General features: G+C 43.4%; 2 protein-coding genes across 2 annotated transcripts in view; one reads left to right on the top strand and one right to left on the bottom strand.

Moving 5' to 3' along the window:
- Positions 1-12,105, top strand: part of col9a2 (procollagen, type IX, alpha 2) — a 12,968-nt gene extending 863 nt beyond the window's left edge. Inside the window, exons 2-32 of the mRNA XM_068747453.1 lie at positions 37-111; positions 794-829; positions 933-995; positions 2,433-2,486; positions 2,717-2,752; positions 3,579-3,602; positions 3,710-3,763; positions 3,885-3,938; positions 5,045-5,095; positions 5,176-5,232; positions 5,320-5,373; positions 7,178-7,231; positions 7,392-7,445; positions 7,896-7,949; positions 8,040-8,093; positions 8,251-8,304; positions 8,400-8,453; positions 8,530-8,583; positions 9,236-9,280; positions 9,375-9,428; positions 9,514-9,567; positions 9,667-9,720; positions 9,800-9,871; positions 10,210-10,245; positions 10,342-10,386; positions 10,793-10,825; positions 10,943-11,089; positions 11,201-11,255; positions 11,390-11,578; positions 11,691-11,768; positions 11,900-12,105. Coding sequence (XP_068603554.1) covers positions 37-111; positions 794-829; positions 933-995; positions 2,433-2,486; positions 2,717-2,752; positions 3,579-3,602; positions 3,710-3,763; positions 3,885-3,938; positions 5,045-5,095; positions 5,176-5,232; positions 5,320-5,373; positions 7,178-7,231; positions 7,392-7,445; positions 7,896-7,949; positions 8,040-8,093; positions 8,251-8,304; positions 8,400-8,453; positions 8,530-8,583; positions 9,236-9,280; positions 9,375-9,428; positions 9,514-9,567; positions 9,667-9,720; positions 9,800-9,871; positions 10,210-10,245; positions 10,342-10,386; positions 10,793-10,825; positions 10,943-11,089; positions 11,201-11,255; positions 11,390-11,578; positions 11,691-11,768; positions 11,900-12,105 — 2,004 coding nt within the window. The remainder of the gene's footprint in view (positions 1-36; positions 112-793; positions 830-932; positions 996-2,432; positions 2,487-2,716; positions 2,753-3,578; positions 3,603-3,709; positions 3,764-3,884; positions 3,939-5,044; positions 5,096-5,175; positions 5,233-5,319; positions 5,374-7,177; positions 7,232-7,391; positions 7,446-7,895; positions 7,950-8,039; positions 8,094-8,250; positions 8,305-8,399; positions 8,454-8,529; positions 8,584-9,235; positions 9,281-9,374; positions 9,429-9,513; positions 9,568-9,666; positions 9,721-9,799; positions 9,872-10,209; positions 10,246-10,341; positions 10,387-10,792; positions 10,826-10,942; positions 11,090-11,200; positions 11,256-11,389; positions 11,579-11,690; positions 11,769-11,899) is intronic.
- A 1,160-nt stretch (positions 12,106-13,265) lies between these two features.
- col16a1 (collagen, type XVI, alpha 1) lies at positions 13,266-59,725 on the bottom strand. The gene is made up of 70 exons (XM_068747158.1): positions 59,650-59,725; positions 48,003-48,071; positions 47,795-47,912; positions 43,122-43,245; positions 42,186-42,467; positions 41,859-41,939; positions 40,963-41,028; positions 38,408-38,440; positions 35,785-35,820; positions 35,630-35,671; positions 35,372-35,404; positions 35,190-35,234; positions 34,766-34,804; positions 34,530-34,592; positions 33,682-33,726; positions 33,501-33,596; positions 33,270-33,308; positions 32,674-32,718; positions 32,535-32,570; positions 32,326-32,448; positions 31,653-31,688; positions 31,436-31,471; positions 31,111-31,239; positions 30,880-30,924; positions 30,515-30,550; positions 30,376-30,429; positions 30,201-30,251; positions 29,978-30,121; positions 29,184-29,219; positions 28,379-28,486; positions 28,104-28,226; positions 27,947-28,000; positions 27,787-27,828; positions 27,327-27,362; positions 27,194-27,247; positions 27,032-27,100; positions 26,906-26,950; positions 26,506-26,532; positions 25,605-25,661; positions 25,380-25,424; positions 25,206-25,277; positions 24,444-24,488; positions 22,071-22,124; positions 21,848-21,967; positions 21,584-21,625; positions 21,423-21,494; positions 21,296-21,340; positions 21,059-21,103; positions 20,274-20,327; positions 20,128-20,181; positions 19,960-20,013; positions 19,831-19,875; positions 19,694-19,747; positions 19,582-19,617; positions 19,442-19,504; positions 19,289-19,360; positions 19,140-19,193; positions 18,991-19,035; positions 18,380-18,424; positions 18,152-18,205; positions 17,867-17,920; positions 17,720-17,770; positions 17,555-17,644; positions 17,438-17,473; positions 17,293-17,337; positions 16,104-16,298; positions 15,822-15,885; positions 15,534-15,710; positions 15,341-15,418; positions 13,266-15,052 (listed from the first exon to the last, which is right to left on the bottom strand). The coding sequence occupies exons 1-70, from the start codon at positions 59,723-59,725 to the stop codon at positions 14,859-14,861; spliced, it is 4,827 nt and encodes a 1,608-aa protein (XP_068603259.1). The 3' UTR covers positions 13,266-14,858.
- Positions 59,726-71,230: the final 11,505 nt, after the last annotated feature.

Below are 71,230 nucleotides of genomic sequence, written 5' to 3'. Positions count from 1 at the left end.
TTTTTCATTATCCTCCCATTTCTTTCTATGTTTCAGAGGGGTCCCCCTGGACCTCAGGGCCAGCCTGGCCCACCAGGCCCCTCTGGCATTCCTGGGTCTGACGGCATTGATGTGAGTATCCACACAGGTCTGAGCAGATTTGTCACAAAGAGCATCTTTGTGCTGGAGAAACACCGACTCTGTTCTGCTCTGTAGTACCGCAGTCTTACCAATAGAGGGAACTGTGAAGGAAAACGCACTTGCACAAAAGAGCTCTGTTTCCAGCAGAGAGAGGGGTCTTTGAAAATGTACCCTTGCTCCTCAGACCTAGGGTAATGTGATACATTTAAGATGCTAACGAAATACACGTTCTATAAATACTATATCGGCAAAGGCTGCTCGGAGAGTGAAGCAGGAAACGCATACGTGTGCGCACACACACACACACACACACGTATTTGGATCTCAGGTGACAAAGAAGTTTTAATTTCTATTTCACCTTCCAAAGCCAGATTTGATTAAATATTTGATTTGCTTCGATCAGCTAACTATAATGTACTAGTTGACATCTCTAAACCAGGTAAGCTTTTTGTGCATTTAGGCTGTCATAAGAATCTCATTTTAGGCAACATTACATTACAAATCCAAGCAGAACAATAATGTCACTTATTTTGGGGGCATCTGAAAAGAAAACATGAATGAGGTTTATGGATGAATAAAGCATTTTGCGTTAATCATCATGTAATTTTCTTTTTTTCCCCGAAGCACATTGTCTGATAAACTAACAAAGCTTAAATATAATTTCTCTTTCCAGGGAGAAAAAGGACCTCCAGGTTCCCCTGGTCCACCAGTAAGTTTGAGCTGTATAGATATTTCTTTCTTCAGAATTTACACAGAAACATTTAGTCTATTAGAGATTTGCTTTAGTCCCTAACGGCGTCATTTTATCGTAGGGACAAAAGGGAGAGCCAGGAGAAGCAGGCCCTGATGGGGCAGCAGGAGAGAATGGTATTGATGTAAGTAAACTGGCTGGTATTTGTTGTGTGTTTGAGATAAAAAAGAATGAGACAACTTGCACAAAGACCACAGCGCTTTGAAAATGCTAATGAATTGAATACAAAACCTACTTCCCAACAGCAAAGGCTTCTGGGAGGCTTAATGTGGAAACAGCTTAATGAGGAAAGAAAAAAACAGAACTGCTAAGACAACAAATAAAACAATAAATCCCACATGGATAACCACATGGGATCTGACAATAATAAAGATGAATGAAAAAGAATGTTACTGTAATTTATTTTGAATGAAAAGAAATTACATAACATTCAAATGAATGCTGTAGAGACCTCTAATTTGTCCTAAAGCCAACATATAATAATATACTAATGTCATAATTTTAAGCCCTGTGTATTTCAGAACCTAAAGCATGCAAGCATATTAGAAAGGGCTTCCATAATAATTCATTCGACAGATGCAGTGGTTTTATTTGGTTTCTTGATGTATTTTTCTTTTTCAGTAATTTTTATTAGTGGACTGCTACAGGGGTTTTTACACACATATGCCCAGAGTAATGGTCAAAAATAATAATAAAAACACGTATAAGGGGAATGCAGCATATTTTTCCGGAATGGTGTAAGAACAAATGTTTTTATTTGAATGATTATATCCTAGACAGTATCTTGCTTTACTAATATTTTGTGATCCTGTTTTTTAAGTTTTACTCTAATAATTTCAACTGCAGGGGGTTGATGGTGAATAATATTTTTTCCCTTCTCACAGGCTTTCTCTAGTTCATGTTTTAAAATGAGCGTGAAATCATTAAGTTACCTTACCTGTACTATTTTTTACTGCACTGGTATGAATATTGTAATTAATCACCAGGGCTGACCCCTGAACTCCCAACTATTGGTTTACCATCAACACAGCAATTGCATTAATTCACTGCAAAGTAATAGAAGCGAGGTTAATGTCAAACCCATTATCTTTTGCTGATTACATTAATTACATTACAGGAAATGGAGTTTGAAAGATAATTTAATACAATGTAATAGAATAGAATCTTAGACTGTTCAGGCAATAGTTTTCCTTACGTTGTCATGCAGCTTTTCTGTTTAGATTTATTGGAGTGGAATTGAGTCTCAATGTCTCTTGATCACATGCTAACAGAAGCTCACTCACATAAACACACACTCACTTGCATTCCTCAGAGGTTTAGTCAGTAATCCGCTTTGGAATCTCCATCTGAGACGTGTATCCTAAGTACTTACAAGGCCAATCGACTTTGATAAAATGTCTAATTAGACCTGTTGTCTTTCCTTTTATGTTTTGTAGAAGTCAGGGCAGGAGTAGCCTTTAGCACGCAGTTTTGGTCATCAATGCCCTTTCATAAAATAAATAAATAAAAGTAGAAAAAGAAAGTGTTTTGCTTGCCAACTTCTGATTCTGTCTGTCTCTAGGGTTTAATTGGAGCCAAGGGTGATCGAGGTCCTATTGGAAGTCCCGGCCCGAAGGCGAGTGTCCAAACCTCCACCTGAAAAGTTCAGCTGAGCAGACTTTATATTCCAGAAGGCTTTGTCTGACACAGCAATTCCTGGGGCCGTGTTCCCGTTATCTTTTAATTATGATGTGCACAACACAGAAACGCTGCTTATAGATGAATAAAATGTTATTGTAATTTCCTTCCCTGAAGATATTGTCCTCATTGATTTGAGTAAGCTGCTATTGTCTGCCATCTCTATAGGGTCAACATGGACCGAGTGGCGAACCTGGACTTGCTGTAAGTAAACAAATCTATGTTTAGCACTGTAAAGTACATGAAATTAATGTTTAATTAGAACTATATATATTTAAATATTATACTATATAAGGCCCAAATAATTATTTTGATTTTTTTTCTTTACTTTTGTGTTGAAGTGACTTCAATTAAGAATTGTTTGTAAAACATTTAATGGATTAAATATATATCATGTTATTAAATACTTACAGACTCAGGATTTCCATTTGCATTTGCAACATCATCACTAAACGTGTTTATACAGAACAGTGAAATCCAAGATCCAGCTTCAATGTGCATGTTGTCATGTTGTCATTAAATGCAGTTTAATCATCATGTAAGTAAACCTCCACAACATCTTCAGTTCCGCCTGTCAACACTAGGTGGTACTCTGCACCCACGTATCAGACATAATCCAGTTCATTATATGTAAACAAGTTTAGAACCAATGTCATGCCTGATCACGATTAGTTAAATCCTGTGTTTAGCGGTAGCATGCGTCCTGTGTGAGGCTGTGTTATACACCCAGCTGCCTCGCACTGCAGAGACAAAAGATGCTGCCCTGTAGGCTGTTTGTCCTCCAGCAGGGCTTACTTACTCAATTACTCTGTTTATAATTAATTCTGAGCAAAAGGCAAAGCAAACATGAACTGATTGCATTCTGCGTCTTTGTTTCTCTTGAGCTCTGTTTGCACTGTGCTCTGACACTGCACACTCATATTGCCGCATTAATTCTGCCATTATTAATTGGCTTTTGCATTGATACTTTGATGGATCGGTTCCACTTGTTATACAGTAATTTAACCTCTGGGCCTTTCTGTCAACACAGGGACTGGGCTTTCCAGGATTGGCTGTGAGTAGCTTGAATGGATTTGCTTTGAGGTGTGATGAACCATTTTGTTGTTGGTGAATTGTGTATACGTTTGTCTCTCTCTTCTTTTTTTTTTTTTTTTTGTCTAGGGCGCTCCAGGGCCAATAGGTCTTCCAGGTGAAATCGGACCAACTGGACCAGAGGCAGGCCACTATAACCGCTATTTCTGTCTTCATGACTTACAAATGTATAAACATATTATAATATACAATGATATTTCCAGCTTCTTATTCACAGCTACTGTCCTTCCTCGGCTTCATTTAGGGTCTTTTGGGACCACCTGGGCCTCCAGGATTACCTGGACCCCCTGGGAAGCCAGTAAGTCACCGTTGGACCTGTTGTCCTTGAAATGTCTGCCTTTCATCTTTATCTCTGATTTCTGAAATACCCTGAAAAAAATATGGTTGTTGCATTTAATCACATGGACACTCTCCACATGCAGTACAGCAATAGCAACACAATGGACAAACCATTACATTGATATCCCGGTTATTACACCCACCATCTGTGTTATACTGCAAATGGCTCCATCTGATACTATAATGGCATTTGTGCTGGGTTCATTCTCCAAGCAGTGCCCTTGACTTTGATGTTGGTTTCAAAATGTTCTCTGAAGATAATGCAGGGTGAAAGTTTCTCAATGATATATTACGTGTGGAAAAATAAAGCATTGTTATCAGGACTTCCCTTCAAGCATCCTGTCAGTATTTTTCCTTGTTAGTTTTGTCATCTTCATGGAACTTGGTGGGAGGGTTGGTGGAAACGATTTACTTTGTGATTTGTATGCTGAGTGCAGAACATTTGTAACTCTGCTATCATGGATCAAGTGTACAACACATCTCCACTGTAATTTCTCTTGTATTAGTCCATATGTACTCTGATAATGATAATAATGTATCGGTAATAGGCTAATATTGACTAATACGCTGCACTGAAATCGTCCTGTAACGGTAATTGTCAGGAGTCTAAATCATTTCATACCTGAAAACAGCCATTTCAGTGAGATTGATGAGCACAGCTGTGAACAGAGAGGAATAAATGAGCAACGAGAAGCTCATTGGGCTTAATCAAGCATGTAGTTACATCAATCTAATTGCACCAAACACGCATGGTATTGATGCAAATCGCTGTGCAAAAGTAGAGCAAAGACAAACGCAATATAACATCTGCTCATGCAGTATTGAAGTGGAATCCGTTCTTCAAAACTGCAGTAATTAATGCGTTTTGAAATATAATGTAACGATAACGTTTGACTACTCCAGGAATAGATCATCCCCTGTAGAAATACTTTACATTCTAATTCCATCTCTATACAGGGCGAACATGGATTGATAGAGATAGTGTTGGCTCAGCTCATAGGAATGGACTCAACTGTGAAAAGGCACCTTCATCTGTCTGTCTTTGTATCTGTTTTTTCTATCTAGGGTTCCCCGGGGAAGTTTATTGGTGGAGAGGAAGGTAGTGCAGAGTTCCAGGTAAATTCATACACCATTTCTTGCTAATCCGGTTTGACTTCACTTTTCATAATCCATACATTTCCTTCTCTCGACAACAGTGTCCTCTTAACTGTCCAGCAGGACCGAAAGGCCCTCTGGGACTGCAAGGAGTCAAGGTGAGGATTTTGTCTGCTTGTTTCCAGTTGGCCCTGAAATGAATATGCTGTTGGACAAATCCCCAATGACATCTTGTTGCCCTTTAGGGTCACAAAGGACGTGCTGGTGTACTCGGAGACGCTGGTATCATTGGGAAACTGGTAAGTTGCACAAGTTCTCCTGAAACAGACCAACATATGCGCTGAAATACCCACCCATACGTGTTGTAAAGTCTCACACCGACCATTCAGGACCAGCAGAGCCAAGGATTAGCTCTAATGAAGCCCCCTGAGACGCATGACTGGCACTAATCTGGCTGTGATTAGTCCAGCCTGGCCCTGACCCTGCAGGCAGCGTGCGTCAAGTCAGATGAAAGAAATGGTACACGAAGGGGGGGTGAAAGAGGCAGGGTCCGCACAGTCGTCTCACCTCAATGTATTAACCATTGCCAATGAGCACATAGTTGGCTCCAGCGAGCCAGGGCCGAGGAATTAGCCTCTGAATTAGCCACACAAGAGGTCGTAGTTGCTCAAAACACTCGCTGGTCCTCATTGTTACCTATTCTCCCAGGCAGACTAGTAGATTTGACCTGATTTGACACAACATTGCTCTCGGGTGCTACCAGATCACAACTGAGACAGTTGGCTCAAGTGGTTTACATCCTGACTAGCTGCTCAAGCTAAAACACAGATACCATGCCCAAAGAATATTTGCCTTTCTTTTTAGGTGTTATTGGGTTCTATGTGAAGCCAATGAGAAGCAAAGAATAATTAGATCAGAAAAAATATTTTCTTTCTTATTATTTATGTTCTTCACATAAGTAAGGAAAGGGACACCACATTCTTGTCTATTTGTAATGTATGTTGCGACTCACCAGCATTGTGATAAAGAAGGAGGAAACAAAAGGTAAAGCCCTTGATTTACCTGTCGATCAACATTCCAACTGTCGCCTATGGTCATGAACTCAAAAAATACGATTGTGGGTAAAAGCTTCTGAAATTATCCTTCCCCATCACTGGGCTTAGCCTCAGATACATTTTAAGGAGCTACGGAGGGAGCTTGGTGTAGAGCTGCTGCTTCTTAACTTAAATAGGAGCGACTCCAGATTTTCTGGGCACATTGACTAGATGGGGATCTTAGAGTAGACCCAGAACTCTCTGGAGGAATTTCTTATCTCATTTGGCCACAGGAGTCCCTCTAAAAGACACGAGAAATGTTGCTGGGGAGGGGATCTGTGGAATGCTTTGCTTCGCCTGCTGCCACCGCGATCGAGACCACAAATAAGGAAAAGAAATGTGGAAAAACAAAAATTCTGTTTTACAGGGAGGTAGTGCAGATGGCAAGCAACAAATGGATGCACAGAGGAATACCCATATTGATACACCTGGAAGTCACTGGCTTGGCTAAGGAATACTTACAACACACACAGAAATAAAAAAAGATTAGAGCGGCTGCATGTCTAAGCAAGCTGGAGTTTTTTTTGGCCACTAACAGTTGGCCAATCAACACCGTCTCGAGCTCCTTACTAACCAAACAGACTTGCATTCTGTTGATCGTTTCATGTAACGAATAAAAACTGGTTTGAATTCATCATATAATGGTATTTATTTGATTAGATGATTGTAGGTTTGTCTTCAGGGTCTGACTAACTAGCTTTAGTTAGTTAGCTTTCTGGAGATGCATCTTTCATGTCTGAGCAACCACAGCAGCACCCATAAACCAAGGTATATGATGAGTCAAGACTAATTCAGATATAATAATAATAATAAAAAAGGCGTAATAGTCATATACTAAATATAATAAACGTAATAGTCATATAGTGGATTCAAATGGATTTTCAGTCCCGGTCAGAGTTTCTTGAATATGTCACTCTTCCGGCGTTTACCAAAATGAAGATGACCTGGAGTTTTGTACAAAAAAACCGCCATAGCTGATCAGTCTTTTCTCTTTTCTTTCCTCCATCAGGGTCCCAAGGGGGAAGTGGGCATCTCTGGGGAGCAGGGTATTCCAGGACCTGTGGTACGCTGGGAATTTCACTCATTTTTATTTGATATCTAAAGCTATTTTATGTTTTCCGTTTGTATTGTGTTGATTTAACTGGAGATAGTGTTGAAGAATGAGCTGTAATGTCTAGTCATGGGGTCATAATTTGCCTTATTTTAATTTCTTTCCTGTTAAGGGTCCAATAGGTCTGAGGGGTTATCCAGGAATGATGGGTCCGAAAGGAGAAGCAGTGAGTGCTGGCCCTCACCTCCTTTTGTCACAATTACCTTTTTGTCCTCTTTCTCTTTGAGTACGAGGCTGTTCTCATTCTTAGATGAGCAGCAAGGCAGCGTAGAAAGACCTGCCCCCACTATACAAACGCCATCCATTATCAGCAATGGGGACATATGGAAATGATGCTAACACAAATCTCTCCCCTCCTCTAATGAGTTAGGCTTGTCTGGGTCCATGGTGCCACCGTCTGTAGTTAATGATCCTTCGTATAGCTATCCGTCTTACTGCTAACATTAGCCGCGCTAGCCAAGTCAGCGGCCCCGGCTTGGTGCCAAAGTAAGAGTAGCTTGCTTTAGTGAAGTGAGTTAAGCACTAATTACCCTTTTATCACAATGAATAGACCATCGTGACTTGGCTTCCTCCCTGATTTCAGTTGACTTATTGGACTTTTTTCCTTTTCCCACAGGGCCCTCGTGGTTACAATGGAATCTACGGACCTGTAGGAATTCCTGGGCCTCCTGTGAGTATACACTAAAACAAACTAAGAGACTTGATTACACACATAAATAAAAACAATCCAGCACTTTGAGTCTCTGTCTGTCATTTTCAGGGGGAGGAAGGGCCTCAAGGACCACCTGGAGAGGCAGGAGACAGGGGGGACAAAGTGGGTGACTCTTTTGGTGTTGTTCCCTTGAAGTTTATTGCCAAAGCATTGACAGAGGATGAGCAAAAAAGCTGAAATATTTCTCAGAACTTTAGTCGAACAGTGATTCTGATGTGCATTACAAACGCACTGATGACGGCGTGGTTATCTTGCGCAGGGCAGCCGAGGTATCAAGGGCCCACAGGGTGTTGTTGGCAAAAAAGGAGGGAATGTGAGTTAACACAGTTTTGTTTGTACACTACACACACATTTGGCACAGAGTGCATGCCAAAATCAGTTCACTGATTCATTTGTCTGTTTTCCCAGGGTCTGCCGGGTATTGATGGGAAAGATGGCACACCTGGTATTCCCGGAATAAAGGTATTGCCAGATAATAAGAAATACCAATCTCTGTAAAAGATGGGCCTTTATTGTCCTTATGTTCTCCTTCCTGCAGGGGGGCCCTGGCCAGGCCGGAATGCATGGTCCTCCTGGTCCTCAGGGAGCAGCGGTGAGTGGCCCACCAGTAGGGGGTGGGGTGGGGGGTGGCTTTGAGGTTTACTTGCCTGTAAACACTAATTGCCAACCAGATCACGTAGGGGGTCATTTTGAACTCCTTATTTCAACAAAGCAGATGAAGCCAGTTTGAAGCCGGATGTTAATCTTCGAGGGTTTTGTTTTCTGGGCACTTTTCCAGGTTACTACTGACCCTATGGTTCATGCTGTTTTAGAATTTATACCACCTTGAAATAGCATTCTCCCTACCACCGCCAGTGATTTATCACAATCAGACCGGTGCGTAAACTGCTGTGTGTGTTTGTGTGCGCATCAGTTTGACTAAGGGCTAGTGGAGCATGAGATTCACACTTTGCTCTGTGGTCATTGTGGTGACACCAACACTGCTGCGAACTCACACACAATAAGAAACCCTGCTTTGTGTGCTGCTGTGAAACCACTACAAGGAAGCCTGCTGATAGCTGGCACTGCACTATGACCCTTCACTACAATCATATGTGATATCCACGCGTATCACCGCTTACATTTTCATGTTCACTCTGCATTTCAAAACATAAAATATAAAATGCACTGCGAGTCAAGTATACCAGATTGTTCTTTGATTTCTTATATTTGCAATCATTTCATCCATTTTCATTTTTCTTCAGGGATTACCTGGCAGTCCTGGGACAAAGGGAGGACCCGGAGAAAATGTAAGAAATATAGAAATCTTCTTCATATAGAGAATGTGCACTTTTAAAGTGTTCTTAAAAAAAAAAAGAAATCTCATCTCTCTTCCCTGATTAGGGCGAGCCTGGACCTCGGGGTCATGTTGGTTTTGCTGGTGACCCTGGACCTTTGGTATAAAACAGATACAAACTAAATAATTTTCTTCTAATACTCTGGGAGTCGAGTGAATAATGATGCTTTAAATGCAATCTGCTAGGGTGAACCTGGTCTCCCAGGGGAGGCTGGTATGGAAGGAGTTCCTGGACCCAAGGTGACACTATAGTATTGCTGGTTAAATGTAAAGCAAAAAACAACAACAAACAACAACAACTGTGAACCAAACATGTTCGCATTGGCTTGACTCCTACAGGGTGACAGAGGCCAGCGTGGAGAAGCTGGACCACAAGGAGTCGTCGGCAAACCTGTGCGTTGCTTTTTTTGCATTCTAATCATCTAAAAATTCAGCAGCAACACCTTTAAATATAATCTCTGTCTATTTACAGGGAAACAAAGGAGAGAGGGGACCAATTGGTGTTCCAGGTGCTCAGGGTCTTAGTGGAACCAAGGGAGACAAGGTCTGTACGCGCGCATGCATGTGCATGAATTATTATCTTGCCTTGATAAAAACAGGTTGTTCATTGCCGACATTCAAACACACTTCAAAAAATAATTTCGTTTCCAAGACATGCCCGTTGGGGGCAGTGTTTACCCACGAGCAAACGGTATGAACACCCCCAGTAAATCACTTCTGAATGAGGCCAGCAACACAAATAAGCAATATAAATGATAATCTAAACATTCCCATCTTCCATGTTTCAGATATGACATATTTCCTATTTTGTGATCTGTATATTTGTATATATATATAATAAATTTGATCACATTTACATGCACTTACATCTGATTTCTCCAGGGCTTCCAAGGAAAAGTTGGTTCAAAAGGAGACATTGTGAGTAGCATTTTCTTTTAATGGCACCGTCTGCTGTATGTCGGCTTCACGGGGTTCTCACCCCTTTGTTCATCTTCTCTGCTCTGTTGGATTTAGGGTGACCCTGGTGTTGAGGGACTGGCTGGTGAGAAAGGTGAAAAGGTAAAGTTAATTCCTACTCAATCTGAAGCCGTTTTAGAAAAAACAAAACTTTTTTAGTTCTAAAGAAATGCCAAGTCTCTTAATCTACTAAATAAACGTTCAGGTTTCAGACAAGGTTGAAACATTTTGTTCGAAAGGAATCAAAGAAAAGTGATATATCGCAGAACGCATCACGACGGAAGTCTGTCGGAATGTGCATATAAATCCTTGGAATGATCCAGATGGCAAATGAGCTCCTTACATGACGGTGAAGCAATGATGCACGCTGCCATCTTGAAGCAGAACTTTCAGACATTTATAAGATTCCTTCTTGAATTATAGCTCAATCAGTGTCTCTGAAGCAGAAATGATAGATGGAAGTGATGACCGTGACAATGACAAAGTCTTTGTGTGTTTGCATTGGCAGGGTACGTCTGGTGAACCGGGGCCCAAAGGACAGGTGACATTTAGCATCAACATACTCTCTTCCTTTCTTTCTTGACAAATTCCCCCTCCCCCCCATCATCAATTTTTATTGGCCTCTTTCCTTACTCTCCATTAATTCCTCCCCTCATAGCAAGGAATTTTGGGTGACCAAGGATACAATGGACCCACCGGAGATCATGGTAAACCTGGAGATCTTGGACCACCAGGACTGTCTGGTCCAAGGGGACTCAATGGGGAGCGTGGAGTTCCCGGAATGCCCGGCATCCAGGGACCAGGAGTGAGTCCAGTTCACTCTCGATGACAGTTGTGATGAATAAAACATGTTGATTCATGTGCATGGTTGGTTGCTGTCTCCAAGTGGTACTCAGTTTTCTACTCTTGCCTCCAGGGGCGTGACGCATCTGACCAGCATATTATTGAAGTGGTATTGAAGATGTTGCAGGGTGAGCATCTTTACCTGCATGCCTTTGATGTCTACAGTGGAGATTAGATCGACACATCTCCCACTTTCATCTCCTGAGCAATGAGCTGTACGTAATCAAGGGTAACTCCATCCAGGATATCACATCTGTTGCAGAGAGGCTAGCAGCAGTGGCGGTGAGTGCAAAGAGGGCTGTGCTTGGTGGGGCAGGTGTAATGGGGCCTCCTGGGCCTCCGGGACCTCCGGGGTCACTGGGTCCTCAGGGGCCACATGGCTTGCCCGGTGCCCGTGGCATTCCTGGAATGATTGGAGGACAAGGACAGATTGGAAACACAGGACTTAAAGGTAGAAAAATCCTATAGAGTATGCATACGTGTACATTTAATGACTACATGAATGAAAGAATAGATTAGATTTTTAGAGCGTAGCGAGGCTCATCTTCCTTTCTCTTCACTAGGAAAGAGAGGCCCTAAGGGAGAAAGAGGAAATGCTGGTAAACCCCATCCAGGACTACCAGGCCCACCAGGAATACAAGGTAAGAGTTGACACCTGTCAAGTGCATGTAGTCGTCACTAAGCATTAAAATGATTAAGGGTACAGGAATTACCTTGACCTCCAGCCCTTAGCAAAAATCCGCACTTCATGTTGAAACTTCCCCTCTCACAGGTCCTCCTGGCGTCGATGGTGTGGCAAGAGATGGCAGGCATGGCGAGAGAGGACCGCAGGGGTCAGCCGGAGAGGCCGGTTACCCCGGTAAGGCGGGTCCCACAGGTCTACCGGGCTTCTGTGAGGCAGCGATGTGTCTGGCTGCATCAGCATACACCTCACCAAGACTACAGGAGGCGGGAACAATCAAAGGACCCGGTGTGTAGAGACCTGTTTCACCATCAGCAACTCACCGCACAAAAAAGAGAGATCAAAAGGAAGAGAGAGAGCGAGAGAGAGAGCGAGACCACTTTTCTCAGTAGGACACCATCAGGAATGAGGAGTGGGGGGGGACAATAATATTGACTTGATGTGTAGAGCCCCCTCCTGAAACTGACAACCTGAAGTTTTGAAGATCGCTGACATTTTCTTGATCTTCATCCCACGACATCACCACGACAGCAGAAGCTCACAGCCCCCCCCCCCCCCCCACAGGATTCTCTAGTGTTTGGATGATGTCAATGTCAGTTCTCATCCAAAATATTCTGTTCAAGACACGTTTTAAAGTGTTAATCACCCCGCCTCTCGAGACCTCACACCTTTAAAGTGTACCAAAAGGACCAATAAATGATTGAAGCCTAATTTCTACTCAGTACTGTACTATAAAATTGTTTTTTTTTGTGAGCATGAGTGAGATGCCTGATTTACCTCGTTTGTATATTGCCCCCACTTTGTACCCAAGTCTCATTTTAGACACCAACAACTAGCTTTATCTCTTCTTCTTGTTGCCTGGCAACACCATATCCCGATGGGCACTCCCATCTCCCACAATGCAGTGCTGTAAATCTTTGTAAATGTGTGTTGATTATGTAGAGAGAGAGAAAAAAAAGGGTTACAATATGCGTCAACAAAAAAGCATGTGTTAATGAATTCAGTGAGTAATAAGAAGTTCCTACAGATAAAATGACTTTTTCTCCAAACCAATCAGTCTAAATGTGCTTCCTATGCCACTGCTGACTTCTCACAGAATGCCAGCAACTAAGCAACTGCCAGTAACCAATTGATTTTTAGCAACACAAGTTATTTATTTATACATATATATATAAAATCTGTAAATGTTTCTGTTTTTTCCCCCTTGGCTGTTCAGGTCAACCCAATCCAATAAAGGAAACCTTTTATAAAACGGAATGCTCTTCTGTATAATGTGGGCGAATGAAAATGAACCTCTTTAAGTTGGTGCCCTTCGTTCAGCTCCTATTCCTTTCACTTTGTCCTCACACGCAGAAATGTCCCATCATAATACAATACTGTACCTGGATTATACAATATTACCCACATGCATGCATGTATGTCTGAATTACAAACGACCACACATACAGTTCTGCTTCCAACATATAATAGTTTCATAATAAAACAGCTGAGACACGTGGTGGGTTTGGCACCAACAGAAACTTACATGAACACATTGATAGCCAACAGTCCGGCCAGGCCACGGCTCAAACAGCCCGAGAGATGAGAGTTTGGGTGGAGGTCTGGCCGGAGACAACACCGGATATTTCTTGTTGGAAAGTCAATCAAACTAGACCCACAACAACCAAAGAATAATACAAAATACGCACAGATCGACTTACAAAGATATATAATACAACTGCCATTTTTTTTTAGAATCCGTCCCCGGTTGAGAATTTGAATGTTTCGGATACAACACAATATGACAACTACAATATCCGACTTCTTTGAAAAGCCATTTAATTCAATTTTAATGTTCCCATGGGTTAGTTTGTGAGGAAGAAAAGCTGAACCAGGTTCATAGTTGAAGCTATACAGAGATGCTAAATGAAACTCCAGACCTACAGAGTAGTAACATATTAAAGCCCCCAAATACAGTAACACGTCAGATTAAACACGCCATTGTCACAATATTTTCTTTATCTTTATATGACAGTGAGGACTTGGTGGTCATGCTCAGTGTGATCCATTTCAGTACCCGTACAGGTGAATGGCTGAATTTCTGCTCATAATTTTTTTTATTCCTGGTAAATGCAAAAATATTTATGAAAATTACTTTGGGATAAAAAAGAAAATAGATAAAATGCTTTAAAGTGATTTGTCGTTAAACGATAGAAAAGGTTCTTTAGTGACATCATTCCAAGAGCCAATATCTTTTCTGTAAACAAATTTCTAGTTAACACATTCAATTCGTAAGACACCTTAGAAAAACATCCCTTTGGCACATTTTGCTTCTTGGAATCCACTGACAGTGAAAGATTAGTGGCTAGTCATGCATTTGCCTTTTATAAAACATTTTATTTTAAAAAATCTAAAAAGCCACTATATATATATAAATATAAATATATACAAAACAGTCATTCCGTCAAAGAGGGTATGATGGCAATTTTTTCTACATCGGTTCCTACAGAACTGAAACATCTCTCTGGATATTCTTTTCCAAGTTGAAATGTAATTATCAAACACACCATAGAGACAGAATGTTAGAAAGGCGTAGGATCCACTCTGAATGCGACTCCGAGTGAAAGGGGAAAAGTTATGACAGGTAAAATCAACGTGCTACAATAATAATAGTGTTTTCTCTGCTGACAGACTTAAAAAAGGAAGAAAATAACGGACAAGTAATCAGGGTGAACAAAATACAGGTTTATGATTCTTGTCGCCTTCCCTGGGTTGTTTGAAATGTAGGTGTGAAACAGAAAAAAGCGACAAAGTAAGAGACGGTCATAAAGTGGTAAATCGCCATCTGAGGCAGAAAAAAGAATGATGCAATAAAAAAAAAAAGAGCTGGGGGCAGAATTCTTTGCAGGCCTCATTCCAGTGGGGCTCATAGAAAGAAATGGAGGATTTTTATTCAAACATCCAGCAGGAAACGATAGATTTGTGGTCAGATTCAATAATGTTAAGTCACAATCTTTGGCTTCATATCGTCTCCTTGTTTCTATCCCCTGTGCCTCTCTCCTTGATGCCTCTACCAGGGGCCCTTAACAGATGGACCCTTGGGGCTGTATTCTACTTGATGGCTCATACAGTCTCCAGGATTACAGCGCCCATCCCGTCCCTTTGTACCAGCTTGCCCAGAGGGCCCAGGGATCCCAGGAACACCCTGTTGGCCAACTGGACCTGGAGGCCCCATCTTACCATAGCCTGGAGGCCCTGGAACTCCTAAAAGAATAAAGGAAATAGAAGGAGTTGTGGCACTATCCCTTCATGGAATAAAAAACTAACCCAATAATCCAATAGATGCATTAACATTGTCAAGTCAGAATAATCTGGAAAATTATAATGTGTGAATCTCTCATCTTAAAAATATATTGCCCAATCAAAATCATGAGATGAAATGAGCAAAAATATTGTTCACTATGTGTCCTCTTCTGTATTGCTGTTCATTAGCCAATCACAATAGCTCCCATTGCACTACTGCCCAATCAACGGAATAGTTTGGTACATCACCTGGTGCTCCTGGTGGTCCTATGTCTCCCATTTCTCCAATGCCCTTGTCTCCTTTCTCTCCCTGTGGCCCTCGTGGTCCTAGAGACAGAGAGCCGCATGTTGTCGTAACGTCACAGATAAACAAGGATGCAGTGAGACAGAGGGTGAGTTTGTCAAAGTCGTTTAATGACACGGTATATTTCACAAGCCTCACCTGGGAGTCCTTGGCCTCCTGGCCGGCCTTGTCTGCCAATTTGTCCGGGCATTCCGGGTGCACCTGGATTCCCAGGTGTTCCGGGCAATCCGTCCTTCCCTGGGGTCCCGGGGCGACCCGGCGATGCCACCATCTCTACTGGCATTTGTATGCGAGACATGTAGTAGGTCATTCTCTCTGGGGTGGGGGGGAGGCATGCAATAACAACATATTGTTCTGGATTAGAAGGGCCGCATCGTCTAAGATGAACCATCACGCAGCCATCCGGGGTTCAGCACAAGCCCTCACCATCAAAAACCTTGATGACCTGCTGGCGAATGAAACTCTTGATTTCATCGTAATTGACGACAGCCTGTTTAACAAGGACGAGAAGAGGTGAAGGAAAAGGGCAAATAATTAATCAAAGTGGATAATTACAAATTTCATTATTCAGAGGAACAGATGGAGGCAGTGCTACGGTTTTGCCGCTGCGCTTTGTGTCATCAGGACTTCTCAAAATCCATATTGCATGGTCTGGAGACGATGAAATATTAAAGCTACAGCTAACGGCGTCACGACGCTGGAGCTCACATCATTTCCCGGTGACCCGGGAGTTCCAGGGAGACCTTGGGAGCCTTCTAGACCTGGACTTCCCCTCTCTCCTCTTGGTCCGACCGGTCCGATCATTGGCTGCGCATCCTTGGAGTGATAGCCTCCACCACCAGGGGGCCCTGGCCTACCTCTCTCCCCTGGTGGACCCCTCTGGCCTGCAGCACCTGGTTCACCCTGAGAAACAGGTACAGACACACGCGATGATAGTCATAAATATAATACACATTCATCACTAATGCTCGATCTCCAGAGGTAATATTACAAGACAGAGCCCTCTCACACTTTTAGATGCATCGTAATCAGAGAACTATGAGTAATTTAACTCTTTCCATCTCACGCTACAAAGACAGCAATAAAGTAGAACGTTCGTCCCATTTGCTTTTTTATCTGTTGCTAATTTTCAGAGCCATAATAACATTATTACTATCCCCATTTCAGAGAAGAAGAAGCAGCCGAAAGGACAGCTGTGACTATATCTCTTTTCACCATTTGGGTTGTTAAAATAAGCTTTAAAAAAAAAAAAACAGCCCCGCTGCATTAGGGACGGTGATTTATTGAGGACAAAGCAGTCCATAATGGACGTCTAATGTTTACACATCACTGACAGACAAGCGGCTCTTGAAATAGAGAGGAGGGTGAAGAATGGAGAAGTCCTTTCTTGTCTTTCCCCTCTGTTCTTCTCCTCTACGTAGCGAAAACCCTGACAATGCCGTCCTGTCAGCGTGACAAATAGCCTCATCGAGCATCTCCCCTCATGCTTAATAGCATTATCCCAGAGGCTTAGAATAACTTCATCATTGTGTCCACCTACAGCACCGTAAGCTTGCATCCGAGCGGAGCGCCAACAGGCTCTACGGCGACGGCGGGCTCGCAGACAGCCGGCTGGAAAACGGGAGAAGGTGAGGAGGAGCGAGTGGGTCCGTGGGAGGGTCCGAGAGTTACTGAACTGATGACTGCGTTGAGCGCAGCTGCTGAGCAGGCAAAAAGGAAACGCCAAGCTTGTTCAGCACCGAAGTGGCCCGGGCCTAAATCTCCCCGAGCTAATCGGAGCAGAGAAAGGTGCATCTCACTGAACTCTGATGGTCCGCTGAGGAAATGATTGATGTTCTGCTTGACAGCATTATGCTCCTATAATATACAGCCCCCCCCCCCCCCCCAGACAACTTACCTTTTGACCTTGCGTACCGCTGTCCCCTGGGAGGCCTGTCACTCCCTGTTAATGGAAAGAAGCACATATTCACCAATAGAATAAAATGCAATGCAGGACATCACCCATCTCTCTCGATCATACTTCACACCCAGACGTTACTCACATCGTTACCAGCGGGGCCATCGCTGCCTGGCTCCCCCTGCAAGACAAAGCAGAGCAGAAGAAGTTAAGTGCTACGTATTGGCATGGTGATCCGGAAGTAGACATAGCTGAACCGAACCATGGGGCCGGGGTGCCCAGGGGGTCCTGGAGCTCCTCCCATTCCTGGAGCTCCTCTGTCCCCAGCTTGGCCTTTATCTCCTGCTATGCCCTGCAGAGGAAAGACGAATTCATTCATACGATTCATTGTATGGTGGTCACATGTTTGCGTGTGTTTTTGTCTCACCACCCCTGCTGGACCAGCAGGTCCTGGTGGTCCAGCTGTCCCTGTGGAACCCTAAGGGGGGGGGAGAACAAACACACTCGTGATTCACAACACCCTGTAAAATCACGAAGGTTATACATGCATGAGATTAGAGTGCAGTGAACTTACAATGTGGCCAGGGGGTCCGGGTCTTCCAAGACCTCCTGGGGTGCCAGGATCACCCTGGAAACGTCACAAGCCATCCTTTACATTGACCTTCTACTTTGTTAGATTTGGGTGTTTTTAGACGGCCGGAGCGGATTAAATTGATTACAGTTGTTTTACATGGCAAACATTGATTTGACATACTTGTGATTTGAGTTACGAGCTCGGTCCAGGAACGGATTATACTCGCATGTCAAGGTATTACTGTGTATTACACATTCACTGTTGCTATTCATTCATTATACTCACATCATGTCCTGGTCTGCCTGATGCTCCAGGTGGACCCGAGGGTCCAGCTTCACCCTAAACGAGTGAGAGAAGTGGAATGACTTCTACAAGCGAAGCTGAAACTCGGACTTGTGTTTTGACATCAATTTAAAATGAAAACCACTTTGGCTAGTGACAGTGCTCTTTCTGCAACGTGCTCACAAACTGACACCGCTATTGTGACGGTAAGGCAATGAGCTGTTGGCTAACCTTCTGTCCAGGGAAGCCGACATGGCCAGTTTTCCCTTTAAATCCCTGGGGAGTGACATCAAACAGAATGAGATTGGTACGGTGTCAAAGTTCACAAAGCCGAGGCTGCCAACACGTGAAATCCAGAGTACCTGCTCTTGGGTAGAACACAAACTGTGACACAGCGAATGAATGAGAAAGATAAGAGTAGAGGCAGCGGCTCGTTTCATCCCCAGTGATGATGGGACAGACTGGAAACTACAACAGGAAGTGTGCGCAAACATGTAGCTCATTATATGTCAATAATCAAAGCGTATTCACCGCGAAAAAAACAAATCCTTACAAAACCACACTTCATATGAGAAATAATGAGATGTGTGCATGAATACAAACATCTCGTCAAAGGACTGTTTGTGTACGTACGCACACACACTATGATGAAAGGGGAGACACTTTGTCGCTCCTCTCTAAATATCAAATATCTACTTTTTTATTTTATATATTTTGCACATCATATTCCATCAATAAGATCTGATTTAGATAACATGCACTGCTTCTGATGAATCTTCTCATGTCTAATTCATGCTGGTTTCTGCCCTCTCGGTCCTGTGGAGGTGAGAGGCGATACTCACTGGAATCCCTCGTGGCCCCATCGGACCTGGAGGACCCGTGTCTCCCTGATAATGAAAAAACGGGCAGAGACGAAGGTTAAATTACAACGACGACAGCATCACTTCAAAGTGTGGCCATGCTGACAATGAGATGGATGTGCAAAACTCACCCTCAGCCCTGGCTTGCCATCTTTTCCATCCAATCCCATAATACCCGGGGGGCCCTTTTCCCCCAAAAAATAAAGATAAAGCCAGCAGTTCAAAGATATGTTAGAATGGTTCAGCACAGATTATAGGCAAAGATATGACATGGCTATACCATTAGGCCCGGGGAGCCTGATGAGCCTCGGGGTCCGGTCGGTCCCTGAGAGCCTTGAGCACCATCATTGCCCTTTGGAAGGCAAATATTTCAGTGCAAATGATCATTTTTGAACGGAAATGAGAAATGGATGAATGCGAGCTTCATACATACTTTCTCGCCTTTGAGCCCTGCGAGCCCATCCCTACCAGTTTTGCCAGAAAGACCTGGTTGACCCTAAAAAGGAGTAATGTGTAAAGTCAGCTATTCTACAGACGAGACATGATCACAGACGAGGTGAAGTATTTACATACTGGTGGTCCTGGGAAACCCGGTGGTCCTGGGAAACCCTTGGAAAATACCAGAAAAACATACATGCATGAAGTTCATCCTCCCCCACATCTTCCCATCATGTGTTACACATACCTGATCTCCTTTGGCGCCAACGGGCCCTGCTGGTCCTGTGTCTCCTTTGATGCCCTGCAGGTACATGGATAGCTCACATTATTCCTTGTTATAATATATGTGTAATGATATGCATTCATCTATGATGGAACACTGACCGGTGTGCCAGCCTGTCCTTGGTATCCAGGGTTACCAGGGGGACCCTGAAAAGTGGCATGAAATGTTAGCCAGCGGTTGGAACCCTTCCCTGATGCCCTGTGTGTAACAGCGATGGTGGGAAGACTTACCGATTCTCCTTTCTGGCCATTGCTTCCTGGGCTCCCGCGATCAGCCTTGAGTCCCTGACAAAAACATGAATGATTGTAAGTTCACCGATCATGGTAACCGCCCATCCATCCATTAAAGCTGTCCAATTGTCTCTCTCCTTTTGCAATGAGGCAGTGGGACTAACTCACGGGCAGTCCAGGAGGCCCCATGGTTCCTGGATATCCGCTTGTGCCTGGAAGGCCCTGAGGTAAAGGTCATGCAATCAATCCAACAGGAAAAGCGGGTATTTTCATGCATGGTGTCATTCTGGGAATGTGATGGGGCACACGCTTACCTGCTCACCCTTCATGCCTTGGAGGCCAGGTGTCCCTCGCTCCCCCTGCACACCCTGAGAATGTTTGGAGTAAGGATTAGAAAGGAATAGAGAGGATGTGATGTGTGTGTCAGGGGGAACGGTTCCCAAGGACGAGGGCAGGCCAATATCAAATAGGGGAACCAGCTAACTGGCTTGTACTGCCTGCCTGCCTGCCTGCAGTCTGTGATGTTGATATCCAGGGGGGGGATTGCCTGCATAGCCCAACAGGGTGTTTTTCTTTTCATATCTGTCACCTAAAATGATATAGCTTCCTTTATCTTTCCCCCTGTTATGTCCTCTTCGGGACTCTAAGAGTATTCCTGTAAAGAGCCCAGAACTAAGGGAGCGCTCAAGTTTTATCTAACTTGCTCTCACCCGGGGGGGGGGGGGGGGGGGCTCCTATCTTAGACCAGTGTCCATGTGTGTGGCTTTATATGGTAATAGCAGTTATGGGATATGGTGTGTTTTCTTCTTTGCACTGAAGATAAGTCACCTCCTGACCCTCACATGCTTTTTCCTCGCTGCGCCTTTGGGATGTTGGGCCTGACATCTAGACTTCAAATCACTAATTCAAGCTGTGTGTGAATTAAATGAAGCTATCTCTGTCTCAGCCCACATTAAAATGCTGCCTGCGGATGGATGCATCATATAAAAGGGTGTATTAGTGACAGAGCTTTTTCAGCATCACGAAACAATTTGAACACTACTTCCATCTCTTTATAAGAGAGTAAGAGAGGGGAAAAGTACAGAAGAAATAGACTCACAGGTGAACCAGGAGGGCCATCATTTCCTGGGAACCCAGGAGGTCCCTGTGGACAGAAGTCAGGGAAAGCAACACTTTAAAACTTTTTAAATTGTAATTCTATAAAGATGGGCGTCATTAATCCTTTAGGCTATATTCGTCTGCACATTTCTAGAAAGTATTTTACCTAGATCCATGGCACAACGCTTCAACAAGAGACAGCTGTGCTCCCAAATCCTGAAATTTGTCAATTCCTCACCATGATTCCCGAGTTTCCTGCACTGCCTCTCTCGCCTGGTATGCCCTGTGGAAAAGGAAAAGAAAGGAAGTCCCACACTCAAAGGAAAGGAATTTGGATTTGCATGCAAAACGATCCACAGACTCACCGGCTCTCCCCTTTCTCCAGATGGTCCAGGCATTCCTGGCACTCCTGGTGTTCCTGAGTGGTATGGTCCATTCTGTGTGGCAAATATATAAAATACAAGGAAATGTGCAGACATGCGCCTGTAAATTGCATGTGTTTCCTGGGAATATGATTTCAACTGACCCCTGGCTGCGTTGCCTGCTCTCTCTGGAGCCGCTCCAAGCACTGAAAGCAGACAACAGAAGGAAGGTCTTCCTGATTGCAGCATCATATCAAACAGACATCTTCGCTTGTCGTGCCACGCAGAACCAAGCCCATTACAAGAGAGGCGTTTCTATTTTACATCCATCAAAAAACAACAATCGCAGAAGTGAAACGAGGTTTCAAGGACCATCGAGAATGGAAACCGAAAATGTGTCAACAATAAACTCCCATTCCGAGTCTCACCTTATCACAGCTGTCCAAAGCGATGACACCGGGTTTGCCCGTGTCTCCTTTTTCTCCCTTGGCACCAACCATGCCCGGCACCCCAGGCAACCCTTGGGAACATCCCTCACCACAACCCGCCTGAAGAAACACGCACGCGACACGTTTTATGTCAAAAGCATGAAGTAAAGGAAGGTGACAGCGTATGGAAAGAAGCCAGTCCCTGAATCACAGACGAACTTACATCAGCGTCTCCTCCAGCAGCATCCTGTGGCAGCCGATACGGTCCAGTGGGGTTCTACACAAGAGGCAGGCAGATGGAAATAAAATGAATATTAATTCAAGATCTTTACAGCATCAGAGAAAATAATTCACAAAAGCTTTATTTGTTCTAATTGGACATTTTCTCCCACGTTTGAAAAACCAAAACAAAGCATCTGACAGTTGCTCCAAAAAACAGCTGAAGATCTCTTTTGCAATGGGCCATGATTTCTTTAACACAATTACAAATTCAAAACATCACACTCCAATGATGATGATGATGAAGACCTAAGATCAAATATAAAATTAGGCTTAATTAAGGGCTTTAATCCCATTTTGTAATGTAGCCTAACTCCAAGAGTGAGTTACCGGTACTAAATACTGAGGACTGGTCCTGAATATCTCAGGAAATGCTGCTAGTTATCACACAAAAACACACATATAATATATGTATATCAAGCAGAGCAGTGGAAGATACACACTCGCTGGCATCAGCAGCTGTAAACAAGGTACAGACTATCAATGACTAGCCGTGAACCATGTCATCCCGTTTCTCTGAGACAAACCTTTCATCTGGTAATATACTATATGATGCCATATTCTACCAATGCAAAACATTTTCACTGCATTACTCAACTCTGACCTCCATTCTGCATGTTATTCACCAGAAATTGAATTTAAGCGTGTTCTGCGTAAGAAAAAAACAAAAAACAAAATAAAGATAATCCAATTTAATAGGGACAAAATTACAACCTCACTTCAACATGTGAACCAATAATAATAATAATAACAATAATAAACTTAGCTTCAATTTCACTTAATGGCCAAGAAACTACAAGTTTACAAGCTGCACCATAGAAACTTACAATTTAAAGAGCAGATCAGAAACACAAGTTACTCCGCCCACACATCCTGTACATACATATACTTACACACATACTGGGTATGTACAAGTACCAGTACCCATATGGGAAGAAAAAAAGGCCGGATTCAAATTCCAAAACGGAGTCACTCTGTCTATTTATTACAAGCTCTGAAATCAAGCTGCTCAATCCCATTTACGGTGAAAGGCAGCAAGGCAGTGTGGGAGCCGTTCCACTGGGAGAGCCTGTCAATAGCACCTGGCCCGGTTTCAAAGTCATTACAACCCTATTTGACATTGTTCAAACGGGAGCCGTTAGCTATAAAGGCTTTTTCACGCCCGAGGCGATGGGATGTAATTGGCCTGGCTGGTTCTCTAACATTATGTTAGTGTGCAACGGCCACTTGTGCTCCACCCCGAAGGGATCTGCAAACGGCGAGCTTTCAAAGACAAAGTCCTGATGGCCCCGAGGGCTCGGCTGCCATGTTGGAGTGACACAACAATAATTTAAGAACTGTGACAGAAAAAGAGAAAAGGGATGAATGTTTCCACCTCAAGTCAAATCTTTGAGCAGGAAACAGGATGTACAACTTGGTTATGTATCCTTTCTTTTCAAACATGATCCACAGGTGTATTAAACTACACAGATTGGGCTTTTTGCATGTATAATACCCCGTAATGTTTTTTTTTTTTTAAATGGAGATGTTTAATATGTGATTAATCAAAACCTTTCTTCTCAAAGGACTTGCAACATTTTTAGAAGGTTCTACTCCCTTCTCTTCCTTTTATTCCAATGTTTAAGTGTCGCTTCCCTTGAGCGCAGACTGGAGGTCAGCATGCATGCGTCCCGATGGACGATGGGCTTCAGTACACTGCAGTTCATGTCTCTAGTTTGCTGTTGTTGTACTTGTACTTGCTTTAAGTACAGCAGCTGAGTTTCAAACACAGCTGAGGCTCAAAGCACAGCGGGCTGACTGAATATGCACATGTAGCGCTTCTGCAAGATTCTGGGTGGAATATTTAATTAAGTAATATATCACAGTTACTGCAAAACATGCAGACATATGATGATGATGATGATGGTCATTCCCAAAGTGTTCCATATATAGATGTTTACTTTTAAATATTGTGTCATAAATCACAGTTGTTCTGCCCTTGGTCTGGCATCAGCAGCATCCGACAACAGTCGACCAACAGCATTGTGCTTAATACCATTGCAAACATAATCATGATAAATAAAAAAAAAAAAAAGATATTCATAAATAAGGTGTTAAAACATGACAGTTCTGTTACTGGTATAATTAAATTGACTCGTGTCGAGATGAATAGAGTCAGATTTATGAGAAAAGAAAATAGGATTATTCCGAATGAACATTTTGATGAAGAGCAGTTCCAGAGAAAACCATTTTATTTGGATTGGATTTTCCCATCAATACTCCGAGAAAAATAGAGACACAAGCTGCCTCTCCTCCTTTTCTCTCTAATTTTACTTACGATATATGCAGGCAAACCCGGGTTCCCGTCGTTTCCAGGGATACCCTGTAAGAAGGAACTGAGGTTGAACTGCTTTGTTGCCAATCAAAGGCCGCCACTCCCCCAGAGTCAAAGGGCCAGGCTCAAAAACAAATAATGATCAGAACCATTCCTTCTTCTACCATGTCTCAAATATCTCAAAAGCTAATCGAATCTAGGCATCTGAAGAAGACAAATACAGGATGAAGTTATTTTAGGTCTCATTTTCCATTCAGCGATTCAGCAAAGACATGACTGCCTTCATCCAGACACCATCACCACTGCCATCCTTCCTGCACCTTTGACTCTTGCAACACAAAGAAACACTTTATTTGAAGGTCTGCTCAAAGCACAAATTTCAATCTTTTAATTTTAAATAGGCTTTGCAATACATAAATATCTATTTTTAATTCATATTTTAAACAGGGCCTTCAAATAACAGTTCATGTCTTGACAGAAAATCCCAAAGCTTGCTCCATTGCCTCCCACGCGGGTTAAAGCTTGAAGCACTGGGTTGGTTAGTGCATCACAAAACCACAGGATACACAATCAATATGTAAGAGCGCTCAATTTACAACATGCAAATTTGGTTACCCATAACAATGAAAAGCATGTAAATGCAGATCCTTTCAGAACAACCCAACCCCCCCCACCCCCCAGTCTGAAAGCCTGCATCAGAAGCAGTTTATAGATCAAGCCTGGGTTGAGTGCGCAGACCATAACCAACCACCCCCTCTCTATTACCTGTGGCCCAGGGTTTCCAGTAACACCATCAGGCCCAGGAGGGCCAGGGGGGCCAGGGGGCCCTGGTGGGCCCTGAAATGCACAAAGACATGTATTTAGACATCACTAAATAATTGTGTGAAACTTTGCGGTAACAGAAAGTTATCAGCCAGACTGCTGGCTGGCAGCTCCGACCTCAGGCCCAGCCTGCCATGTGTTAGCTGCGGTTCCTGGAGCTCCCTGCGAGGCACAAAGTAGTCAAAATCACAAAGTGAATATGCAAACGTAAGAATAACAACAACAATGTGGAAATTAACTCCCACACATCCTAACGTCCCCGACATTGACTCAAACTGATGCATACAGGAATGAGTCTAAAAAGTGTTTGTTGTTGTTGTGTGTGTGTGTTTTTGTACTCACAGGTCCACCTATGCCTGTATGCACTGAAGCTATGCAGTTGCAGTCTCCGGGTGCACCCTAAAATATAGATTAAAAAAATGCCAATTAAAATCCGAAAGTTGAAATATGTACACAATTTCAGGAAGAGACCGATAAACCAAATCATTCGACACTAAAACTACTCAAATAACTCAAAGTCAGGACTCGGCATCACTTCTGGAACTCCTGCTTGCTGACATTTTTTAATCGCAAAGACACAACAGGAGATGAAATATTATGAATTACAAAAAAGCAACATGCATCCATTTGTCCCTGAAACCTTAACGCAGTGCATGAAGACGATGGCCATGGATGTAAAGAAGCACAGATGTTCTAGCATCAGTATAATAGGAAGATCCTACTCCCACCTACTCCCACTACTCGAACCAGCAAGTGGGATTTTTACACTAGAAATGAAGTCTGCAGCATATCGCCAGTCTCTGTGTGTAACGATTCTGAATTCTCAGCTAAATGCTACCGACTGGCTCATTTCTTTCTTCTTTCTTGTGAAGTTTTTCCTTGATAACTGTGGGCTCCCACATTCCACACCCCTCCCAACCCAGAGGTGCTGCCTCCACAGCTTCTTTATCTCTGCTACCCTCTCAGTGGCAGTCTGGACCGGTGGCTCTGATGAAGGCAGTAATTAATAGCCTCACACACTCGCTCTCTTAAGGCCCCCTGAAACCCCGTTCGTCTGGCAGCAACACAACACTCGTCGCCTCCGCTGCTGTGCGGCTTGAGGCAGGTGTGTGCGTGGCGCGTTTTTGTTTGTGTGCCGATGTGGGAGGGGGGATTCAACCATCTTTTGCAATTACCATCTGTGTCACCCTCTTATTTTCAGACCCCTTCAGGTCCCTTCATCCAAACAAAACGGTAGACTTACCTTGTCCCCCTTAGCGCCACCCGCTCCCTGCATGTGACAGAGACGGAACAAATACACACACACACACACAAACACTTAGTTACTCTTGCTTTGTTCTTCCAGGGAGGAAGCTCGTGGGGCAGTGAGCAGTGTAGATCAAGGAAGGATGGGATGGGAGCAGACATGGCCTCCGTTATGGATCGAGGCAGACATCCTTGGTTACAAATGATGCCCAAATCAAGGACAAATCCCAAAAGAAGCTCGAAGAAAATGAAACCGACGTTTAACACAACAACTCAAGTTTGGAACTGACATTTCTTTAACATTTCTCCAAACTGTTGATGCAAACGAACAGTTAAATGCAAAACAGCATGCAAATGCAACACAAGACTCAAAACAATTAAGGAAGAAGGAAACTCACGGGTTTGCCGTCGGCTCCTGGTAACCCTTGGAAACCGTCTCTGCCCTGTGCATGAAGAGCAAATAGAAAATAGTGTTTGACAATATACTTGCATGATACGCATGGATATGTAATAAGTCAATGTACCGGGGGCCCTGTGACTCCAGTACCCATTGGCCCCTGTGGCCCCATGGGCCCTGCCTGTCCATTGGAGCCCTGTGTACAGGAATCATTTGTTTTCATTGTGGTAAGCAAAAAGCAGTACAAGGGATTGCAATGATGAACTTCCACCTGTTAACAGTATGCTACCTTTTCTCCTTCAGGGCCAACAGGTCCAGGTGGTCCTCTCGCTCCGGAAGACCCCTGCATAAAACATTAACATTGCATTATGTCTCTGATTTGCATGTAGATGTGGGGCTTCAGAAATATGCAGGAAACTTACTGAAGGTCCTGGAAGCCCCCTTGGTCCCTCTTCACCCTATGGCATAAATGAAAGAACGGAGGAATAAAAGATAAATTCAGCAGATTTATGAGCTCTACGAAGGGAAATATGAGTGGAGGTTTGGACGAGGGAATGTGACTATAAAATATGTTTTACAGTGGCGTGGTGATTCCAGAGTGGCTTCCACATTAAAAAAAAGGTTCCAGAGTTAATCAAGGGATTTAAGAGAGAGCAGCCCAAGATTATTTTAGGTTATTTACAAACTCGTGACTAACTGTTGCCTCTAAAACGCCTGTAACCGATTACATGGGTGTATGTGGTGTGTTCATAGGCATCACTGCCGCTAAACATGCATCTGAGATTGGTGTTTATGTTTTTTGTTTTACAAAGATGGGCCAGATGTCAAAATAAAAGCTCTTAATTCATCCAGATGCGCTTTCTAAGGCCACATCAGCCTTACTTGTGCTCCAGGATGTCCGACTCCTGCAACTCCCGCTTCTCCCTGCATGGAACGCAGGACAGCATTCATTAGATGAGAATCTGTCAGTGGCACATGGCCAGGCTCAGACACCTGCATGCATTCATGAGCACGATAACACAATAAATGAAAATCCCCCCACCTTGCTTCCTTTGGTCCCAGCAGGACCCCGCACACCTGCTAAGCCCGGTTTTCCCTGAAAATGAGCATGTAACATGAGCTTCAGCAAATCTCACGGCACAGATAGCGCACGGTAAATTACAAAATAAATACAGCCAATAAATATGCAATTCCCTCACATTCCTTCCAGATCTCCCTTCACCAGGGGGGCCAGGGTCTCCTCTCTCTCCTTTGGGGCCTGGAACAGTGACGCCATCGCCCACAACATCAGTCACAGAGGTGCAGCTGGTGCAAGCGTCACCCTGGCAAAACACAAACGGAATCAGTGTATATGATCCATGGAAAGGGGGCCGCAGAAAACAGACGACTTTTAATAATGAATGCCTCGAGTATCAAACCAGTCAAATCCTGAAAAAAAGGTGCAAAATGGAAAAGAGTTCAACCACTTCTGCACCTTCTCTCCCTTGAAGCCCGTCAGTCCGTCTCGACCAGACTCTCCAGGCAGCCCCGGGGCACCGGGAGCGCCGTCCATTCCCTTATCGCCTCGCTCTCCTTGTTCACCCTGGAAACATTGCAACATGATGACGAGCGGTCGTGAAAGTGTAAAAGTAAAAGTGACTCTGTGGAATGTTTGACTGCTAGCAGTAGGACCGCTGTGGAGCAGCACCTTCCACCTTTGTAGCAAAAAAATGTAATGATATAAAGCGCCAACAGGGAACGTTAGGAAGAAGCAAGTTGGGAAATACATGAAGGTTCACACAATGAGATTTCAGTGTAAGACATCAAAAGGAAAGTATTTATTTTATTGCTAATATTGGCTGATTTTAAGGGTCAGTGTTTAATAATGAGATTCTTTTAATGCTCAAATGCTTCTAATTGGGAATCAATACTTTGAAGTCTGATCAAATGTTAGCGCAGGCAAGTTTCAGTTCAATTTAATGTAGACTAGTTCTGTTAAAGGATTTGATTGTTACAACAACAACAAAAACCAGCCTCTGTGGCCTGAAATACACTGACTGCCTGTGTGTATGCCTGCTTTTTCCGAAAGAGATCAATCAAGATGTCGGGTAAGTTCAGGCAGCCTGTGTCAGGCCATTAAAGATGACCACTGACTCCAGGCTAATTGTTGGCAGACATTTATTGATTGGTTTTTTATTCCAAGCCGGCATTAAAGCTGCTTAATGTGGTGTCAAATTGTTGATCCGCAGTGCTGCGAAAATACAACACGACCTATAAAAAGCTTTAGCAGCAGAGCTTACCTTTTCAGCAGGCGCACCGGGGACGCCTGGCGTGCCCTGTGTATGCAAACAGAATGTGATGAGCCACTGCATGCAGATAGCAGGTACAAATGTGGGTGTGCAACTGGAGCCTGAACCCACACTCTCTAGAAGGATTTCAAGATCCATCTATTCAGGTAATAAAATACCCCTCGACATAAAGCTAAGCACGGCAGCACACGGCGACTGAAGACAGGGGAGATTTATCAGAATTAGAACTATAGAATATCCTATTTGCAGAATGCACATGATGATCGCGCGCCCCCCCCCCCCCCCCTCCCTCCCCCCCCTTGGGGTGACGTCTTTCAGAGCTTCATATTTTTCACTCATCCAGACGCTGCTTAATCTGTTTCCGTGTGGTAACAAAATAAGATAACGAGCTGTCTTTTAGTCGAATTTGTATCAAGCCAAAGATAGATAATCTGCTGTAAACTGATCAATCTACCAGTTCATCTATCTGATACCGCAGCAGTTTAGTTCTAATCGAAATAAAAGTACGGGCAAAAAGAAAATAAATCATTTTTAGGTGGTCGTAGAGCATCCTACCTAAATACCCTCTAAAGGAAGGGGGTACATTGTGAGGCCCAAACCTTTTATTATGGGGAATCTGGGCAATTTGAATGAACCTGACACTTCACGCTACATTTTCTCTGTATTTACAGTATGAATATAAAATGCACCAAGTTCCTCAGTCCAGAAAGATGCCTTTGCTACAATAAATAGTTGATTTAGCTTCCAGATATTCCATGTTGTTCCCCCCTAGAGTTCAATCTGACCTGTCTGCCTTCAGCTCCAAGACCAGGAGGTCCGGGTGGACCCGGAGGACCTGCTTCGCCGGGGTTGCCTCTGGTTCCCTCGTGGATTTTGATGCTGGGGGGGCTGCTGCCCACCTCGGCCGGCTGACACAAACCACACTCGCCCTGAGTAAGAGCAGCGGGTTAGAGAGGTTAGTTTTCATGATGACCAAGCTGAAGGATGCAAAGAGCAATGCACACTTACCCTCTCACCCTTAAGCCCCGGTAGACCAAGACCAGGAAGCCCCTGCTCCCCCTGTCAGAAGACAAACTGGACTGAGATAATGTTTTCAAGTGGTGCTTTTCATGTACAAAGAACAACACGTAATAAAATCACACAATTTTAAAAGTATTGATGCAATGTTCCCGATTTCTCTTGCCTGTTTGCCCTTCTGCCCATCCTTCCCGCTGGGCCCTCTTGGTCCCGGTTTTCCCTGCCACATGGACACGTTTCATTCATTGCATCCCTGAATCATAAAGCGAAGCATCCTGTTACAAATGGACTAAATCTGAACTTACCGTCTTGCCATCAGCTCCTCTGTTGCCTGTGTTACCCTGCAGACAAAGTGCATTATTACAGCATCTATAGTTTAAAGATTGATTAAAATTGATGTCTGAAAAGTCAATTTTCATAGTAAGGAACATCTTATAGAGAGTCATTTCAAATGTTTCTGGTTTTTTCCCACCTAAGCGTTTCACTTATAGGTTCCCTGTTGAGAAAAATCCCCATGGAAGACAGTTTTAGGCCCCAAGATTAGCCCACTGCTGTGATTATCTCCCTCATGAAGCCCATGAAGAACTTAATTCAGCCCCCTACTGAGGGGGTTTCCTTTATGTAGGCCGAGTGTGCCATTGAGGTGACATCCTCCTTTTACGTTACTTGCCTTCTCTCCTCTGAGCCCAGACAATCCTGTCGCACCTGGTTCCCCCTGCGGAGCAGAAACAGCCAGTGACTATCTATATTAAAAATGGTGGTTGTCAATGCTTTCATTGAGACCAAAATCTCATACAGAAATGAGCGCTCGCTTTATCAAACGCACACTATTACTTGTCACGATCAGCAGTTGAAGATGGATGAATGGATGGATGTAGGAGTTGCTCAATAAAATACTCACATTCTCTCCTGGCCGCCCGATCCCAGCGTCTCCCTTCTCGCCCTTCAACTGCAGGATTTGGGGCCCGACACCGGGGATGAGGTTTGCAGGTAAATCTCCGAGAGTCGGGCACGAAGAGCACGAATCTCCCTGAGGTATAATGAGACGCAGGTCAAAGAAAGCCTCCAAATGCTCCAAAGGTAAACGAACACACAAATGTTCTGGTCCTCCCATACACATGCAGCTAAGGCTAGATAAAAGATTATGCATGCAGGGCAGGCATCAAACACTCAACAGAGGGAACGGTTTTAAATTCAAGCCATATAAAGACACACACACAGCTGACCTTTTCTCCTTTGATCCCATCTGATCCGGATTCTCCCTGCAGAAAACCAACAGAAACAGAAAACTATAGCATCAGCATGACACCGAGGGCAGGCAGTGCAGTGATTGGCTGTGGGTTCATCGTCTCTAGCAGGTTCTGACATACTAAGGTGCTGGCGTGGTCTCACAAAATCTGGTTTCATGGGGCTCATTTAAATGACTGAGCGAGAACTTCATACCTTTTGTGCCGCCTTGCCGTCTGCACCCTTTGGCCCCTGGTAAATATAAGGAACGGAAAGAGAGGACAAATGAAGGAATTGTCTAGAAGTCAGCAGTGCTGTAGGATCAACTTCATCTGACTGAGGTCACAACGCTTCCTCTCCATTACCCGATAGTACCTTCTTCTCCTCACCAAGTATGACAGATGGAGGCTGACATTATTGGAAATCGTTGAACAGCGAATCTTATAAGGCTTTAAATTTATATTCATTCCCACAAATCGTTCCCATATCACCTGCTGTTGTAGGAGGAGAGACCAGAGAGAAGAACACAATGCACACTGTGCCGAAAAAGCGTCGAGATCATATTAACAAACGGCACTTTGCTGGTAGAATAAAGGTCTGAAAGCATATAAAGCGATGTTGCTTTAAGCTGCTGCAACACTGCAAGAATTATCAAGGGCAAGCACAGCCCATGGTAAAAGGCAATGTCATTCTCTCCCATAGAATTATGTGAAGAATGAGAAATGTACACCATCAATCAAGCGTTCAAGGTTCACTCGTCAGCTGCAGCTCAGCCTGGGCCTGAGACTCCCCAATGAAAAAAGTAGTACGATTGTAAAAATGTTACACCGAGCAGGGCAAGTTCAGAATACATAACAGTCTGATGTCATAGACAAGATGTTGTACTTACTGGAGGCCCGATCTGTCCTACACCCGGTAACCCAGGTTCTCCTTTGATCCCGGGCTTCCCTCGCAGAGCCACGGTGTTGCCCGTGTCTGCGGGCAGCACGGGGCACACTTCACAGGGGTCGCCCTGAGGAGTCAACACAAGTCACCTCGTATGCTGCAATGTGGACGGGAAGGCAGAAGGACATGAAGTTTAAGTATTGCAGAGAGTACCTTCTCTCCCTTCGACCCTCCTGGTCCTCGCGGCCCCTATGAAAACAGCAGAATGCTTGTCAAACTCAGATGTAGCCAATCAGCTGGAATACGGTTTTGGATCGCTCAACAAAAATCAATAACAATTCAAAAGACTCACTGGATCTCCAGGTATTCCATCTTCTCCTGTTGGTCCTGCATCTCCCTGTTAACACACATGACTGAGTTTGCAACACAGCAACATGCCGTAGAGGCATCATATTCACCGTGATTTAGAGGATTACACCTTCTGCCTAACCCACCAGTATGTCCGGGTACATTGATTAGAAACTGAATGTTAATGCCAGCGTATAGAATGTTCCATCACATATACGGAAGGAAGTCAATGTTAAGGCTACTATCTACACTTTTTATTACTGTAAGCTCAAACCAAACTATCGACCCGCAATGTGCTGGCGACGCATCCGGATTGTACCCCACCTCTCGCCCGCAGTCAGCTGGGATAGGCTGGAGCAACAGACGTGACCCGCATGGCGGACAAGATGATTGAGATGGTCTCGTCATCAAGAAGATGGAGGGAATAACCTATCTATGCTATTATATTTTGCTATTTCAAGTATCACTTTTAGGAAATTATCTAAATATTTATCCAAATATTTATATACTTTTGGCCATTTTCACAATAAACTCAACTGCAACACGTGGTGTACATAAATTGCAAAATGCAAGAAATCCTCTTGCAAAGGGTGGATTTACCTTTACTCCTTTTGCACCACCCGGTTCACCAGGAAGACCCTGACAGGGGAAAAAGACAGTTTTGTGTTTTCAAATGCCTTCCCTTAGATAGAAGAAGGGGGACTCCAGCCAAGCCTGACCTGCACTTCAGAGAACAAAAGTACTTGGCCAAAGTACCACAGCACATAAAAACAAAATATAAATAAAGGCTGAAAATAGGCCATTTTGTTTTTAAATCAGAGACGCACTCACTGGAGGGCCTGGCATTCCAGATTCTAGTAGGCCTGGAAGTCCAGGGATCCCTGGTTCACCAGCCAACCCTTCAGGACCCACCCCACCTGGGGTACCCTGGAAAAACAATCAGACAACAGCTTGATCACATCCAAACTTAATTTGTATGTGGTATAAACTTCCAGATGAAACGTGGACACACCTTCTGTCCCTTGGGACCGACCACACAGACTGTCCCCTCCCGACCCTGGGAAAAGGTGACACACACAGAAAAGGAAGTGACGCCATCAGCACATGTCTGATATCATCACCATCAGCCCAGTATAATCAATAAAGCTGAATACATCCAGAATGTCTCCATAACAGTTTGGTATTTCACATTTGAAATTGGGAAGATGGAGAACCTCTGAGATGTACGATCAGCAGGAATATTTTCTGCCCGCCTGATTCAAGTTTAAACAAGCACATTCATATTCGCCATGTCAGATGGATAGGAGGCTTAAGAAAATCTATCCTCCATAAATCCATCTGCTCGGGATAAGAACTTAGCCTAGTGAGCAGCTAACTGTGAAAGCTGCCTGATGCCCCATACCGGGGCGGGGGAGGTAGCTCAGAGCGCGTTGTCATTTGTTGCTCAAAACTTTTCATGTGACTGCAGGATCAAAGCCCCTAACAGAGGAGATAATAAGGGTTAAGTCTTCCCGAATAGATCCCCGAGACGAGCGCAACAGTCGAGGAGGCAGCATTGATTATGCAGGCTTTGTTGCTTTAGCCGAATCTAATAGGCATTAACAGCCGACTTAACGCCTCGGGAGCGAAGAGGGATGAGAATGGATATCAATGGGAGGCGGAGCCTAAGGAATAATTCCATATGACTTGACTGAATATTTACTTAAATTAATAGTTAAAATGTATTGCATCTGGCAATGCGCTTGTTTGTAGGCGGATTAGTGTGCTTGTGAGTTAATATAGTAAAATAAACTAATTAAAAGAGAAGAAAAGATTTAAAATTAGAATAAAAGCCAAAATATAATTTAAAAAACAACCTACATCCTTTCCTGGCGTGCCTGTGAGACCCTGCGTACCGAGATCTCCCTTCTGACCTTTTTCTCCCTTGACAGAGAGAGAGACAAAATGAAAACGTGAGGCGTATGTGCAAAAACAGAGAGATGAGTTAAAGCAATGGGGGGGGGGGGTGGGGGGGGGATTTAATGAGATTTAATGACTTAATTATTAAAAGGGCATCTCTTCATTATTTATCAGAGAAAGTTCTGAAACCTTTTTACCTTGTACACAGCTGCTTCATCCCAGTTGGCAGGCAGCACCTGTGGACAGGAGGAAGGGAGCCAAGACCCAGATCAATGAAATAAAGACACACACACACACACCAAACAATGCAGTGATGAGCCACATATGATCAACTCACTCAAAACACAACCTGAGAAACAACTGATAATCCATCCATCCATGGATCTGCATGTGTACGTATCAAACATGTACTGAAGACAAATATTGTTTTCAACAGCACAGTCATGGCGAGCCGCCCACATAGATGCATAACCGCGGTAAGTAAGGCAGACTTATTCACGCTGCATCGCCAACATGAGACTGGAACTTAGGTTATGAATAATGATCAAGCCAAATAGCTAAAGGGGCGGTAGTTTTAGGAGGCAGTGGGATGGGATGCTGTAAAGAAAGACTGGCACTCACCGGCTCACCCCTCTCGCCCTTCTGGCCCTTGGGTCCCTGTGCACACTAAGGTTAAAGGGTTGGCATGAATTATCAGAGGCCAACTTTCATTCTAATTTCAGGTCATACGTTGTTGCGTGCCAAACAATTTGAAAATATCTTCATGCAAAATAAGACAGGCTGCAAGGAGGAAAGTTACTCACTGAGCCTGAATGGGAAACGGAGCAGCCGTCACCCTAAGATGAAGAGCATGAGGACAAAGAGATTACTTGTGGGTGGCGACTGCAGAGGAATGCATAGAGGCTTGTTTGCTTATATTAATCTACACTCTACAATGCGAGTGTGAATTTATAACGTTAAAGTACGAGACATGTCCAAACACACACGATGACATCACACATTCCACTAATATTCGTCCTACCGCATACAGGCACATTTGTGTTTTGTCATTTCACACTCACTTTGTCTCCTTTTTCCCCTTTCAAGCTGGAAACTCCACCAACCTGCAACATTACATACATTAGATTAGACACACTACAATATTTATAGACACGAGGAATAGACCGTTGACATGATCGATTGGTCAGAAGTGAAGGTAAAGATCATGGATCCTTACATTTCCTTTGCTATTCACGAGTAAACAACCAGCACACTACAAGCAGACACACAGAGAGAGGATCATTGTCAGTGTAGAGAACGTCGAGGGGAATAAACGGATTGTAGTTCACGTAGTCACCAGGTAGTGGTGCTGTTGCACAAAATTAAATAATGGGCCGAACTCCTGTGTTGCCGCAGTATGCCGTTAAAAAGGATGAGAGGTGAGCATGTGGGCACACACACATACACACACTGTCTTTCAGTCATACACAAGCCCACACAGAGACACAAATAAACGTGCACGTTTCCCATGGGAGGAGAAGATCAATAGGAATGTGCAATTCCCACAACACAGCAGGCCAGCTGCTCCTGAGGGTGGGTGGGTGTACACACACAAACACGCACAGAGAGAGAAAGAGAGGGCGAGCGAGAGTGAGGGGCATGCCCATATCAAACAAGCAAAACCATAAGAAAGAACCGAAGCATTTAGTAATTACAGGTGATGCATGTGAAACACAGTTTGAGGCGTCTGCATGCACTGAAGCACATTGGCTGGAATAACAGAGACGGCCTAGTAGCAGCAAAAGCCCTGTGTTCCCCGCCTCTTCCTCAACAAGCAACACGTCCATCAATGGCTGGCTCAAGCGGCTGCGATGACGAGTCATTCTTTCCGAGCTTCCGTCCGACTGTGGTCTCGGCGGAGTCCTCATACAGTCGACGTAAAACCTCAGACGCCGTAGTTTCGTTGTTTATGCTCAGCGTTTCACTTTGAAATGGAAAAGGCCGCTGGTAAAAGAGCCGCAGTGTCTCAGACTGTTCAGAATGTGAAAGCGGACAGAAACATCTCCGCAAACGAGCTCCTTTCGCTCTCATTACCACTCTTAATTAATGAAGATGAATTACCTGAAAACAGAAGTGAGAATCTCTGAGCATCACAAGACAATCTGCTCAAAGTGAAGCACATTGCTATCCTCAGGTTTGATGGCTTTTTTCTGTCTTTATACCGGACACATTTGTATGGTATGATTAGACCGTATACTTTCATTTATAATTAATGCACACATTCTGTAAAGGTTTTCACTTTTACGATGGTGCAGATTCTCATTCATCCAAGGCATGCTCATCCTTGAAGCTTGAAGAGATTTAACCTCTCATCCGAGAGGCTTCTTCAAATCAATGCAGATATTTAAACCCTTCTGAGGTCTTTAGTCTATAGTGGCTTTAAATAGTACACATTTGTGTTTATAGTAGAAGAGATGCTTGTATCACTCTACCCTCTCCATCTCTTTCTCCCTAGCTCCTCAATGTCATCGCCTTTCAGTCAGTCTGACCTCTGTGCTGGACTGTCAGCCCTTCTGGGACCTGCTTTCTCTCCAAGCAGGAGAAGAAAGCTGAAAACACATGATATAAATGTTATATTTTGCTCAAGAGCATCCGCCTGTAATACTGTACATCCAGACACAAAGCAAAGTTTCAGTTTCCATAACTGACAGTAAAAAGATTACAGAAGTATCCAAAAAAAAAGAGCATCATAGTAAAGGGTTTATCATCTAAATGAATAGAGTAGCGTTTTGCCATCCAACATCCCAACACACAGGTATTCATTCTACATGATGTATAAACCAACACTATCCCCCTCTGTAAGCAGGACAATCTTCAGCACCAGCATCTCGTCAGTGAGAGCTGTTCTTTGGCACTGAGCTAATTTTTTGGCACCGCTTCTCCCGCTGCCAGGCACGAACAGAAAAAGGGCAAGACCCAGCACAAGTCTCAGTAGAAACACACACACTGAAAACATGCATTTGATTGGATTTGGGGTACAAATGTATGAAATCTGACTCCGGGAGTGTGACAGGCAGCCGATGGCTGGATTTAAGTTCTGAAGGAGGCCTTGCTTCAGCGCTTTAGAACTCTGCACAAAGGCCAAATCTATTCTGTATTCACACAGACCTTTTATTAACATACAACTTATTGCATAGGCCTGGCTGGCATGCTTTGCACTATAATATATCAGGTAGTATTACCAATTATTTCCTGTGTTTACTGTGATTATTTCTTTAAATCTATAAAGGCTGCATGCCTGTCTTATTTGCCCCCCCTGTGGCGGGCCAGATCTGTGCTCCATCCCAGCAATAACCTACATTGAGGAAGAGTCAGGAGAGACGACCAGCTGCATCGGTGAGCACACACAGGAGCAACATAATGAAGCGTCTGGAGTTATAGATTCTATTTGTGAACATAACATTCCCATTGTAGGCAAATGACAAAATGAATAGGCAGCAGAAACTCCCAAATGAAACTCGGCGCATAATAAGGAAGAGCTTGGTCCTCAGTCAGCAAGGAGGGATGCAGGAGGAAGTAGAGATGAATACACAAGTGAATACACGTGCACACGTAGGACCACATTTACTCTCCTACACCAGCACAGACATGACTGACATCTCTCTGCATGCATCTACCCGCTAATACACCAGATTAGAGGAAGGGTACACAACGGAATATTGGACTGTCCATTACTGCACATTCATGTCTTTTGACAGCGGGAGCTGGACATGTAAATCTAATGCGGCGTCGCACAAGTCTCTTCAGAAATGATGTATTGATGTACTGTGTTATTTGTAGGTTTGAATAATGAGGCTTACTTTTTCTGCCAGATCCTTGGATGCAAAAATTTCCTAAGAAAGAAACAAAGAAAGAACTAAATATCATATTAGAATTACTGTTTTTTTAGGGTCGAAATTGTTCAAAACTTGTTCAAAACTGTATTTTCCTGCGGCAACAACAGCCTACCTCTGCCCTACTTCCTGGTTTGACCGCATCAAATTCAACTCAAGCCTTCTTTTCAACCGCTTTGAGCTTAAACTTTATGTTCCAAATCACTGACAGGTCTGCTGCAGTTTGTAGTAACAACCTCTTAAAGACATGTCCAAGAATGACAGCGAATTCAGTTAAAGTTTATCTAACATCAAAATCATACAACATCTTTGCTATCTGTTGTTTTTCCATTACATTTCCTTACAACAGATAATCAACAGACAGAGCAGAAGGCCAGCTGGACTACATCTGTGTTTCACATATGGGTCATTAACAACGATTCTTTATCCTGAGTGGAAACAAAGAGAAGCGAGAGTACGTGGGCAGAGAAAAAGAGAAGTAGTACACCTCTTGAGCTGAGAGGCAAATGAAGAGAAAGACCCAACTGATGCAAAAAAGAACATCTGCAACATGAAGCATCGAGAAACAACTGGAAAAGCACATGGAATTAGTTTGAGGTGGTTTGGAGAGAAAGATAAAGCAGCTTCAACAAAATCAGAGAGTAAAAAGAAGATTTACAGCTGATTTTAGGCATCAACATGAAAAGTCTCGTCAGAAACGCAGATGAGGGCATTCTGTCAAGGTTCGCACAGCTAGGACTCAAACCCAGAATACATCTTGCTCTGAGGCAACAGCGCCACCCACAGCTAAACCAAATCAAGTTAAGTTGTCTCGCGAATCGAGCTGGTTCAAGTTGTTCAGCGAGTTGTGGGTCGGATGATGCTGTTACATTTGAACTGCGCCAGGCAAGACCATGCCCCTCGTTCCAGGCTTTGCGTTCCGCTGAATCTGCTATCTGGTTTTATCAATGTTCTCATCAACTATTGGCATGAAGAAAAATAAGGTAGTTTTCCTTTTTATTCCAGTAGTGTTCTTCCTTTCACTGTGTGTGACTCTACTTGACTGCTCAATGTTTGGTCAGAGATTCAGGCGTGGCGTGGAAGTGGCCTTGAGCAGAGCTGAGAAAAGAGGCTCGAAGCAAACTAAAATCTTCACACACACACACACACACACACACACACACACACACACACAATCATCATCCTACCTAAACCAACAAGAAGACGAGTGGGAGCTATTGATGCAATTTGCTAGAGTTTGTACTTCATCTACACAACAACAAATACAATCTTCATCACTAGTAAGTCTCGTAAACAGACACTCCTGTGTGAAAGTTACCATTTAAGGCACTTGAGAGGTCAAGGAGAGGTCAGGCACACAATAAACGTCAGCCACAAAGAGTTGACCCCAATTTATCACTGGCCAACGCCGTAGCCATAATGTGCAGTATCCCTTCCACATTCAAAACACACAACGTAACAAAGATGCTGAGTTCATGCAGTCAGTGAGGCTAAATGTTTTACAATGCAATGCTATGACGCCAACATCTGGCCTGTAATTCTGAATCTTGGATTACACACACATTCAACATGTGCAAAGCCCATATAAAGATAAAAATAGGCACATGACAACTCATGGTTGTGTGTGTGTGTGTGTAACTGAAAAAGAGTAAAAGGAAAAGAGACTCATGCAACAATGTGCATTTAGGCCAGCAATGTGTCAGGGCTACACACTCATTGAGCTAGATAGAGAGAGGTAGAGAGAGATAGATATAGTAAACATGCATATATATATATATAGTAGGGATGTCACGATCAGTCCGAGTCCGAGTCATTTAATTTTGAACCGATAGAGTCCCGATACTTTAATACATAAAAAAAAATTCAGAAGAGTGAAAAACGGATCCAGATATAGTAAATAGTAAACAAAGCTATGGTATTCTGGCTGGTTTGGTTTGTGCTTGGCTGAAGCCAGATAGTTTATCACCATCTCCTGATGTCTGCCAGAGCAGCAAGTTAACATCAACACTCAAGCACAAGACAAACACCAGACCCGAATGAACAGCTAATAGGATATAGTTCTTATGAAACAAGCGGGTGTGGAGGCAAAAATAAACTGGCTTCAAGTTATGTGGGACAAACGTCATGCATTAGGCAGCTATAATACAACCACCATGGACATTTCTGGGGAAAATGGTTCCCATGTGTTGGTTAAAACCTCATTTGTCATGCATTCGACACTTTGAAAGACGACTACCAGCAGGCTTAACAAACTCAAGTCGTATGAAACTCAGACTGCAGCAGAGCAGATCATTTCGACAGCAAAGTTTCACGGGAAAAGTATTTGGTCCAAGTCCTGCAGGCCGGCGTCTGCCAGCATGTCGAAGACAACTCACATTGTCTCCTGAGCACAGCTATTTGAGGCCAAGTGCTTTTCTGTGTCTGTGTATGTTAAGTCTATGTCTGATGGAAACCATGTGCTGTGATAAAAATGCCAGTGTTTCCAAAGTCATTCACATTTTACCGTCAGGCGTGACTTTTACCTGGTTAAAGATGTTTTCCAGGTCATTCTCAGCCGCACGCCGGCTCTTGGGAGCATCTGGAGGACACTACAAACACGCACACAAAGAAAGAATTAGAGTCAATTCAGCAAAAATCTCACACGCAATTTTACAACAATGCAACATTTGTGCAGCGCGTCAAATTACAACGCTGTCGTGCAGCAGCTTCCTTTACTCGGCTTTTTGACTCATTAAACTCGGTTTCTCTACAGAACATCTGATGCGTTGGGACAATTTGTGATTACATTTTATAAAAGACATTCACCGCCATTATTTCAACTGTGTACGCAGCTCGAAAGACCAGACACGTCTGAAGCAGAGCCCACGTTAACATTTTAGATGGTCCAAATCTGCTTTGTTTGAGCCTTTCTTAATGTTAGTGTTTGTCTTCCAATAAGGGTTGTCAATAAATCTGACTAAAACAGAAATGACCAAACGATGGAATCCCTCGATGGAATGATCTACAGCAGCAAGTGTGTTTACCATCAGCCTTAATGTTGTGTATTGTGTAGACCAGTTCATCCATTTATGTGCAATGCTGACATTTTCATTCCATTTTATAGAGCTGCCATCTTTGCCTGGACAATCTGCCGGGATTAGGATTTCTTAAACTGATCTCAAAAATGGTTTCTGCTTTCAGGCAGGGATTTTCAGTCTCTCTTTCATTAATAAGAAATATATCAACTGGTATGAAATTAGAACACGGCTACGTCTGAATTCTAAACTGCTGCTGGTGATTCAGGCGACTTGATATATTTTCCTGCTAAAAGATTAGTAAATGTTTAGAGTTGCCAATAGCTGAAATAAAATATCACAGAAAACACGAGCAGTTTATTGTTGATCTACGTCCATCAGTTAGTAAGAGTTGCCAGTCTCACCCGCGCCCCTGGTATCTCGCAGCAGGCCTCCTGAACAGCAAGGGAGGGGTCACAATACAGCATCGCCTGCTGAATGTCCATCTAAAAACAACAGGGAGAGAAAGAGATGTGTAGAATGTCAGATCACGTAAAAGTACATGAGAGAAAGTGCATCTCTGTGGCCTAACATAAGGAACACGCAGACACACAAATGTGATTGTGCATTTTCAGAGCGAAGGTTCTTAAATAGCCATTGATAAAACATATGACATGATGCATATTTGATTAAAAGCGCACGAATGTCCACTCAGTTCCCGATGAACCACCCAGTTCTGCGTAGATCCACACCTGAGCAGGTCGCGCATCGGAAGCCTTCATGCCAAGCAGAGCGTGTCCGTCAGTGGACACAACTCCATGGGGTTCCAGGGGTTTGGTCTCAATGGAGCTGCAGTCCACATGGAGCGAGGCGGTTCCCTGTCGGAGACTGAGGGCAACCTTGTGCCACCGCAAATCCATCAGAGCCTCCACCCCCTCGCCAGTAAAAGCACAGGTCACGAGATCGGTGGCGGGGTCCACCCCTCTGATGCGCAGGGACAGGCTGCCATCGGGGCCACTGAAGTCTACAGAAATCTGTATTTGTGGGTGGAGACGTGAGAGATTGGGAACAGAGAGGAGTTAAACAACGATGAGAGGCAGGAGTGATATAAGACTGTCGATCGGAGCTAATTAAAATACAATATGTTCACGCTGTTGTTTGACTGGCAACAAAGACCAAAGCGTACATGTGCTACAGTTTAAAACAGCTGTGGAACGCAGAAGCAGAGATGAGAAAAAAGGGAAGGCATTCATTACACACGTAAATCAGTACAGCAAATCAATCACTCCTAATGAGGCAACTTAGCTTCCATCCATCATACACATCGAGTATTTAAATCTGGCCGCGGAGCCGCAGCCATTACGGAAAAGCTGTTTGACTCCCGTGCTTCATCGTCGAACACACATGAATAGCAATGAAGGTGAATGAAAGAGAAGAGCAGAAGAGGGGAGGACGAGGGAAGAGCGAGAGAGAGAGAGGGACCGGGTGAAGAACAAGAGAGGACAAAAGACTCATGGAATGAAAATGGTGGAGAGAATGGAAGAGATGGCACAGGAGAAAATAAACCAAAGTGGAAAGTGGGTGAGTCAAGATGAGAGGCACGAATAGACAAAAGAGGGTGCGAGTGCAAGTGAAAGAGTGACGGGAACATGCAGAGCAACGGTTAATAAATGGAGAGCGGCTTCCACCTGTGGGTAGCCCCGCTGATCCGAGATCTGGAAGAGGTAGATGGTGTCTCTGAGAGCAGCTTTCTTTAATGCCAGCGTGAAGATCAGGGTGAGCTCCTCGGGAAAGCCGGCAGGAAACACCTGACTGGAAGGGAGACGGTTAGAAGGGTAAGGACAATGTTAGTGGAGGCCTTGATGAACATCATTAACAAGTTCCAAAAGGTGAAACAGTAACTCTGAGTCACTCGGGTATCGTCTCTGCGACCGAAAGACATATTGAGCATTCGTGGAAACATTTGCATAATCCTACATATGTCTCTGCGTGCATTTGTGTCTTCGTTTGAGACACTTACACATGCGAGCTGTGAAGACAAATCTTCACAGCTCGCATGAGAAATTACGATGGGATTCTTACGCCTCTCCATCATTTCCCCACGAGCAGAGAGACAAACCGATGTCGTGTGGCTCCTGCCCAAAAATCAAAGTTTCTATTTTCTATTTTATCCTAGTTTCTCTCTCTATATATATATTCCTTTTATTGCTCGTCTCTTCACAGTGTGATGGTCGACAGCAGCACAATACAGAGCCTGCTGGGTGTCACCTTGTTGTATTTATTTTTATCACATCTGAGTGCACACACACACACACACACACACACACACACACACACACTGAATGACTGGGAAAAGAATTGAGACATGAGGAGCTCACAAACAAGATGGATGAAATGCATGGTTAGTGAAATGGTGAATACTTTAAAATAATCTCTCTCTTTCTACACACACAGACTAAACTCACACCCACGCACACACACACACACACACACACATATGCAAACACACACTGAATGGTATAAGCTGGCAGCTGGTTTCCCATTCCTAGAAGTGGGGTGACAGTGATTTATGACTGAGGGAAGATCCAAGGGAAAACAGCCACCTACAGGACGTCAAAACAAAGAGAGGGTGAGTCGGAGAAAAGGTGACAACCTGGAGACCAGGAGAGAGAGAGCAGAGAGCGAGAGAGCGAGAGAGCAGCCAACCGCCACCAAAAATCCAAAAACACCATTGACACAATGAAATAAGATGAGTTTAACGCTACCGAAGCGGACCGACAACAGCCGTTCAACCCGGGTGTCTGTCTAAATCCCAGCGTGTGTCTCCACACACACCGACGGTCTGTGTGGTGTCACCATAATCTGACGGTTTGGGTTCGGACTCAGGTTCGGTTTTTGACGGATACAGTGAGCGCGACCGGGGTTCTTCAGATGAGCGGTTCCTGTCTGGATCACAGAGGAGCAGCTGTTTTATTGTTTGTAAATAAATGTGTTTGATGTGTCACTAAAGTAATAAATATTTGGGTTAAAGTCATCGATCAGCTAGAAATGTGTCTCTGAACAAAAAGCTAGTTTTCTCTGTTTTATGTTGAAGACCGCTGATTTTGGTGATTTTTGCCTCTCTTCTGCCCAATATCTTTAGAACGGAAAAGATAGGAATACGCTTTGTTTTCCTGATGAACGATGAGACTTTAATCTTTCATCTGGTAGGTTTGGTGTCTGCATAATCATAGTACATAATAATCTGTGGGTCGTGAAATATAGGGCAAAATGAGCAAAAACCGCCGGTACTGAGCGTTAGCGCTGCCAACGGCTGGTACTGAATGAGTTAATAATTTCTTGTTTCTTTTTCAGTTTGTTTTTAAAGAAAACCGGTTCAAGTCCGGGGGAAATGGTGATTTAAAAAGAAGCAGATCTCTGGAGAGTCCTAAGACTCCATTCGAATGGCTCTCATCAATCGCTTTCAGTGCAGCGTGTTTCCGTCCCTGAATGTCTGACACACACTTCAATGAATTCAAACAGCTCAAAGCCGAAGGGTAAAAGACAGAACACAGTTTCATGTAATGGCCGTCTGTGAAATATTGCTGCATGGCGTGGTTTATCACAATGGGTATCTTCTATTTGTGTTGTATTTATTTATGCATACTGCAGCATATACCTTGAAAAGCAGTGCAATAAAAATTCTCATTTCAGTGAAGAAATGTCTGCACTGCTGATGATCTCCCACTCAGTTTCATATCACCGCTGTCAGCGTTGGCCAAAGCCCAGAGCCATATACAGAATTTTATGCGCTCGTCAAAAACAATAATGTCCAGATCATGCAAAACTGTTTCCTGATTAGCTTAAAGCCAAGCACAACCAAAGCTGATGGAAACATCTGTTAGAAACCAAATTTATTCCAATTATTCCAAAGTGGAGCAAAGATGTTTGTTAAAATGTATTGCAGTGCATTATACATATGGACCCCCCCGCCAATTTTTTTTTTTCCCTACCTCTTATTGTAATGTATAAATTATATTTGGTTGTTTTGTCTGCCGGAGACAGAGAGGAAAATACAGAAGGTAGGACAACAGGACGGAGTCGGCACAGAGAACAATAGAAAGAGCAAGAGCCAGGCGAAAAAGTGGAAAAGCCATTCAGGACAACCACGTCGCCAGAATGCCCAGTCAGCTTCTGTTTTGCTCACATTCGCTGCGGTGGCGTCCACGATTCATTTTGGATTACTCAGCAGTTTATTCATACACCGTTATCAACTGTAGCTTCCTTCCAATCTCTTTACATTCATTTATTGTGTCTGGTTTATTATGGTCGAGCCGACAATGTATTTTGTAGCTGCATGAAACGTTTACGTGTTACTGTCAGCGCAAAGGAGGAGAAAAGAGAACACAGAGAAAGAGAGAACTGAAAACCAGCTGAGGAAGTGGACCGACAAAAGATTTCATCTGGATAGAATTTGGAGTAAAATTCCAGAGTAAACAAGAAAAACTTGATTAAATACTTTTGAATTCTTTTCTTTTTTTAAAATATTTCTTTCTTTTTTTCCGCCCCACCTACTAAGAAACAGGCCCAGGAATTGTAAAGCCTGCAAGCGGATGAAAAAAAACTGTTTTCCAGTTATTTTTTCACGGGTCAAATTTTGGTCATCGAAACAAAACAACAAAGCTGCTTGAGTGAAGAGGAGTTTTTCCTGGACGACAGGTGGGTATTATAAAGCTTCAGAAGTACTATATATACTCTGGGGCTGGATAAGATGCAGCAATTGCACATATGATCATCATCATATTAATGAGCTCACACTTGCACAAATGCTGAACACACACTCGAACTGATGGAAGAAAAAGACATAGAACAAGCCTGAAGGTTTGTTCTCAGGCATTCGCTCAATGCCTGAGTTTAAACCTTTACTCTTTTGTTCCTGCACAATTACATGCCTTAATCGCCCATCTGTTGTCTTTCTAAACGCCTGAATTAAACCCATTTAGAGCTATCTAACCGTAATAAAGGAGAGGGGACATGATGGCTGACTGACGGTCCCTCTCTAATCCTCTCCACCTCCTGGCAAAGCAAAGAACAGAAGGGTAAACAAAAAAAAGTTGAAAATAAACCCTCATCTCTGATTCCGTTTTCATTATGAGAACGATGCACACGAGAGAAGATCAATGCAAAGAGCGCAGTGGAATGGAAGGCAATCGACATTTATCGATGAAGTCGGCGGGGTCACAGCTGCTGACAGCTTCTGACGGCGGAGCTCTGGGTGGCATCAACATTTCAATAAATGCTGCTGTGTAACGAGACCAGGAACCAGCAGCACAGATAGGCAGGGATGTGCTCGCCCTCTTACATGGGTAGAGTCAGCTTGGATTTTCTTTTCTTTTCTAGTCATCCCAACCCCCTTTTTTCAGAGGAACATCTATTCTCTAAGCCTGTGACAAACAATATGTGTGACACTGTTAGAACAAAATGTCCGTACCCCAAAAAAAGACTGTTTTGGAGACAGATTTATCAGGCCTTCAAGCAAGTGTAGCTCACAGGGCTGGGCAGAGCGATAAAACACTTTAGGCTGACCCAATTGGCAAGTCCTGAAACACTGCTTTATCGGTGGGCATAAAAAGCTTAGTCGTCTGAAAAGAAGAGGGCTGAGAAACGGCTAATGGACTTGTCATCCAATTTCAAACACAATTTACACCCAAAATCCTGTTTAATAATTGTAGGAAAGCCCAGTTAAACATAATTAAACCACGCCAATGTGAAAAGCATTTTATTTTATGGCTGCACGTCTCTTTGCTCAGAAACAAGCTCAAGACAAGCCATTTAATTAAAAACATGCTATTAAATTACAAGTAAACATCTAACTTTTAACATAAAACTTTTACTAGAAACTCACTCCCATTGTTTGTATTTCAACAAGTAAGCCAGTCATTTCATTTTAGAACTTACTTGCAATAAGAATATGATGTAAGACCTGGAAAATCAAATGGTTGCTACAGTTCAGAGTTAAAGGCCAGTGTCAGGGGTGTGGAAAATAAAATCATGTTTCAGGAAACAGATTCAGAACTTGGCCCGTGACGCATGGTTCTGCCAAGAGTCTGCTTTTTACACAATGATCGCTGGACAGTGCTGAAATGCTGAGTGAAAGTTCAGAGGATGGTTCACTGTAGGGATGTGAATCTTCTCGCTTTTCTCGTTGTCCCGGCATAAATATTAAGAGCTTATTGACGAAAGCCTACAGACAACTACAAACCCAGAAGAAAAGTAGCACTATTTTCATTCCTGTAATATCTCCTCCATCACCTCAAGCTGTACACAGAGTGTTTCCATCTGCATTTTGTCTCGAGGTGACGGAGAAAAGGAGTGAACTCACTCTGTGGGGCGTAGGAGTGCAGTCTTGCCCAAGCGGAGGATGAGGGATCCTCGAGGGTTGCGGATCTTCTTAACTTCTGTACTCTTGAGAAGCGAGAATCGCCTCACCAGATTAAAACCTGTCGACAAATCGCACACATCAGCACCCACACATGGAGCGAACTCAGACGATGATTTGTTTCCATTTGCTATGAAGATGGTCTTTTCACCGGTGATGTTGTGCCTGGCTGTCTGAGGGAACTTCCATCCATCCACTTGTAAGGATGGGCATCGCATATCTGTGGACAGGCAAAGAATACAAATTCCAAAAAATATGAGCGAGGAGAAAGCAATACTTTGATATGTACTACAATTCAAGCAACTGGAAACAGTGCTGTGTGCAAGAGAGAACAAACAACTTCAAAACACACGCTAACTTGAACGCAACGGAAACAGTGATATCGAAGCAAGGGAGCGGGGGTGGGGGGTCGGATGAGAGCTGAAAACAACAGTGTAAAAACACAGAGAACAAGATGAAATAAGGGCAAAGCTACGCCGGGAGGAGCACAGCACAGTCTGGCGGCTTGTCTAGCGCCAAACATGTCTGTCACAGTAACCTCCGTTTGATGGATACGTTCTCACCCTGTCAGGGGAGGCTACAGAGGAAAGTTCTGCCTGTCAGAGAAAGGGGCAAATGTGAGATAAAAACAGGTTAGTACAGTGAGACATGGGCCCTGTGAATCCCTGTGATCTAAAGTTAATTGATCTCTTTGGGGCCAAAAACCAGGGCCCCAAGGCAAATGTTCTAAAAGGCACGCTTTTTCAAAAAGTTTTTTTTCTTTTAATACTATGACCTCGTAGTGTCCAAAATTAACTGCAGATATACCCGAATTGTTTTTTTTGTTAGCTGTGTTGCTAAATCATTCATGTGTAAGCTGAGGATCTAATAGTTTAACTCCAGCGCATTCAAAGCCTCCTTGTCACGCTGCAGTTAATTCCATGGTTTATTATTGGCAACATTCCACTTGAGAAAGATAATTTCTTCACTGCCGTCATTGTTTATTAAAGTAAACTTCAACTGTGTTGATGTCTATCCATTTTGTTTGCATTCTATTAATGCCTATTTTCTCGACACCGTTTTCCACCAACTGCTGAAAGTCGAGTGAAAACATGAGATGTAAATTCAAAGAAACACTGGAGAGCAACGTCAAAGCCTTTTCATACTGCTACAGCCACACTAACTAGTTCAAGCCTTATCTGCTAACTCAGCACAAAGCCTCACAGAAACAGCTGCCGTCCTGAGACACATACACCAACACCTTCTTCACATCTGCCAATGCAGATGTTTTGAAGTCAACGGATGGCAGGATCTGCCTCTTCGTTCTGTCCTTTGATTTTACTTTTTTGTTTTGGTATTCATCGCTGTCCCACTTTTATCAGATAGAAATCAAGAGGAAGGCTTTGTCAGGAGCAGCCATGGCTGGAGGGCAGTAGTATGAAAAGACAGGCAAAGGAAGAGAGGAGGAGGAGGAGGAGGAAGAGTAAGGAGGAAACACAGGAGACCAAAGAGGGGAGCGCAGATAGAGTGGAATGTTGAGAGAGGTGTTGCTTTACTAAAAAGGAAATTGCCCTTGAACACAGACTAGGTTCCAGAGGTAAAGTTATAGCAGAGTGTAGGACGTCTACCCAGAGATTAAAATGAGACAGACACAAAGTCATATTGGGCAACTGTTGCATTAGACATCTGAGACTTCCTCAAATTCCTGTGTTCTTCAGACTGAGCTTTGTTTTAGCGCGTTGGCTTGTCTCACCTCCTGAGCCTGAACCACATCCATCTGAAGAGAGTTGGTAGAATGGAACCGTCTGTTAGTTATTAACTGGCCCACGAGCATCGTATGCCAACTTGGAACTTTAGAAGAAGAAGTTATTGTCATTGCAGCACACAGTATAATTAAATGTAATTTACACTCTAAAATGGGCCCCTCTAAACAATCCACACATGCATATATCCACGTACCAGTCCACACTCCGTATTTTTTGTCTGGGCCGGGACTTGAACCGGTGGCTGTGATTATTTCCTGGTGTGAAGGTGTGACTGCCACTTAAGGCACATTTATTCTCGACAATGAAAACCTATCCAGATACGGTCAAAACCTTTGGGCACAGTCTGCATTCAGTTCTTCTCTATTTGTATGCTACTTTCCGAAAGGTTATGGCTACAGATAGCACAGGTAGTCACAATTCAAGCATGACACGACAAGACAAAGCTAAATGTGCACTGAAAGAAAGAAGGACGAGAAAGAAAAGACAGACAAGAAGGAACTAGAAAACTTTTAATCCACATATGAAGTATTTAATGGCCTCGTGTAGACGATCCCTTTTGCCACCTTTGATTTATTCACTAATTTATGGAAACCTCCTCTGCCATGGATGGATGGATGGACCCCATCTTGTAATTTTGTAACTCAATAAGAAAGACATGAATCCAGCGAAAATGTGTTGAAGGCCTCTTGTAGATTTTACAGTGTATGTACGGTACATACTAGAGATGTACATTTGTAGCATTCACAACTACTATTAATGTCAAGTATCAGACAGTGCCAGACAGTTTTACATAGTAGCTTCAGTTTTATAAGTAACACTGTTAATCTTTCAGAAAGGATATGGAGAAAGTAGAAAATTGAGAACAAGCAAATAATGAGGTTCTGCATCAAAGATGTCAAACCCATGCGTTTCACTCCTCGGCAGGCGATAGAGCAAAAAAAGAAATTCCAGCATCGCTCTCTTTTTCCTGTTATTATTTGAGTCTTGGAACTCGGACCACCCAACACAATGTAATGGTAGCGGGTCGAGGCAGCTGAAGGATAAGACTAACTACAGTTTAGACTGATGATGATGATGAGTTTAAACCCGACAATAAAAGGGATGCTATACATGTTTATGTATCTGAGCAGCTTTACAATTTGTATGCAAATTTTAAAAGCTGTGAATTGACACAGCTGTTGTGTTTACTTGTAAACATGCCACCTCATAGGAGAAGTAGAACTCTGATGGATGGATGGTATTTTGGTGTACCGTTACACACTCAAGCAATTTGGCATTTTGGCAGAAGATGCACTGCAGAGCCTGAACCTCATTTCCTCTCAAGCTGTAATCAAAGCAAAGCATTTGCTTGTTGACAAGCTAATTAGCACATAGGATGACTGCCACTCCAGGATCCGGCTCGTCGCTCCATGGAGCCTTAAAGAGATCGGATGGTCTTGGCTGAGATAACCTCCTCTTTGATGGTTTATGTCTTGCCAAAGCAGGTAATGATACTACGCTGGAAATCGTGCAGCCAACACTGCTGTGAGTGTTCCCTCAAGTCTTAATGCTGCCAAAGATACAAACGCACTGCATTTTAGGTCTTCAGAAAAGTGAAACGCTGCCTTCTGATGGATCCACATTTGCACTTAACTTGGCAGGTGTGCAATGAGAAGGTGTGAGGGAGGACCAACCCTGGGTGCTTTTAAATGCATCAATATGCAAAAGGTTTGGAGACTGAAATAGCCCTCAAACCAAGGTTATACTACTCAGGCATTCATTATAACTGAGAAGCATGCACATTCAACTCACCTCAAGCTGGGCTGAAGTAATATCCCAGCGACACTGAAGAATGTGTGACCTTTCTTGCATTGTGACTGATATTTAACAACCTTTAGAGGGTTTAGGAATCAATGTCCCCCTATACCAGTGTCTGACAGTGGCCGGGATCTGCTGAATCCCAAAGCCTCTTGAGCTTTAGTTCTGTTTTTGTAGAATCAAACACTTGGCATAGTTGCTCTCATTAGGGAGAAGAGGTCAGTAGTGTGTAGTCAGAGGACAGTAAGAAGAGAGAGTAGGTCGGTATTGAATGTGCCTCACAATGTGGGATTCAAAGATAATTGGCCTGAGCTGCTGATCAGCAGAAAGTCAGTCATACAACATAAAGAAAATATAGAATAGGAAGAAAAACTGCAGAAATATAAATGGCCAATCCAAGCTTGATTCAGGCTGGCTGATGGCGATGAGTTCAAAAGGCTGTTTTCACAGCCAATCAATTGTTAGTTAAAATGGGTTCGTTTTCAATGTTCTTATATTTTCTATATATAGATTTTTTTATTTCTTCTCACAATCTCCCTCACTGACTCGTTGGACACCCACCCACCCACACACCCACACACACACACACACACACACACACACACTGTCCCTGCTACACTAATACTGAAAATTTAACCGAGAAAAGACACTATTATGCTTTATTCTGCTTATTGATGCATGGGTCAGTCGTGAGTTCATCCAAATCTGGAAGGCTGCATAATGGTCCACCTGCCACCCACCTAAATGGTATAATTTGAACCAATTTCGCACCCGACACCCACAAAACTGTTTTACTGCACTTCTCCTGCTCCCTGTGGGCCGTGTTGCCTTTAAAATTATGAGCTGTGTACGCGCTTTTCCCCTGATAGTTTCTTTATGCTACGATGGAGCGATGCAGTGAACTCCATGTATTATTTGACCATTTACTTTAGGGGGGCCGCTTTCAGTTTTTGATAGATTTCTGCACAACCTGTAAAAAGGAACAAATTCCAATATTAAAGCCGCAAGCGGCGTTGTAGGCCCTCGCCGGCCGACAGGCCGTTGAGCTGACCCGCCGACGCACGCCGCTTTTGTCCTGAGTGCTTCGCAAGTGTTTAGATTTTAGCTGCATTAGTAGCTCACAGTTTAGTCAAATCGTTATTTGGATTATATGGCCATCTGCCGTCAGGAGTTTCAATCCAATATGGCCGCCTTCCTGTGTGTCTGGGGGCGTGGCCATATATATATTTTTTTGCACTGACATGACGCATGTCTGTACCGAATTTCGTGGCTGTCCGACAAAGTTGGCGTCGGACCCCTCCCCATAGGAGGGGTTGCCATCGCCATGGCAACAGCGTAAAAACAACAACATGGTTACGATTGTGTTTTTTGTTCGGGACCACATGAGGGACTTTTCTGGTAAGTTTCAATCATTTCTGGCAAAGTATTTTTTTAATTCCCATTCAATTTTTGTTATCGTTCTCTAGGGGGCGCTGTAAGGCTGATTGTCAAAGTTTCACTTTTAAAATGTCCAGGTAGGAAGGGTCAATAAGTGTTTAAAATCTGGTTTGGATTGGATTGTGTGTGTGTGCAAACGCTGACTCAGCAGTTTTTAAAATTATATCCAATATGGCCGCCTTCCTGTGTGTCTGGGGGCGTGGCCATAATACTTTTTTTTTTTTGCCTTGACTTGACGCATGTGTGTACCGAATTTCGTGGCTGTCCGACAAAGTTGGCGTCGGACCCCCCATAGGCACAATGCATTGTGATTTTTGTAGGTGGCGCTAGCGCGCCACTTTTTCATGCCCAATTTTAAAACACATAAAATAATTAATTTTTCGCCGGTTCTGAGCTTGGTTCAAAGTTTGGTGAGTTTTCGAGCACGTTCAGGGGGTCAAATTGCCGTTTAAACAGCAGAACAAAGAAGAAGAATAAAGAAGAATAAAGAATTAAAGCCGCAAGCGGCGTTGTAGGCCCTCGCCGGCCGACAGGCCGTTGAGCTGACCCGCCGACGCACGCCGCTTTTGTCCTGAGTGCTTCGCAAGTGTTTAGATTTTAGCTGCATTAGTAGCTCACAGTTTAGTCAAATCGTTATTTGGATTATATGGCAACTGCCATCAGGAGTTTCAATCCAATATGGCCGCCTTCCTGTGTGTCTGGGGGCGTGGCCACAATACTTTTTTTTTTTGCCCTGACATGACGCATGTCTGTACCGAATTTCGTGGCTGTCCGACAAAGTTGGCGTCGGACCCTTCCCCATAGGAGGGGTTTCCATCGCCATGGCAACAGCGTAAAAACAACAACGTGGTTACGATTGTGTTTTTTGATCGGGACCACATGAGGGACTTTTCTGGTAAGTTTCAATCATTTCTGGCAAAGTGTTTTTTTAATTCCCATTCAATTTTTGTTATCGTTCTCTAGGGGGCGCTGTAAGGCTGATTGTCAAAGTTTCCCTTTTAAAGTGTCCAGGTAGGAAGGGTCAATAAGTGTTTAAAATTTGGTTTGGATTGGAGTGTGTGTGTGTGTGCAAACGCTGACTCAGCAGTTTTTAAAATTATATCCAATATGGCCGCCTTCCTGTGTGTCTGGGGGCGTGGCCATAATACTTTTTTTTTTTTGCCCTGACTTGACGCATGTGTGTACCGAATTTCGTGGCTGTCCGACAAAGTTGGCGTCGGACCCCCCATAGGCACAATGCATTGTGATTTTTGTAGGTGGCGCTAGCGCGCCACTTTTTCATGCCCAATTTCAAAACACATAAAATAATTAATTTTTCGCCGGTTCTGAGCTTGGTTCAAAGTTTGGTGAGTTTTCGAGCATGTTCAGGGGGTCAAATTGCCGTTTAAACAGCAGAACAAAGAAAAAGAAAAAGAAAAAGAAAAAGAAAAAGAAAAAGAATAAAGAATTTTTGCAAAAACAATATAACTTTTTTTCTGAGTGTGCGATTTCTACACAAAATACGTTTTTGGAATGGTCTCGACGAGGGCTACGCGCCTGTGGGGGCACACAAACACGAGTTGACGAGCTTCGCTCGTCAACTCGTGTTTGTGTGTGTCTGTGTGTGTCTGTGTGTCTGTGTTGTTTAGTGTCGGGGTGTGTGTGTGTGTGCTGTTGAGTGTCGTGGGTGTGGGCGTGGGTGTGTTGGTCGCCCGATGGTTGACTCGCTGCGCTCGTCAACCATCGGAAGACAGTTACAAACACGAGTTGACTCGCTGCGCTCGTCAACTCGTGTTTGTGGATCTCTGTGTGTGTGCATTTGTGTTGTTTAGTGTCGGTGTGTGTGTGTGCTGTTGAGTGTCGGTGTGTGTGTGCGTGAGTGTGTTGGATGCCGAGGGTTGACGAGCTGCGCTCGTCAACTTTGTCGAGGGTTGACGAGCTGCGCTCGTCAACTTTGTCGAGAGTTGACGAGCTGCGCTCGTCAACTTGTCATCTTCTGCGTTGCAAAAGCAATAGCCCCTTACGCCTAGTATAGGCGCTCGGGCCTAATTAAAGCCGCAAGCGGCGTTGTAGGCCCTCGCCGGCCGACAGGCCGTTCAGCTGACCCGCCGACGCGCGCCGCTTTTGTCCTGAGTGCTTCGCAAGTGTTTAGATTTGAGCTGCATGAGTAGCTCACAGTTTAGTCAAATCGTTATTTGGATTATATGGCCATCTGCCGTCAAGAGTTTCAATCCAATATGGCCGCCTTCCTGTGTGTCTGGGGGCGTGGCCACAATACTTTTTTTTTTTGCCCTGACATGACGCATGTCTGTACCGAATTTCGTGGCTGTCCGACAAAGTTGGCGTCGGACCCCTCCCCATAGGAGGGGTTGCCATCGCCATGGCAACAGCGTAAAAACAACATGGTTACGATTGTGTTTTTTGATCGGGACCACATGAGGGACTTTTCTGGTAAGTTTCAATCATTTCTGGCAAAGTATTTTTTTAATTCCCATTCAATTTTTGTTATCGTTCTCTAGGGGGCGCTGTAAGGCTGATTGTCAAAGTTTCACTTTTAAAATGTCCAGGTAGGAAGGGTCAATAAGTGTTTAAAATCTGGTTTGGATTGGATTGTGTGTGTGTGCAAACGCTGACTCAGCAGTTTTTAAAATTATATCCAATATGGCCGCCTTCCTGTGTGTCTGGGGGCGTGGCCATAATACTTTTTTTTTTTTGCCTTGACTTGACGCATGTGTGTACCGAATTTCGTGGCTGTCCGACAAAGTTGGCGTCGGACCCCCCCATAGGCACAATGCATTGTGATTTTTGTAGGTGGCGCTAGCGCGCCACTTTTTCATGCCCAATTTTAAAACACATAAAATAATTAATTTTTCGCCAGTTCTGAGCTTGGTTCAAAGTTTGGTGAGTTTTCGAGCATGTTCAGGGGGTCAAATTGCCGTTTAAACAGCAGAACAAAGAAGAAAAAGAAAAAGAAAAAGAAAAATAAAGAAGAATAAAGAATTTTTGCAAAAACAATATAACTTTTTTTCTGAGTATGCGATTTCTACACAAAATACATTTTCGGAATGGTCTCGACGAGGGCTACGCGTCTGTGGGGGCACACAAACACGAGTTGACGAGCTTCGCTCGTCAACTCGTGTTTGTGTGTGTGTCTGTGTATCTCTGTGTCTGTGTTGTTTAGTGTCGGGGTGTGTGTGTGTGTGCTGTTGAGTGTCGTGGGTGTGGGCGTGGGTGTGTTGGTCGCCCGATGGTTGACTCGCTGCGCTCGTCAACCATCGGAAGACAGTTACAAACACGAGTTGACTCGCTGCGCTCGTCAACTCGTGTTTGTGGATCTCTGTGTGTGTGCATTTGTGTTGTTTAGTGTCGGTGTGTGTGTGTGTGCTGTTGAGTGTCGGTGTGTGTGTGCGTGAGTGTGTTGGTCGTCCTCAACAGCATGGCAAAGTTGGATGCCGAGGGTTGACGAGCTGCGCTCGTCAACTTTGTCGAGGGTTGACTCGCTACGCTCGTCAACTTGTCTTCTGCGTTGCAAAAGCAATAGCCCCTTACGCCTAGAATAGGCGCTCGGGCCTAATAAAGAATTTTTGCAAAAACAATATAACTTTTTTTCTGAGTGTGCGATTTCTACACAAAATACATTTTCGGAATGGTCTCGACGAGGGCTACGCGTCTGTGGGGGCACACAAACACGAGTTGACGAGCTTCGCTCGTCAACTCGTGTTTGTGTGTGTGTGTGTGTGTCTGTGTGTCTGTGTTGTTTAGTGTCGGGGTGTGTGTGTGTGTGCTGTTGAGTGTCGTGGGTGTGTTGGTCGCCCGATGGTTGACTCGCTGCGCTCGTCAACCATCGGAAGACAGTTACAAACACGAGTTGACTCGCTGCGCTCGTCAACTCGTGTTTGTGGATCTCTGTGTGTGTGCATTTGTGTTGTTTAGTGTCGGTGTGTGTGTGTGTGCTGTTGAGTGTCGGTGTGTGTGTGCGTGAGTGTGTTGGATGCCGAGGGTTGACGAGCTGCGCTCGTCAACTTTGTCGAGGGTTGACGAGCTGCGCTCGTCAACTTTGTCGAGAGTTGACGAGCTGCGCTCGTCAACTTGTCGTCTTCTGCGTTGCAAAAGCAATAGCCCCTTACGCCTAGTATAGGCGCTCGGGCCTAATAAGTGCATAATAAACCCAACAAAGCCTCGTCCTCACTTTTTATTATATAACTGCAACAAAAAAGCGTATTTAAATATTACTAAGTGCATCATTAGCTGCAAATAAATGCATTATGCAGTATATAGTCGTGTGTGTAGTCACTACACACACGATACTGCATAATGCATATACACTGTAAAAAGTCATGCAACCATAGATACATGGATATACATGTTTCTTATATATAACTGCAATATCACTGGTGGGAACAGTATTGAAATGTATTTTGGGTGTTAATATATAAATAAAATGTATATAATTTATATATATATAAAAAAAAAAGGTGTGACAATGTGTGATTCACATTTATCAAAATAATGAAGACAAAACTGAGAGAGTGGCCCTATCAGGCAGACGGCAGTAAACATTCCTGGTTCTTTTCCAGAGATAACATTTCAGCACAGTGCAGTGGAGGGACTTTGGAGGGATGAGCTCTCTAATATTCCCCTTGCAGGCCTCTGGCCCACATTCAATGCACTGAGACAAGCTCACAGAGACACAGACTGAACTCACGACACACAAGCTTTTCATAACAGTGAACTGGGACAGGACACGCAGAGGTCCGCATACTTTCTGAAATAGTAGGCTGTTTGACAACGTGCTTTCACGCACACTCAAGTTATAGAGAGCAAATCGGTTGCGAGACTGGATTAGAGAAAAGAACAGCAAGTTGGCCAGCTCAAAATACCCAACATTCCTTTCAAATATGTCTGGAATCATTTGTCATTTTACTGTGCAGTGCAACGTGACTGAGTACTACTTTACGAAGCCAACGGTGCTTCAAGGTTATTGCTTGATCAGGCATTTTTCTGATCAAGCTTTTGTTCCCAGAGTGGAGACTCCACAGAGAAAGTTTGTTCTTGAAGGACTAACAATGAAGCCATTATGGTGTTAGAAATGCTCAAAAAAAATTATACAGTGCCGTTTAAAAATAAATAGCTCACACAATAATCTCTTATCAAAGGGGACAATGTTCTGGCTGGTGTGTGAAGGCATTACACGTGTAGGAAGGTTGACGGGTGAAATGACAGGATTCTGATGGTCAAAGATCAATGTCTGCTTCCCTTCAATGAAAGATGTATTCCAGAAATGTAATGTGGGAACTCTGGTGCAAACATCCACATTGCCCAAGGAGAGGTCCTGAAGCCTTCCTTGTAAGGGAGACAGGGAGGATGTCATCACTGGAGGGTACTACATAAACTATATGAACAGCTGATGCAGACCAGACACTGGACCTACGCAGCCATATAGAAGCTTGGCTATACAGTATATGTGAATCTCAGTATTCATGTTGAGAGAATCCTCAAATCTATTTTTTGTATGTATGACCTGTTTATGCGGGTTTGCTCTGTTTTCTTATTTGCAGTGCGTTTGAAGCTTAGTCTTACCAACAGCAGATTATATAATCAGTTAAACTGTGCAGACGATCTCTGGATGACAGACTGCAGAAATGTGCAAACATCAGGCTCAAATTCTTAGCACTAGTTTCACTTAAACCGTTTCTTTTTTTGGCCATAATGTCAGCAGATTACCAGCATGTAGAGATTTGGATGAGTAAGAGAATAGCAAAAGTGTGTGTTTATGCGAATGTGTATTTGAGCAAGAGTGTGTGTGGAGCGTTGTAGCTGCACTTGAGAACAGACTTTCTTCCAGCTGCTGGGACAAATGACTCAGGGGAGCTGCAAACTGCAGGCACTCTAATACGAACAACCCTGAGTACGGTCTCCCAGGTGGGACATCCTCAGCTCCACAAGCGACTCAGGATTGTTTGGCCCCAAGTGATATTGCAGGTCTGGCTCCCCCAAGAGCTTTTTGACAGGTGTGATGAGTATGACAGCTCAGGAATAAATAAAACAAACCAACGGAAGACATTTATCTTTGCTACCACACACACACACACACACGCACCCACACTAAGATAAAAACAGAAACGTGTACATCCTCTCCAACACATGAACAGAAATATTAACTAGCATCATATATGGACAGGCATCTAACATCATGTTCCTCCTGTTAAAAAAGGAAGAAAAGAAAAGAGCATGTGAAACTAAATGATGGATGTCCCACAGAGTGGAACAAAACCACACATGGTTTTACACATATGCCCGTTTTCCCAGCCAAACCATTACCAACATGTCAAAACCAGCTGCAATTACAGGACATTTTCATTGCAGCCTTGGGCCAAATGACACACACACACACACACACACACACACACACATCAGTTTCCAGCATGAACCATTTGTTATTTTTTAATCACTGCTTTAACTTCATTTTGATCTTTGTGAGACCGGTGAATTGCTCTCTCTAGGCCGGCGGGTGATCACGTTTCCAAGTCATGAGCGAATACAGAATGAAATGGACAGGTGACTTGATGCTCGCGGAAATTATGTGTGTTATTGCTACCAACCAGGAGCTGACCTGGAAGACAAACCTCTTGATTTACCGCCTGATCTAGATTTCGACCTTCACCTGCAACGGACGCAAGTGGCTAAAAGTGGCGTGTGATTTTATGCGTGTGTCGGATCATTTAATGGCACTTTTGTTGGGTTGCCAGGCAACCACTGGAATAGTTTTTTTTCCTCCAGTGTCCAACCAGAGCAAGCAAATCTTTAATGCCAAAAGAGGACAGGGGATAAGTAACTCACCTTGCTCTGATGCCAGCAAGTCACATGATCCGAAGCCGAGGGTCAGTATGGTCAGAGAGGAGAAGAGAAGCCACATGGTTTCACTCGTCTGGAATCGCCTCGCCTCAACTCAGTTAAGCCAACTGATGGATGAACAAACATAAAGAGGGAATGTCAAAAGAGTCAGCTCCTCCATGCCAAAGTGTAATTTAACGTATATTTATGAATCATGTGTTAAATGTGTGGTATGAAGCTGGCTTTGTTATTCACAAATAAATTAGTCATGCAGGATGTTCCTCATTGACGAGTATAACTCATCATTATCATTATCCTGTCCATCTGGTTGGTGTTTGACCGGGCAGATGCATAAACATGCATGTATGAGAAAGTGCACACACATGAACAGAAATATATAAAAAAATAAAACAAATACCTACTGCATAAAAAAAGAAACAAAACAAAAATGCACAATGCAAATAATTAACATGGAGACTGGTTTGGTCTAAAGTCAAACACACAAACACATCTGGAGACTATTCCAGCGAAGCCCTATTTGTGGCGGACCAGATGTTTCCACGTGGCTCAACAACAGAGACAAAAATGTGTTCAACAATTTAGTAATCATTATATCCAGTCTTTCATCACAAATCAATGTCAATAAACACACAAGAATGCATGCACATAAGAAAAAACAACAACAGCACAACACAGCCCCCTCTCTGACTAGCATAAACACATCCCAGATGACATGGCCCTGCCCTCAGCATGTGCAAAGACCCCGTAACGCTGCTGTGTTTACAGGAACAGCAGGGCCCTCAAGGTAGCAGACTGTGTCTCTGCACACACACCTGTCCTGTCTACCAGGAGAAATGACCCCCATGTTTCCCCCGGGGTGCACAATATAGTCCTCCTGCCTGTGCGAGGACACAATGCGAATACCATCCAGCCTGACCTTGCTACCTGCAGCTGGCTTAACTTAATGTGCGACAGTAATTCAGATTATGTTCTGGAAAAACCAGTGACAGCTTGACATGGTCCATATTATGAATTATGCATTTAAGTCGGGGAGCGGCGGGTTGCTTCTATTGTTTTCTCACATTTAAAAAATCCACATTACCTTTTTGGGAAAAGAGCACCATCCTTGGAAGATGCTTTCCAATTAAGGACATATATTTGTTTATCTGTGTGTGTAACTCTTGACAACACACACAGTCCATGTCAGAGTAGCTGAAGGCTGAATGCGTTGTTAAAAAACAATCTCCTGCAGGTGGACGGGTGGAAGGTTAACCAAAGCCTCATACTGCAAGAGTTTCAGCTCTCCAAGCAGGAGCCATTATTAGAAGCTTCATGCCACATGATCACAATAAGGAAGTTAATACACTACATAATACATAATGCATCACAGTCCAGTGAACACAGGCAGAACGGAAACTTACAGCTCATCGCTATTATTGTCTGGCCATAATCCAAAACAATTTAATAGGCTTCCAATTACGTGCCGCCATGGATGTCTCTCTCTTTCCTCTTTTTGCACTTTCCCCGCAGCTGGTTATAGCAGATAAAGGCAGTGTGGGCTTATGGGACATTGGGCTTGGCTATTGGATTGGCCACGAGCCTGTTACGCAGGCCTGCAAAAGATCGAGTCACTGGGAAATTAGCCAATGCAGGAAGGGAAACAATGACATATTGAAACATCTTCCACTCGAGGTGGTGACAAACATCTCGGCTGTTCTTACAATGCATCATCTCTGAAGATGCAGACCTTGTCGGTTCTTTTAATCCTTCCAAATACAAGTTCATGTTACGTTTCAAGCATTCTATGACTTGACTGCACTGATTACTGTCATATATGACAACTGAGACAGTGCTTGCTCAGTGCATTGTCATTTTTGGAGTCCAATATGTCATTACCATTGGCACTGGTTAGATATGGAACAACAGTTGCAACACAAACATGTTGGAGAGGAAAGGTATCTGCTTCCAAGCTACCTTATTCTGCTTCACATATACAAACACACATAGTTAAGAGTAGTTTTGGTGCCATGGTGTGAAATCTGCTGATTTGTCTGTGAGGTCTTGACCCTGAATGAATCCTGTGCAGAAAGTCTTCTCTTAGCAGATGGAGCATCAGCAAATGCACTAAAAGTGGAGTTAAATGTATATACATGCATGCATACATTCTCACAGGTATATAAAGGCATTCAGTGCAGAAAAGGCAGTATGTTTGCCACAAAAGATAAAATGTACGGTAAGCAAAGATATGATTGAACAGAGTCGCAATGAATAGGTAGACTGCACTGCACAGGAATGTCTTATCTAAACACAGCCATGAAAAGGATGAGACACAATTCGAGTTGACCACTGAGATAAAAAAAAAAAGGTGCTTTAAAATATAATCTGAATTACAACCATGAGAGGTTTTATGAAAATATATAGACATTTTTTGAGTCACTCAGGAAATGAAATGTGATGGACAGATATGGTGAATGAGGGGCAGGGCATCCGTAGCCGGAGTTTCATTTAGGCTTTGAATATAGAAATGTAAAATTACATGCTGATGGAAGCATATTAACATGATCCAAGTGCCATGAAAAATGCTAATATTTAGCATTAAGTAATTAGCTCAGTATAATTGATGCTGGCAATAAAGTCATTGTCAATAATAAATAGTGGACATTTTGACCCATCAGTAAGATTCTTCTCGGAACAATGAAACAATCGGGCCAATCCATCCGATGCGTTAAGTCTGACCTGTGTAAAAAGGTGCAGCAGGAAGTTAGAGCATTTAAAAAGTTATTAGAATTTTTTTTTTCTGGGAACTCCGACAGACTGGCATGGTGTGAGGAAAAAAGAAAAAAAAAAACCTGACAGCATGTTGGCATCTCTGAATATTCTGCTTCCAGAGTGCTTTTTGCCAGATACTGTAGGAGGTATTAGTGCATTTGTTGAAAACTTTCATTTCATGAAGCCAAACACAAAGAGAGTCACAACATGCAGACACTCCTGAGTCCTGGAACTTCATAGTAGCTGCCGACCAAACCTGAGCGGCTACTGCAATCCCGTGTAAGATGCCCTGAGGCCTTGGCAGACACTCCTGCCTGGCTGGTAGCAAAGGAAACTTTAAAACATAAAAAAGATCATTTCTGCCACTCAACACAGAACGCAGCATGTTTTTACTAGTTGTGCATTCTGGGTGAGGATTTGTGAATGAGAAAAAAGGCCAGCGCGGTCATACAATATGAACATACTGTAAGTATGTAGGTTTAAATAGGCTACACAAAACCCTCCCTCCGATCAAGGCTGAAGCTCCACCGTCTGGGATATTTTTTTAACCATTGACGAAAGGTTACGATGCAAATTGATGCCTGTTCTGTGAAATTGAACCAACTGGCCTCAAGCTGATGTGCATGTGCTCGGCTTGCAGACGGCCTGCCGCATTCTCCAGATTTACTTCCAGTTCCTCAGTTTATGTTCACATCACTGCCGACCGGAATAAGTACAGAGTCAAGTGGATGATGCATTTAGCTGCAGGCCCGTAGCGCAGGCCGCATTTCAAACCGCTCAGGAGGAGAACACTTGCAGGCGCATCCCAGGCAGACATGGGCAAACTAAGGCCCCCGGGGGCCATATACGGCCCGTTAGGCTTTACAATACGGCCCGCCAAACTTGTCCAAATAATATCATTAAATAAAATTTTATTATAAAACTCATTAATTTTACATTTTCCCTGTATTTCTACCTGTAAAAGGCCAAATCCTTTCATGTAATGGCTTCTACATGTCATTTACATTAGTTCACACAAACACTCCATCAATCTGTTCCTGACCCGGCCCTTCTGTCAAATTTTAGAACCCATTGTGGCCCGTGAGGCAAAATGTTCGCCACCCCTGGGTTAAGGGAACACCAACTTTTACTCTGTTCCCAAGAGTCTGATGAGGGAAGTAAAGTGTCCTTGGACATCTTGGCAGCTTACAATGTTTCAGTGCAACACGGAGCTATTCCACAGTTTGCAGGGGTATAAGGGGGTCAAGGAAAAACATGGGGGTGCACAGTTGCAAAGGCCAGCAAGCAGAGGATGGCTGAGTCATGAGAAATACAGATGTGGCCGTGAACTTCAAGCGTCCTTTTCGCTTCTCCAAGAAGTTGAGTTTTTTTTGGGGGGGGGGGGGTTTTAGACAATGGTTTTAAAGCACAGACATGCCTTTGCTGCATGTAAAAAATGGAAACGCATTACTGCTGGGGAGGTCTTTCCATGCCACCGGGGTTGGATGCAAGCCAGGCTCATTTACAGTAACAACTCCCAAAGCCTTTATTCTAAGGTCTGGCTGGGAAATGAACTGAACGTCACTTCATGCCAAGAGAAATGGTATACTTCATGGTACTTCATGGTACTTCATCTTCTGAAAAGTATTTCATGGAGATAATTCCTTCAGGACTTTCACTGTACTTTGATGCTCAGTTGTAAAAACGACACTGACTTTGGGCTTTTCATTTTGACCATTTGTTGCTTTCATGCGTATTGTTCCGATAAACCAACAGAAAAAGTTTAGAAATTAAGTCTGACTTTACAAACTTGCGTCACGTTGGCCGACTTCCCTTCCTGCAACATTCGGCAGCACAAAGTCAAATGTTTTCCGCTTGAATATTTATCAACACGTTCAATAAATTCCACAATAACAGCCTCGTACCTTCAGCTTCTGATGGATCCACTAATGCGCGCCCACATTAATCCGCGTCTGTTTCCACGGACCAGATGGATCCAGCTCGGCTTGATTTTCTCCCCCCTTCACTTTATTTTCGTGAAGCTTCTTCCACGGAGACAGAAAAGAAGAAAAAAGTTACGGCAAAATTGTCCGCGTCCAACTTTTCCCCTCCCCTTCTCGCTCTCTCTCCCCCTCCCCTGTCTCTCTCTCCCTCTGTCTCCCCTCTCTCTCCCTACCGAACAATCTGAGCTCCCTCCTTCCTCCCTCCCCCCCTTCCTTCTTACCTTTTCCTCCCTGCGTGTCTCCCCTCTTTGCCTCTTCCCAGCTCCACTTCTCTTTTTTCCCTTCCTCCCTCTCAGTGGGAGATCCCTCAGTGAAACGTGTAATGACATCACCTTGTCCACACGACTGGAAAACGAGCCTGGGGCGTCTCTGTACCCCCCCCCCCCCTTCATAATCTCTCACTGTTTAATTCATGACATACTGGAGGGTAAATTTCTATTCTCTCTGGATTAAATCACAGTATTAGGACAGAAGGTAAGAAATTAGGGTTATCTCACCAAGGCTGCTGTGTTATTCAAAATGTACTCCATTAAAATGAATGAACATACTCATCATACTTGTCTCTGATCGAAGGCCAGGTCCTCAGCTTTCATATGGTTTTATCATTCAAGTTCATTGCATTCAATCCAGAAAGTCGCCCTCGATTTCAGGCCCTGACCATTCAGAAAACAGTTGTCTCATATTTCAGTAAGTAAATAGTTCAGGAAGCAAATATCACATTGGCATTTGATTTAAGCTTGCCCCCCCCCCCGGCCCTGTGCTCTCGCTCTCTAGACATAGAACAGCGCTTCCATCTTCAAGATATTTATTTATGTCCTCTGTTCAGAGGTCATCGTCTTCCATGCCATTTTCATTTCCTTTATCATTAGCTTCAACCTTTTGCTCGGGAAAAGAAAAGTGTAAGCAGCAAATCAAGACGGGGGGGGGGGGCTTGATAAAATGTCAGTAAATTCCAGCAGAGACTCTACTATGACTTATAAATGAGAGGGACAAGAGGTTCACACTAAATTTGTAAGTTTGGTAATGTTGAAAGAAACCTTTGAACTTACAGGGTGATCACTCCCTTGGAATGTTTCCGGCTTCCTCCCACCTCCAAAAACATGAAATTTAGGTGAATGGTTCACTCCAAATTGTCGGTGGGTGGTAATCTACACCATCATATTTCATTAAGATGACTTTTTATTAAACATTTTTACCAATAATGCCATCACGCGTGACAGATAAAACTTGATTTTTATTTTTCTTGGAGCAGGGAAGGACCGGTTACATTTTGGAGCATATCCGGCTAAAAAGTGTTTTACAGGATTCAGAATATTTTTTATTCTTCACTTTTTGGAACATTGCAAGATAAGGCTTGTTTAACAGTTTTTAGTCTTTACTGTAAACCTAAGATGTTTCAACCATTGGTCTTTAGGGTAGACCTGCAACCTTTTTACTTTTTTATTCTCGTAGACAGATTTGCATAAACACTTGTCAGATATTGTCTGGGATGGGGACAGCTGAGAAGAATTCACCCAATCTTCAAAGTAAATTCAGACTTTTTTTTTATCCACTAAACCAAAAATTAGATTCAGAGCTCCTTTATGTCAAAATCAGGCCATGCAGTGGAACTTATAAATGAATATACTCTGTCCTTACTTATGAATCTGTATTTGCACACAGAACACCACATTCAAATTAAAGTAGGGCACTGAAATTTAAGATCTCTCAAACTTATCTTGATAATAAATTAGCATAAAGGCAATTCAGTCAGTTTATAGCAGAGGACTCTTGAGCTTTCTGGTCTACACAAATCTGAAAGTCTATAAAAGCAACTTCGTACTTTAGCTCTTGAAAGGGTTGAACCTGTTGGAAAAACCCTCTGGTGTGTATTCCTGGCCCAGACAGACTCACAAGTGCCCCTCGGCAAAGAAGGAACATTAAGGGAGAGGGGCCCCATATGTGTACACTAAATCCTTCCAAAACTCAACGCAAATTTCAAATTGCATCGCTCTCCAAGTCCTCCCCCCCCCCCCCGCATGCACACTCCCACACACCTTCATTCAACTCGCAAAAACCCAGATTCTGCATTCTATCCTCCATCAGCTCATCCTTCCATGGATGCAGTTATTTTGGAAGAAGATTTCTCCCTCTCCTCCAGCAAAACCCCTCTCGCAACAAATCCACCACTCTGCCTCTACTTCAGTAATTTTGTGAGGTGCAGGGAGGGGATAGATGCTGGCAGTGTCTTTATTGGCTCAGTTTCTCTCTTTTTTTTTTTTTTATAACTGCATGCTCCCGTGCTCCGCTACGAGGATGAGGGATGGGAAAGGTAGGTGGCACTGAAGGAAGGGTGCAGACTGGTTGGGTTTGTGGGTGTTAGTGTGGATTAAGACAGAAAAATGCAGAGCAAGAAAGTTATTTCTTTTTTGCATGCAACTTCAAATTGCAGTCACACAACCTTTACACACATATGATCAAAATGTAGCACACACACACACACACACACACACTTGCACACACACAGAGTTTTGCATCTCCTTTATAGACACCAGAGTAGATTCTATTTCAAGCATGAGTGGCGATAAAAATCAGTCAATCAGTGAAGAAAGAAAAGCTGCAAATGGTTACGGAGGGGCGGCCACACAGAACACAGTCCGGCACGCGTTACTGAATTAATGCGAGGGCTCCTGTTCTGAAAGTCATTAAAAGCCTTGGTACACTGGTGTGTACCAGAAAATTCCCTTAATACCCAACACTGGCTCTTGTTGACTCATAATGGAACCATGGCTTCAGCTGTGTGTGTGTGTAGAGCTCCTCCAATTGCTAGTCTGCATTATTACTGCAATAAGGCATGGAAAAAAGTACGCTTGCCAAGCACTGAATCGAACACTCCCACTGGTTCAGCTAAATTAAATTGGCACACAAATTAAAGACTGACCACGATATGTCGCCGAAGTCTAATTTGCCTGTTGTGACATTTCGGTTGAAGCAATAAATAAAGAAAAAAAGAAGAATAGAGGATACTAATGAGCAGGAGTGGGAACCCTAAAGAAAATAAGAAGGATAAAAGGCTCGACAAGAAATAAGTTACAAGAGCGTTTTTCTTTTTTTGCCTGACACATCCTACAATATGGTACAGAATGGCTGACTGACACATATTCCAACAAGAACACTTCATTTGTTCCTCTCAATCTTTCCATCCAGAAGAAATGTTTGAAAGGCAGATAGAGGGGGGGGGGGGGGGGGGGGGGGGGGTTCTCTGTGGAATATAGTGACAGGCGGATGAGGAAAGGAAAGGAAAGGGAGAAGATTAATACAAAGATGTACAAAAAAAGAAGATGAGCCACAGATTTGTGGCACATGGTGGTTGAAATATGATCGCTCCAGCAGTAGTTTTCCATCGGGGTCTGGAACGAGTTCTACTCCCCTCTCTCAGAGCCACGTTACAGAGAAGTTTATGGTTGGTCTCTCCCCTCCAGGACTTTGAAAGGATGGGAATTTTCTTTTTTTTGCCAGGTTTTCCAAATGTGCTGCGTAAACTAAGTGAGTGTCTTGCAGACTGCCAAATGTATTTTCCACATTAAGTGTGACACAGAGAGCGTTCTTCTTCAGATTATTCCCAAAATCAGAAACATTGGCGAGTTGCTTGGTCATAAACACTTCCTCCTTTGAGCCACACCTGCAACGTATCTCAACTTTTGAGTACCTGTTTTGACATGTTAAGTTTCTCTCTGTGGGTAGATGTGTTTGGACAATCTCTTGTCATATTTTGTTTTGTGTGTTTAATATCTGTAATTGTACGCAGTCCAGATTTTTACCTCCTCATACCTCTGCAGAGGCCAACAAGCCTGGACCCGAGTCGCTACAACACTGTGGCAACATTGTGCTGTCAAAAACAGGCTTATTCTTATTACCTATATATATATCATAGTTACAAGGGCAGCTGAACGAATTTGCCATCAGTATACATGAGAAAATACGATCTTATTTAATACATATATATTTTTTAATTGATCATAGTAATTAAATTCAGCTGCTTTTCCATTTACTTTGCAAGTAGGAGCCTAAAAGTAGACTAGGCTTGATTGTCGGCACCTGTGAGGCTGGCGTTTACACCGATGATGCTAAGCTGCTGACACAGTACCGTTTGTCTTCAATATTTTTACTCTGAAATATTTTTATTCTCTCTAAACATAAATCACACCTGAGACTAACCAGATGTTTTCTAGTTGTTAAGTCGACTATATAATTCAGCTAGTCGAAACAAAACAGACAAATGATAAATGATTATAATAAAATACTTATTTTATTAGTTACTGTAACAATTCTGTTCGAACTGAACCCTATTCAGATCAGATCAGGGCATCTCAGACAGAGCACAGCTACGGGTCGGTGTGGGCTGACACAATTAGAAGGGTATCGTTTGATCTGCAAGGTGCACATGGAAAGCTCCTGGTTTGGAAGAGAAACATCCCCCATCGATGAGTTTAAGGAATATTTATCTTCTGCTTGGCAGCACGATGTAGTCAGAGGACTGAACAATAATACTGTTCACCACATTGAGGCATCAGGTTCCATTTCTCCAAAAGCTTAGTCTGTTTATTTAGAAACGCCGCTGGCCTACACTAACAATACTGACAACGAATCAGAGGACTGGCATTGTTTCCCCGCATTGACTGATTTGTTCCCTTTGAGATTTTAGTCTAATGATTCCCCATCTAGGATGAGCAGCAAGGGAAGTCCTGCTCTAGATCTAAATCTAAATCTAGAGACATATGTGGACCTTCCTCTCTGTTTATAGTGTTCCCTGGCAAATATGTACGCAAAAAAAACTTACACCAAAAGAGGCAAACTACGCTACCATGAAAAGTGGAGTTAAATGAAAACATGACGATGAAACAGAAGCCTCGATGTCCTCGAGTGGCTGCACAGCAGGTCATGAAGCTCATAGGAAAAACGCACCACAGCAGGATTATGACTCATGCTATATTAGCACGCCTCATGCTACACATTCCCAGACCCTTTGAGTGTTTGCATTCACACACACTCAAAAGGTGTTTATGATAAAAACTACAGTATAATAGCAATATCTGCATTGTACAGTAACCACGGCATCATGTATTCCATACGCTTGCGAGTCTGATTTGCGACTTAAAAGGTTTACTCCTCGATTACATCTCCAAAAAGCAAAGTGAAATTGTAAATCTGCCCTGGGCTGGTGGCTTGCAGGCCGATCGAACACCAAGGAAGCATAGAACAACAGGATTTCAGGATTCTCCTGACAGCCGATAGTGGCGGGTTAAATGAAAGCATTGGCTCATTAACATACAGCTCAGACAGCGCCCATCCAGGCTTATTAGCTCAACAGCAATCCACCGCATCCACGGCTAATTGGCTTCAGTACCTAATATTTTCAGAGATCATTAAAACCAGTTCGTTTTGTATCTATCAGGAGTGTCAGCTGATACAAAGCATTGATGGCAGCGGGCTCACCCACTTTGTCCACCTTAATAATGGATCTTTCACAAGCGCAAAAGTTTCCTTCAGAGTGTGATGGGCTACAAAACAGGACCGATAATGGCCACATTCTACGCCAGCAGTACAAAGACAATAAAGGCTTTCTATTCTATTCTATTCTATTCTATTCTATTCTAAACAAAGCTAAAACATGTCTGCAGGTGCATTCTGTATTAATAACTGCCATGAAAACAAGAGTGTGCTGTAACGCAGAATGTATCAGTTACATGTTTTATGTGTCACAGTTTATTGGAAAGCGTGTTGAGAAGTAAACTACTTGCCACACACTAGCTGTTTGCTGTTGTCAGTAAACCTTGCTACATTTTGTTTTATTATTATTATTATATTTTGCAGTGCTGTATGTCAGGCCATAACTGAGTTGATTTGAGACTGGAAAGACAATCAAACCATGTTTTCCTCACCTCTCTTTTCCTTTTACAGGCAAATAATTGCCAAAATGAACTAAACTAACTAAAGGGAAGCTGTGATGCTTTAATTGCATTGATTAAATTTGCAGCAACATTGACAAGCGGAGCCCTCAGACGGAGAGCGCTCAGGCATTATCCTGCCTCTGCCTCAGGCTTTTAAAGTTGAAGTACACAGATGATTGCAAGCAAGAAAACAAGAATTAACTTCTTCACTCTCAGCACCGTGCGACATGCAGTTCACTCATACATTTATCCGGTGAACCATCTGTTACAGTTCTGAGTTCTGTGTTCCTGTTGTTAATTTACTGTAATGTTTGGCTGCTTATTTCCTGGTTAAATATGTAGCTTTATGATCACTTGTATCTGACGACTTGTTTCATGTCTGTTCCACTGTGCTTCCACCTTTCCTGCCTGCTGTGTAATTGTTTGACTGTTTACACCAGCCTCCTATCATTTCCTCTTCCTTGTCATTAACTATTTACCTCTATTTAAGTCTGGATGTTTCCGTCCTCCATTGATTGTCCATCTCTGTTTCCTTCTGCCGATCTCCTGAATTACTCTTCGAGTTCTTCTTCTCACTTTTGATATCCTCTGCACGGTTGTAGTTTATATTCATTCATACCAAACCTTCTTCTTCATATTTTAATGATGAAACGTGAGCAGCAAATCTCCAATACACTTATTGCTCATATTAGATGAATGGCCATGACTGGAGTTTGGATTCCAGTCGGCACAATAATGTATTAGTTCCGACTACTCCAGTATTCTTCTACCTAATAACTTGATTTTCTCAGAAAATACAATCCAAAGAATTGGAAAACAAGTTGCCAAGAATATCAAAATAAAAGCTTGTATGTAATTAAATAAAGTTTTCAGCACATGTCAAAAGCCTTGAAGGTTAGAAGAAGG

This window comes from Brachionichthys hirsutus, chromosome 13 (genome assembly GCF_040956055.1).
Source record: "Brachionichthys hirsutus isolate HB-005 chromosome 13, CSIRO-AGI_Bhir_v1, whole genome shotgun sequence".
In the NCBI taxonomy this organism is placed as follows: Eukaryota; Metazoa; Chordata; class Actinopteri; order Lophiiformes; family Brachionichthyidae; genus Brachionichthys; species Brachionichthys hirsutus.
Note: the sequence above shows the minus strand (reverse complement) of the source record. Positions and strands in the feature narration are given on the sequence as shown.

Coding starts and splice junctions, on each gene's coding strand:
- col16a1 (XM_068747158.1), bottom strand. CDS start 59,725: ATGTGGCTTCTCTTCTCCTCTCTGACCATACTGACCCTCGGCTTCGGA. Junction 19,505..19,581: donor CGGGTTTCCCAGGACCACCA/GTATGTAAATAC, acceptor ACTCCTTTTTAG/GGTCAACCAGGTCTTTCTGG. Junction 17,921..18,151: donor CAGGCAGACCAGGACATGAT/GTGAGTATAATG, acceptor TGACGTTTCCAG/GGTGATCCTGGCACCCCAGG.